The sequence below is a fragment of the Colias philodice genome, chromosome 13 (assembly GCF_061535455.1).
Source record: "Colias philodice isolate Cphi_HAF_F1 chromosome 13, ilColPhil1 Martin Lab GWU primary, whole genome shotgun sequence".
NCBI classification, from domain to species: Eukaryota; Metazoa; Arthropoda; class Insecta; order Lepidoptera; family Pieridae; genus Colias; species Colias philodice.
The window spans coordinates 6,058,193-6,130,281 of record NC_143098.1 but is presented as its reverse complement, the minus strand read 5'-3'; the positions used below and the strand labels follow the sequence as shown (position 1 = coordinate 6,130,281).

Below are 72,089 nucleotides of genomic sequence, written 5' to 3'. Positions count from 1 at the left end.
TTCTTTGTCAGAACAGTCGATGTATTAATGTTCATAATATTACCTTATTCATACTTAAAGTAATTTGGTACCTATATTGCGTTGTCTAGATGGAAGAGTGGATTCTGGAACACTCAGAATTTTAACCAACGATGAAATAAGTCAGTTGATCAGTAAACTAAAACCGTTCTACTATTTCATACTAAATGTAGGAGAGTGTTTAATGTAAAATTTTCGGATATTTCACGTTCTATTAAAAAAAAAATATTTTTAATGCCATTTTACTCATTAGGTTAAGTACTTTCGATATCAATTTAAAGATTTTTGATGCAATCGCCTGTGCACACTTAACGATTAGGTACACCCTGTAGATATGACACTTATGGTCTTCTTTTAGTCATCATTCAAATCAGTGTTATTATTTTAGGTTCTGAAAACTTTGAAGTCGTCGATTGATGGTAGAGCAGTTGCGTAGTCGTGGAATTATCGAGAGGGCTCGTTCACATTCCTTGACAAGAACATCATCTTCGTCATCGAATTCTGATGTAGCTCCATTAATACGATTGCCAGCAGCATCAGCAGGTAATGTATATTTTAATGAAAAGCGAGTTTGTTTACTTTTACGGGTATTGCTGTTTTCAATTTAAATGATAAATGATTCCTTTCAGAATTCGACGAAGAATTAAGGGAGAAAGTCGCATGGCTGCGGAATTCTTTAGAACCGTAGCACCTAGTGGAAGAGAAGTGGATGACCACAGCGGCATTCAGACTGAATACAAACTACTGGCTGGTTGGTGGCAGTGTTGTTGCCTAAAAACTAAAAAACTGAAAATTCAGCATCGGTTGGGCAAGTTGTTTGTTATCATGAATACTATATCCAGGATTTTTTAGTTTATTACTTAAAATTATGTTGTCAATGATTATTTTTTGGTTAATTAGAATAAAGTTATTTCAGGAAAATATCAAATTTTATTTATTATGCCCACCTATCTGCAAATGAAGATTTCCAACAATTTTTCACTATTACTTATCTGAACAATTTAAAAAAACAATAAAGTTTTGAATTACATTAGTTATTAGAGCTTCGTATAATAAGAAGAAAGTTGATCGAAATCATCAATATGTAAAAGTAATTAGTAACGTTACTATACTTATACCGCTAAATTTAAATACCCAAAAAAACTTTTGGAGGAGAATCTGCACATGAATACGAACAAATTTAATTATAGGACGGACTCTAAAAGCACAAATGTTAAGTAAAAAACATGATTGTTTTTCGCGCTTTTTGGAGTCGGTTCCATAGTTAAACTTGTTCATATTCATGTGTAGATTCTCCTCCAGAAGTTTTTTTGGGTATTTAAATTTAGCGGTATAAGTATAGCAACGTTTCTAATTACTATTAAACAGAATACTAGAAATTATATCACATCTCAATGAATTTCAATAAAAGATATTAATTACAAGTCAAAATTTTAATAGGGCCTATAAAAAAATACTGGTTATAACATCACTGCTTTATTATTTCCACACATTTAATTGTGAATCCTAGTCACAAGATTCTTAAGACAAGTAACAAGAGTAGTAAAACCCAAGAAAAAAAGTACTAAGAATAAAAAATATATTACGCGTAACCAATATTTATGTTATTGGCCTTAATAAAAACATATTAACAGAAAGTATGTTGGATTACTTGCACTAAATAAACTTTACTCGTTATTAGTAAACAGGCATTTTTATTCCAAATAAACTTGGATTTTTGGCGTCAGTAAATGCAATAAGTAAAACTCGTTTGTAGCCATTAGAGAACTTTAATTGTCCTAGGATTTATATGAATTTTATTAGATATTAATATTTTTTATTGAATTTTTTTCTCAGTGTAGCGCCACTTGATTCTTGAAACTAATAGATTGTTTTCATGATCGCAACATGCGGTAAAACTATTCGGTAGCTCACAACATATTTATAAAGGAGTAGGTGTTCGTTAGTTATATCATGTGATTAGACTTTTTTGATTCTTATTCTATCTAGAGTAAAAGAAAAATCACAATGTCTATTATATGACTTATATTAACTTAGTTATCTACATATTATTTATTATTAGCGTGTTTTTCAATTTCCTTAGTAGGTACGTTTAGATATAAAGTATTGGCAATTTATATTGGGTTTTAATAATATAGCGAATACATAATTGCATTTTTATGTCCGCTTGGAGCGCTCGTGCGTGTTTTAATTAAGGCCTCGTACTTTCTTACAGCATACCCTTCAATCGGGCCGATAAAACAATAATATTAACATAATCTTACATAACACTCGAAAGTGGTCTTGTTCTTATACGATTGATGTTTATCGAGATTCCAATTGGGAATGTACCAGCAAAAAGCGGTTCGAACACACCGCAGAAAGTTTCCCAAAACAAGAGACGAATTCGCTTTCAATCAACGATCTCGAAAGTTCAGCATTGTTGTACACTCCGGTCCTGACCTTGGAAACAACAAAAGTCAGACGTGACTAGATCATAAAAAGTACACAAAGAAATCATTTGCGAATCTCTTGACTAAATTATCGCGAATAAATTGGTGTAGTGAAAGTTAATTGCGAACCCGACGCATGTTACGCCTACATTTTCTTATCAGTAAATATGATATATGCATATTTATGAATAAATTGCTGACACTATAATATATGGAGATAAAACCACACACGCTCTAATCGAGAAGTAAAAGCGACGCTTATAAAGTTTTGTAAACAAAATTAAACACTCTATGTATAGATAAGCAGATCTTACAGCGAGTAATTTATCTATAATATAAAAATGAGTCGCAAAATGTGTTGGTAAGCGCATAACTCGAGAACGGCTGAACCGATTTCGATAATTCTTTTTTTATTATATTCCTTGAAGTACGAGGATGGTTTTTATGTAGAGAAAACGTAAATATGTACCACGGGCGAAGCCGGGGCGGACCGCTAGTGATTTATAAATATGACGAAAATTTTGATTATTAGTATGTTCGTATAAATTACCTAAAAATGAAAACTAAATGTTTGATTGATTTCAACCTTTCTTTTACATATACAGAGGGAGAAAGCAAACGAGTGGGAAGTGGTCATAGCCACACATAGCAATCTGAATGCTTTTGGAAGAGGTGACAATATATTTGTAAAATTTATTCATTACACATTTTGTCACTTCATCTTAGCAGATATATATTTGGCTCAATGTGAAGTACTAAGATCGTGCGCTCGATTGGACTTTGACCTCAAAACTGCAAGACTGTCGCCTAATAGTGATAGCAATCATGTTTTCAATGCAAGAAGCAAATTTCACAACATCCCTTGTATGAATGATTTATACATAAAGTCGCATGTAAATTGTGATCTTTTGGTAGGTGTAAGTTGTAACATAAATCCTTGCACGTAATAGAATAAGGTTAAGTAAGTAGATATGGAATGCTTTACACGGTTTCTTACAGTTTCATTTGAATTTTCAACTACGGAAAATTATCGAAACATTTCTAGTACCTATTACATAACAATTTATAAACAAAATTTTGATATCTATCGATATTGGAATATATCGATGCTTTTGACTATATCAGATCGTATTTCATACATAGTGTGCAATAGGTACGTACGCAGCATAAAGTGTAAGCCTTTTTCTAAGGTTATAAGATTGGTTAATTTCCTATACGTTCATAATTGTTTTATGTTTTTGAAAAAAGTGATCAAGCACAAATTTAATACCAAATCTATGACTCTACATGTGTTTTAAAATCTCCAAATTGCTCAGTTAGTTCAACGTGTTTTCACACAAAATCGTTTAATGATTTCTCATGGAACTATGACTATTAAGATCGATTTAATCAATTACGTGAGCAATAAAATTAAATTGAGGTCGATGACCGATGCGAGCATAGAAGTCGATCCTCGTAATAGAAGAAAGAAAAACGCTCAGAGCCTTTTACCGCCTGGAGGCAAACAGATAGAAATGATTTCTCCGTAACTTCAGCATTACATAACATTATTTCAATTACGTTTTAAATAGAAAGAGCTAAATACCAATCGGACTTATTGGTAAAATCTTCTATTACATAGTTGGTAACTTTTATATACACGTGACACATCGTTTGCGAACTAATTGTTATTTTTGTGCGAATGTCGAACTGAAAGTACGTTTATAAATTGCTTATTAATTTAATTAAATAGAGGCATTCAACTTTTCTCTGTTACATATATATCTTACTTTCAAGATGAGAGTACATTTATCATCACTATGACTACTTATTTGAATTTCGAAAGATATATTATTATATCAAAATATGAGATAATTTAACCATTAAGGGCCGATTTATCAATGCTTGGATAAAACTTATCCGTCCAATAAAGTATCTATTACACGATAATATTAAAATGTCACGTAAATTGTCAAATACAGGCAATTAGAATACGTTTTTAAAATGGTAGTTTTATACATTATTCGACGAATAAGTTTTATCCAAGCATTGAAAAATCGGCCCTTAAATGTACTCTTTAATAAAGCTTTTAGATTTTGCAGGATTTTCGTCAAATAAAATTATAATTTTACCAAATTAACACGATCCTGACGCTGACTATTATAGAGCATCTGCTCTAGAACTCTATAATAGTCAGCGTCAGTATTCAGGTATAAGCCAACAGGATGAAAACTATATGTAAGTATCGTATTACACACGAGATTCTAGCCACTAGCTACTCCGGCTAAACATTGGTAATATAAACTTCCCATCGCAACGATTACACCACTTATAACCAACTTTCGTAGGCCACTTTTCCTTTCCAAACAGAAAATCCTTACCAGCATAACAGCAATTTATCTTGCAACTATCAACGTGAAGTCTATTTATCAACGATATTGCCATGTCGACATGCCTGTATTCAAATTAACGGAACGTGACCATCGTCAACAATAAGTGTTACGGGTCTCGAACTTTCACCTACGACCTATTATTATACTATTGGACCTATTTACCTAGACGATGCTTGACAAGATTGCCTTACGTAACGTAAACAACATTGTAAGTTATAATTTGATTCTAAATTGATTACCTCTACGACTCTACGTATTATATATGGTTAAGGTTGTTTGGAAATCTGTATGTACTGATATTATAAAGCTGAAGAATTTGTTTGTTTGTTTGAACGCGCTAATCTCAGGAACTACTGATCCGTGATAGCCCACTCATTGAGGAAGGCTATAGCGGCTATATATAATATAATCACGCTAAGACCAACAGGAGCGGAGCCAGGCGGGTGAAACCGTGGAGCGCAGCTAGTTATTTATAAAATATGTTTTAGGTGGGTTCATAAAAATAAGCACTGTCGTTTCGACTCGATCGAATAACATAATATTTCAGATACCTATGTAAAAGAGAGTCTCGTCCTAGTTGATTCATTCCATTTGTCGAAATTATATTTTTTTACGTTCATAACGTTCTCTCGTAGCGGCATGAAATACTTTTTATTTATTATTTATATCATGAATTACTCACTTACTGAATGCAATAAGACTCTTACTGCCGACCCAGTCATAACGTAATAAAAAAATAATTTATGAGGATTAAATTTGCCACAACTGGTACAAGTTACCAAAAAATAACGGTTCACGTACGTCAATAACCTGTTAAAAATCAGGAAACTGTAACTGGTAACAATATTATAAACTAGTTTTACGGAAATAGATATATAGGTCACGAACTATTAAGTATTAGAAAAAGTGTTTACAAGATCATAATCTATTTTCATAATAGCTTTGTTTATGCACACGCGATCGTCATTTCTTATTACTAACGATCTGAATAACGATTTATGTTTATCACTTATAATACCACAAGAGCTTCAAAATTATCGGGTATTTTCCGATAGGTTCCCTGCAAACAAATAAAGTCGTCAAGTTTTTCAGGAAAAATCACTCGCGCTTCGCGCTCGTGATTTTTTAACCTTGACTAAAAACTTGACTCCTTCATTTGTTTGCAACGAACCTATCGGAAAATACCCGATAATTTTGAAGCTCAGCTCATAAGTGAAAATTAAGGAAATTGTGGACTACGGCTATAATTAAATTTTGTTGTTGTAAATGTTTTATAACTGGTTCAATTTTCATAATATTTATTTTTATTGTTCAGACTTCAAACTAGTAAAAATGTAGAGATTAGGAAATAGCTTCCTAAGAAGTTACCCAAATAATCATTAACAAATAGTACAGAGTACCTACCTCATTCGCGATGTGTCTAGACGAAGACGGGGTGCAAAAACTTGTTAATAATAAATTACATATTATATTATTCACAAAGCATTCGTAACGAAATGTGTATTTCCTTTGAAATTGTATAAAAACGTGTTCAGAGAAGCTATTTTGTTTACACAAACACATATAAATATTAATAAATTATGTGTATCACATACTTACCTACTTCAATTATATTTTATTAGTATGAAATACTTTACACAGCTTGTATCGTGTGAAGTGAAAACTAAGGCAGGAAAAATTAACAATTAATTTATTTCCTTTTCTTGTGGCGTGCATGATAAACAAACGCACGATATCGGTAAATCAAATTTTAATAGTTAAGACTTGAGATTTTAAGAATTTGATTCAGCCTTACGTATAATAATTATTTATCTACTAATAAGTCCTAATAGGTACCCATCCTAATAATAGTGCGTGTTACATACTCTCATAAGTAAAAAATTATTAATTCCTTCATGATTTTTAAGTTTTATTAGGATTTACTGTATCAATCTATAAATATAACAGATTTATTTTAATTCACGGGAAAGTAGAAATCCTATTTTCCAGACTTTTTAAAAGTGCTCATGAATAGTCAAATCAAATTATTTATTATAATATAAGATCTATATTCAACAATAAATTAATAAACCACGCAAAAACTTTCATATACTTAGTATGTTTATTCTATTGATAAGTCTAGCTCGTTGTCAAGGCATTTGCAATATTGATTCATTCAATACAGAGCTTAAGTTTTTAATAGGTAAATCATTTGAGCATTAGATAGTGCTGGAGTGTAAGCACCCAATAAAATGATATCGAGCCTATAATCCGTCAAGCTTTGAACTATTATTTGCGAATTCACAGAATAATGAATATTCACTACATAATATAATCTGAGGATGGATCATCGCTATAAAATTTACCACTGACACAAAAACTAGAGATATAATACACCTACTTAAAGAACATCAACGCTAGAGGTAAAGATAAGATAGTTGCAGTTGCAAAACTAGAAAACGTGTGAAATACGGACGGGATTACTTCATTCGATTTCCAGTGACAACATCAGCGGTAAAACCCTTTCATGTCAAACGTAAATTAGGTGAACATCGAATTTCTAGTTCCCTTTACCGCTTACGTGAACAAAATAGCCTATGTAACAGTAACGTAATGTTAAATTCTTTCGTGTCTGTACGTATTTTGTATGCCTTGAGGGCGCTCCGGTAACCTTGTTAGATTCGGTCTAGAAAATACTCTAATGTAAGTATGCTTGAGAATAAAAGGAAGAAATATTTATTTGAGTAGTCGGTACTACCTAAATTTATACGCTTCTCGTCTTATTTCCACAAACAAAGCGATAAATAAAAATCGCGGAAATGATATTTGTATAAAACTTCAGATTGCTAATAAATTGTAATCTTTATATATTGTGCGTGGTTCCAATGCCTCGACCAAAATTTCAGTAAAAGTGTTCTATTTTCATACGACAAGAGCAATAAACATCTTCACATCCACAAAAATATAAAGTTGGAAATTTGCATTTCCTTTGTCTTTGTTTAACTCCAATATGAGTTATGTGCAATTTAATCCCAAGAACGATACCATTTTTTACTTCTATACGCGTCTTTGCAATTTGGTATTATGTAGGTCCTATAAAAACCGTTATACCTTACTGTGCAATCGGTTACCATCTTATCTGCACTGTTGACAGCTAGTTTTTAGAGCTTTGCCATGGCTTTGCCCAATAAAAAGTTCATTCTTTATCAACGTGTGTGGCTCACTTGTTTAAATCATATCTTTCTAAGAATGTCTCAAGTGTCCTGATTTTTAATGGCCGGGTCACAATTTATGTTTTATTTTATATTCAAATGTATTCGAGTTTTCTTGACAATTGTAGATGCCTTAAATTATGGGTTCAGCTGATTGTGATATTATTTTATCAATGGCCGACATAAGAAAAAAATCCTGCTCCGCTCCTGCTAGTTTTAGCGAGATGATAATATTATACATATAGCCTTCCTTGATAAAAGGGCTATTTAACACCGAAAGAATTTTTTAAATCGGACCAGTAGGTAGTTCCCGAGATTAGCGCGTTAAAACAAACAAACAAAGCTTTTTTAGCTTTAAATTAATATTAGTATGGATAAAGTGGACTAATTGTGGCAGTAGCCATCCAAGTTCCTTGTAATATAATAAATTCGAAAGTTAGTATGGATTGTGGATGTGAACTGAAAAGATTTTTGACACGTTCTCACGCAAAATCAACGGAAGCTATTGACCTTTTGTATTATATACAAATAGATTATGGCCTAGATTAACGTCGTTATTATTAATTCAACTAGGTATACTGGCCATAGCTCGAAACACATTTTGAAAAAATAGATCCTTATGGCTTCATATATCGAGCAGCTACCTATGCTATCTTTTTAGAAGTCGTTTTACAAATCTGAAGCATATAATATGTCTGCAATACGACTTTACATCTGCAATACATAATATAGGCTAGTTTTTACTAGGTAATAAATACCACGTACCAAAGTAAAACTTCTATGGTGAACTTATTTATTCCACACGTCCATATAATATTTACTAACAGTACATATTTTACACTAGGCAGTGTGTACAAAGATAAGTAGGTAAAATTAGACGAAGAACAATGAAATTTTAAAAATTGTATTCCAAGGAAACACGATTGTTACGATTGCAGTCTTAATTACGGATGTCCTCAAATACAATGAACTAGCTAAACAGCAGTTACATTCCTGCATAGTTAGTTCAGTCACACGCTCAGTTTCTCCTATTCATAGAGATTTTATATGCAATAATACTTAGGAATATAAGTCACAAAGCCGCTTGCTTCTAATAGAGTCCATTGTCTATACTTACGACAAACTTCTTTTCCTGCCAAATTTATAAGAGCATAATATTTGAAAATTATGAAATTCAATTAAAATATAGAACAAGCTCTAACAAAGGCTTTTAAAAATTATATTTAAAATCTTTAAAATCAACAATACATTTTAAGGGAAAACGACATTAGTCACCTTTTTTTATATTATTTATATGTTTTTTATAAAAACTAAGTATATATATGACGCTGCTTCATCAGTCAGAACCTACCACCTACCAATGACTGATTTGAACCGACTCTTAAAATTAAAGTTAATCAATTACAAGAATTAATATTATATTGTCTCTATGGTAAATTTGATCATAAGGTACACCCTATTATTTTCTTTATTCATTAAAAATATTAACCCCACAATATTTCGAATAGTAAATCGTGTAAATCGTATCTACAATATATCGAAGTAATTAATCAAACTTGCTCTACATCAATACGATATTTTTGACACAATGCTTTCACTCACTTTTTAAAGTGCAATAAAAGTATAATATTTTGATTGGCAGTGATAAACGAATAAATATTAAACGCATTTTATTTCTGTCGTAAAAGTAAAGGGGTTAATATATTATTTTTTCAGCAGTTATAGGTAAGTAGATACGTATTCTTCCCGTGATCGTGCATTTAACAAATTCAATCGTTAACTATATGAAATAATCAAATTGATAATAATTGAGGAATTAAAAAAATAAACAACAATATCGTTACCAACTACTGCATAAATGAATATTATAAGTTGTAAATCAGCTACGAATAAAAATGTAGTAATTCAGCAATGAACATTGCCAATTGTAAGCTTACATGGATTTATTCGAAATTAATTAAAACCGGATGTACAGTAAACATTACATGGAACCCGCTTTTGGAAATCGCATGTCATGAATGTTCCACAAAAAGTGTCTTACGTCGATTACGGCACCTGCGACAAGCGTCATTCACCGCTTGAAAGCAAAAGAATACATCTTAAGGCTGCAGTCTAGCAAAATTGCGTTTTCAACAAGTTATTTGACAATTTTTTCCCGGCTAATGAAATGATAAACTGAATTTTTTTTTCTTGTTTATCAATTAGTGTTATATACGCAATGCGCGTGAATTTTTTCACATTTATAAAGTTACTTTATGTTACCTTAATCAGGCCTTCAAGATAAGTCTCTTTCCCCCAAAGACATTTCGAGCTAAGTTTGTGCACTCACTACGTTGCAACCGATTACAATTTACACAATCTGATCAGCACATTATTATCCTTATATAGTCGTTATTAAAAACTGCTGAATACAATTGCCGAAAAACTTATGATTTTCTTAATTAGAACGTTATAAATTCATTAAATTTCCCATTTTTTGCCTCACAAAATCTATTGATAAATACTGCTAAAAGTTATTTTTTCCATTAATTTATTCGAGTTGGTTGAAGACCAATGAGTATTAATCCTTTAAAAAATTTTTTTTTGAATTTTGATAATTCTTTAAATATTAAAAAAATATTTAAAATAATAAGTAAAAATCCTAGCGAATTTCTTTAGTCGCGCTCCTTGGGCCGGAGCGTTCTGACGTGTGCTCTACGCTCGATTTTCCTTCATACCGAAGTGAAAGTTGCTCTACTTCATTAAATTTAATATTTTTGTTAATTGATTATTTTTATCTTAGTTTTGTGCAAATATTCGTATTTTTAAAAATTTGATTTCGATATGGAAAATAAACGAAAAAAATACGCGTGTAACTACTAGAAAAAAAATTATCTTCGAACATAAAGTTAATGAAACCAAATAGATTGCAAAGGTGATTGGCAACAATTTCTTTATTTTACGGGGTGTCAGTAAAGGGATGTATATTTCTTTGAAACTAAAGTAAGCTCATAAATTTTCTTATAATATAATTTTTTTGAAGTTCCAAAAATGTTTATTTTTCGTTTGAGAAATACGAAATATAATATAAACTTGTATTGAGAACTTGAACTTCCCAAGTTCATCCGGGGAAATCCCCATACGGGGAAAATGATTTGTTTACTCCAAAATTGATCCGAGGTGTTTTAATTTTTTCTTCTAGTCATTTTCAACGTAGCGGCATGTTGTTTGATTATTAATTTTGTAACTTAAATACAGGATGTTGGTTTTATATTCTGATCTTACAGACGCGCTGACAAATTTAGTCCGCCATTTCTAGTTTAGTCTACCAACTCTAAGTACCAATATTAAAACGAATGGATTATCATCACATCATCAAAACTCAGATGTAATGGAAGATCACAATAACATAGAAAATTCAGTGGGTGTTGAGAACTAAACAAACAGAAGTAACAGAGACGCGAAGAATAAAAAAAGAGGATGAAAACGATAATTCGTTGATGCTTTCCCTTTTCGACGTATTGTTAGGGTACATCACCAGTCTGCAAAAAACAAAACTGATGATTCCCAATTGCTGATTAAAAATGAAAAACAAATAATCGACAACAGTGGTGAAAATTTGCTGATCACAATGAAACATCCTTCAGTGGTAGCAGATTTACTCATTTCAAATGTATCGGTGAACAGCGTAAAGGAGAGGAGGACAGGAAAACATTATGAATGTGGATGGTGGATTGTATACAGGGTGTAATCGATAAGTATGTGCAGGCGATTATGACGTTATTATTGCAGGTATCAAAAAACTTAAAACTGATATCGAAATTACTTTACCTAATGAGCAAAATGACAATAATAACTTTTTAAAAGTATAACGAGAAATATCTAAAAAATTTACTTTATACACTCCCATATCAAAAAGGGAAAATGGGACTAGTAGAAGTTAAATGTCTAATTCCGGCAAAAGACATGAATGCGGAAGATGCGGTTAAAAAAAAAATTAATATTTGAAATACAATGCAAAAAATAACACTTTTGTCATAGATAAGAATCATGACTATTTTTTCTAAATTCAGGGACAACTAAACGTTGCAGAAGCAGAAGTCTGCTTATTTGCTGTTTGGACTGGAGTGAATAATTCGTTAAAAATATAATATATAAAAAAGTATGTAACGTTTAGGCAAAATAAAATGATGGACCATTATCAAGATTTTACATAAATTGCCTACTGTCAGAATTGATTGATTCGAGACTTAGGTTTAAAGAATCATTTATTCTCATTTAAAGACTTAAAGCTAATTACATGAGAATAACTTATCAAAGTAAATAAATAATCTAACAGTCGTCCGGGCACAGCTATTCCAAAGGTAGGTGTTTTATTCCAGAAGTGATTGGTCATTAAGTATGTGATCAGCTAGGCGCTTTTTAAATGTATAAATCGATTCAGCTGTTTTTATATCATTGTTTAGTTTATTATAGAATTTGGCACCTTCAAAAGTAATACATTTCACAGACTTCAGCATTCGATGCCCATCAAGGACCCATCCTATATCATTCAAGCGATTGAAAAAAAAGAGATAAATCCAGTGCAACCGATAAAGCATCAGAATGCTAGCAAAAGATTTATTAGGTTTATCAATATAAATCTATATATTACACATAATATAATAAATCTGTAGAAGACGCTAAGACTGACATCCGCGCGGACGGAGTCGCGGGCGGAAGCTAGTCAGAAATAAATATCTTTTGTTTTCATTTAACACAAACATTACATTTTTTTTTATTATATATAAAATTTGTTTATCCGTTTTATTAGTTAAACTGAACAACTTTCACTAAGAAACTTAGGTCGAAAAAAATGTATAGAGTTCTGCATTTTGTATGGAAAGCTTATTTTTTTTTATATTTCGTCCAAATTTCTTTGTAAAAGTTGATCAGTTATATAAACATGAAGTTGAAGATATCAATAGAAAGTATTCGCAAATTTTGTGTACTGATAAAAAAAAATCACCCGGTGTAATTTTCACGAAAATTGTTTCAAATTGTCATTTTTGGTACTTATTACGAATATTAAATTATGCATACGAATGATTTAATTTTTAAAAATTAAGTGGAGCAACTTTCCCTTAGTACATTTGTATTATTTACATATAGGATGACAGGATGCATTTGTTTGCACTACTAGACCAAGCCCTTAAATAACAGTCATAATCAAGGCATTGAACTTGCATCTATGCCGCCTAACGAAACCAGAATACTTTCACCTGAGCCCAAGCAGTTATCGCGCGGATGATTTTGACTAAGAGAATTATAATAATTAAGAATTGTATGGGCCGTGAGTCAGCTGCAGATAGGCGATAACGCGCTGTTAGTGTCATCACGCTTGTTCGATTATTGTGAGCTTCGGACTTTCAATACGCGTCTTTGTAATAAAATAAAGAAAGCCAAATTTTAATCTTCTCTTGTGCTTAATGAGATGGATTATATTATGAGTACGACAATTATGACGGAGCTTTTTCGGTACTAAAGATGTTTTCAAAAGGCATTGTTTTGTAATATGTTTCGTAACTCACAATTTATTTTAGCCCACGGCTTTTTATAATGCCATGAACTTAGTAAGTTTTCTACTATTAAATAATACGTTTACGTATCTCTCTCTATTTCATTTTTATTTATTTCATTCTTAATTGTATGCGTTATGTGAGCAATTAGTGTGAAAATGCATGTTGTTAATGATAACTAATCATTATTACGACATATTGTAAGTATTTTAATGGAAAATAACTAGTAAACATGATTCTGATAGTTGCACGTGTAATCATACCATAAATATCTCTGTGAACATGCATTTAGCTATCTTGCGCAGTGTCTATAAAATTCAAAGTACTTTAAATACAACTTATCTATCATTATCGATGTATTTGACAGATAAAAATAAAAACACTGACCCGTTGTGTAACATACCATAAGACTGTTACATATCATAATCGATTAAGTTACCTTTACTATTCATAAATAATATCTTATAACCTACCAATTATAACTCGTTTAGCCGAGGCTGAATAGCAATTTCGCTTTTATAATACATAATTGATCAATATTATAAAATTCATATAAAATTTTACACTCTATTGCTTCTAAATTTAAGAGCGATGAATGAATAATTTATTCAATAGCCTTATATGTTTACATTATAGAAAGTAACGTATGGTAAAGTTTGTAAACAGAAATCATTCACGTCTATTTTGAATAATGTTTTATATTTTTAAAATAATCCTAATTTTTTTATTTGAAAAGGATTAATGAACATTATTAAACACTTACAATATTTTCATTGCACTTAATTCTTTTATATATACCGGTAAAAGAAATAAGACATTAATGTACTTTTTAATCAGCGGTTAATGATGCCTTGCCATCGCCCTTTTCACGAGTCACGAAGTTTCATGAAGAAAACAAGTGCGCAATAATTTCTTGTTGTTGGAAATAAATATTGTTTTATAAGCTACGTCCCCGACACGTCTTATGCCAAAGCGATGGTTATAAAATTGAGATAAAATGGATTACTAAAATCAACAATGTGAAAGGTGCAATGACCTCCGTCAGACCTTTGATAGCCGCGACATCATGTCATATTAGGGTTACCAAGTACGTGTTTACGTTGTTGCGAGTTGGGACTATTTTATTGTGTTAATTAGAATTATCTAAGAGTATAGAATTTTACTTGTATGACATTTATGTTAGTGCATAGAGAAATACACGCTTACTCTATTTTTATAGAATTGACTTGAGTAAATGGCAAACGTTGCTCTACCAAATTTAAGGCTCTACCTTACGGTTATACCGAATGGATATACCTAGGAATTCATAAAAATCAGGCCCGTTCCGGGCAGAGTTCCTACCAAAGTAAAATCTAGTACGTATCTCTAATATTTAATAATTTTGGACGTCAATTGAATTAGACGGTAAAAATTTAAAAAAATGTGTTGCATGCTGTAATCGACAAAAATTGATAAAAAAAACGTTTGTCCTACTTTAATGGATATAAAACAATTAGTTTGGCATGAACGTAGGTCAGTGGAATTAAATTGGATTGACCCACTCATCCACTGAAGCACAGGTGTAAGTTGATTCTTTCTTTGCGTGAGGTTTCTGGTTTTCATTAAACAAAATTGTGGGAACCGTTTAACCTTCGGAATGTCAAATTTAGCACGTAAAGGTGCGACAATATTAGTCTCAAGACATTAGGACACTTGACCATATCACATAATATGGAGCAGGTACAGCTTTAGTACTCCCAAAATTTTGTGATATCAAATGATGATGATGACGTGATTACTATGCTCATACAAGCATATTTGGGGCTGATTTAATATACATTAATGAAATGCAACAATGCGGGCTTATTATTCCAATACAGAAATACCCAATAACATCAGATTTCTGGAAAAAAGGTCATGCAATACGCTACAAAGAGGGCACTAGCGATTTCTTATTACCCTCGTTATAGGGAAGGTATTAGATATCAAAAATGAATGGTAACCCACAATCAAATGAACCGTAAGCCCATAACAATGCTCTCCCATTGATATACACCATTCAATTCGCTAAAGCCCCTTTAATTGGTTGAGTGCTTTGTAAAGTATCCGGTACAAATTGTCTGAATGGTAGCATCAATTGAATTTGAATTTATAAACACATTATGGACTACACAGAGTCGGTCATGTCTCCGATAAATTAAATAACTACTTACTATTATATTACGTTTGAACGATAATTATTTTATGAACTGCTTCTATGCCATGAAGCTTTATGAAGGGATCTTTGATAATAGTAATTTGTTCGTTCTAGGTGACATTTTAGATCTTTATGAAATCAATAGTGTACTAAATCGCAAATTATTGCTACTGTCTATAAATACTGCACCATGTGTTTTGACGATTTGAGTGAACCCGTTTCTTTTTTTAAATACCCAATTCAGTTCCACTTCAATATAAAGTCAACACAATCCGAAAAATAAGCCTACCTACTGTCACCAATTGTTTACATTTATGTCTATATTATCTGAATCAAGTAAATAGATTACATCGTGTTATCACATGACGTTCCCACCAACAAACTGAAGGACTCGAAATAAAAGCAGGCCGACTCTCAAAGCGTCCACGTTGTGATAACTCATCACTCGCCGTATAAAAAACCGGCACAATGAGCACATAAAAACTTAACAAAAACAGCATTGCGCGTGTCCACAATACTATTTTATTTTATTAATTTTATTAGCAATTCACAGTGTCGCCTGGATTATAAATATTAATGTTATTTATGAGACATTTTTATAAGACTCTATATTATGGCTTATGCAGGTTGCGGCATACGTGATGGCAAATTAGTACTAATTTACTCGGTGAATGCGTTATCAAATTCATCTCACTGGTCCTTTAATATGGTAGAAATGCCACTCACACATTTAATATTTACTTTAATCTACAATTGAAATTTCAATGAGTAACTGCCCATACCTACCATCGGAAATATCGCGCAGCAATCTAATAAAATACAGAAAGCAATCCTTCCTTTAATGCTTGCGGACGTTTTACAGTCGCAAAATCGATAAACTCGTAAACGTATAACGGCTGACAACGCTAAAGTGCTCAACTATGCCCAACTGTCACTTGTGAATCGACGGAAGTCGCCAGGACGACGCGATATTTTGAGCTTGGCGCGCGGAGTATGCAGCGCGTACGCTGTACGCAGCACTATACGCGCTATAGCTTGTACTTGGTAGGTAAGTACTAGGTACCTACTTATGGAATTGAGAGTAAATTTTGTGATATCAATATTACCTATGTACCCCTTGCCAAGCTAGGAGCTCTGAGACTTGGTATAACGTATGCGAAGATATATTAAATTTAGAAGCATTTGTATTAATTTCTTCTTCATAAACATGTGATAGGAATTTGTGGGGATTTCAGAAACATTTATATCAATATTTTTTGCCAGTCCTTGAAATACTATCTAGGGCTAGGCTACCAGTACCAGCCCATGTCATTAATTTTATTTTGCCCGTCCACTATTCATGCACAGACCTACCATGGTGATTTTATAGTCCACGGTCACCAGTGAACCCACAGTCCTTCAATCTTCATGTTATTACAATAATTAATCCATGCACGTTGACAAAAGGATATCCGTTTGTATCGTGAATATTCTCTGTAATGCCAAATAAGTACAGTTATCAAAATGGATATAACGTATTGCAATTAAAAGAATACGTTTTATGGTTATTCGAAGAATTTTAATTTAAAGTTTTTTAAATTTTAATTAAGTAATAAATTTCGCAAAATAGGTACGCAAAAGTATGTCTATGAATTAACAATCTACATGAATATAACTAATATAATTTTATAGACCAATTAATTACAACAGCTTTCTCACAATTTTAGTTCCATCACTTTACCTGTAGTGTAGTACGGTTTTGTTATGAGTTTATGACAATACAGATTCCAAAAGTTCAGACAAAAATCCATAATAGATATTTCCGGCTGCATTCACAAGCTCAAGGACACACCCAGTCTGCACCCCACTTCCGTTATAAAATCAGGGTAATGCGATCGTTCGCGGCTGTATTGGATAAAAACACAAGCAGATGGTAATACATTTTAAAGATGCTCTCGTTTTTGTCGTAAGATATAATAGGATCCAAAGTTCAACTTAGGCATAGAATATAATAAATATACTGTAACGTGACACAGGTCTAGTCCAAGGTCTTGAAAGGGTTATATTTCAAATTTCTCCCAATATTTAATGAGGTAGTTAGGTACCTAATTTGTATTCTGTGTTTAATGTTTAATACCACAGATTACGAAATAATAATATATTATATGCACAGATTATATATGCGTATTTAATAGGCATTTAAACTAAGTATGCTATTTATTTTTTCTTAATATAATAGCTATAAAATAAAATCAATTTTATCATTTTAATTTTTAATGTAATGGTTTAAAACTTTAAAAGTAAAAATTGATCTAAGTAACGACTTATGAATGTTTGAACCTTCTAAAGTTACAATTCACAGTAGGTAATTGTAACTTAATATACAGGGTTGACTAATGCATTTCACTTGATAGAATGTCGTTATGAATTTACTTAAAGTAATAAATATATAACATAGGGTCACCACCACTCGCGGAATTCTTCCCGGTTCGTGGCCTGTAGTAGCGATACACTATGATCAAGTTGTCGCATTAACACTTCACTTTCTCTACAACCCAGAATTTCAAGCATTTACTCATCTGCCGACAAAGTATACGTAATTACAGGGGTTGTATGGGCTCCCTCCATCACGATGTGGAGAAACCTTCCAGACCTCATGATAGATCGCCGATGATGGATGACTTTCTCGAAAATTGAACGAAAGTGTGTCGTGCGAAAATTCCGTTTTTTAGCTTGAAATTTGCCCGCGGTTTATTATGGCAAAATCATACACTCGCTTTCATTATGATCATATTGATGAGTAAAAAGGTAGCCCTTAAAAAAAAACCATGAATAATATCTGAAAAGAAATGGTTCCATTGATGAATAACTTATAATACCTACCTATGTAGGCACGTTACTAAGATATAAAATAATACTTCACTTATAAATCAAGCTTTGCATCTGAATGTGTTTTAATTTTTAATGATGTAGGTAAAAAAAATATATATATAAATTTAACGTAAAAAATAAAAAATCAATCAAATAGGAAATATTATAAAGTAAATTAATATAATAAGCTGTTGTGTCCATAGTGACAAAATAGACAAACTCGTTAAAGTTCCTAAATTCAAAAAGCCTTGCATTCGGCCTAATAAAATCTAAATTATTTTCAAATGAAATGCAAACGGCAAATGTTTTGTACTCCGAAGTTCCGAACTTGGTAGTTATTTGAGTCTTAATAGTTAGTTGATTTTACAATTGTAAAATAAAACGAGAAAACTAAAAGCTCGCTGTGATCTACAGCGTGTGCGTTACCCAGGCAAAATGTTTTGCTTTAGAGAGATGAGACTTAAACAAATAATTAGTGTATCATGAGGAGCAATTTGTTTACTAATAGCAAAATTTGTTTGAATTGTAGTTTTTAAGTTATTTAAGAAAAACAAATTTTGCTGGAGTAACGTTTGAAACGTTACCCAGGCAAAATCGTCTTTCAAAAATTAGTTTCAGCACGGAACCAAATACATGAATAGATAGCTTTTGTTGCGTAGTAAATGTTTATAAATAGCAAAATTTGTGTGTGGTATAGTTCTTTAGTTATTTAAGATTTTGCTGCGGTAACGTTTTGGGATTTCCCAGATCTCGAAAACGGCTCAACGCAGAAGTTTGAAAAAAATACCAATAAAAGACCTCAATTTGTTTAAATTTGTTTAATCATTAGTTTTTGATTTGGTTGACGTAAACCAATGTAATTAAATGGTTTCAAAAATCAGAAGAAACGGGTTTGCAAGTAAACCAATACACTTATAACCAAATAAACAGCTGTAAAAAATACCCGTGGTTCGACGCTTGTTTACATCAGAAATATTAGATTTCATACTTTACACATTAAGAAGATAAAAACAAATTTGATTTATTTTAGACTGGTCGTACTTTAGCGATCAAATACGCAGTTCCCATAACATTAAGAAACATGGCATACTTTAAACAAATTAAAATGATTCCTGAAAATTCCTTCCTGTTAATTGCAGCTTTGAATTACGGCTCTAATGAAAGTTATCTCAAAAACAAGATTATGTCAGCAATTCTCTAATGAGCCGACCAAATTGAAAAGGTCACATAAAAGCGACCGCACCATACATAAGCGCAACCATCTGAAATGAACAGGATAATATAGATGTTTTGTTAGTACAGTTGAATACAAAAGTTTTCTGTACAGGTTAGTTAAAATAATAAAATGGTTAAGATTCATTATTTTTATTTAAAAAATCAGTCTCATACAAATTATATGTATTGCTTTGCCTTAGCATCAACATTTTTGAGTTTTGTTACGTGTTACTTAGAGTGAATATTTTAACATTACATGTGACTGCCACAGGTGGATAACCCGTGAACCAATCATTGTCAAAGCGTCGTAACCTTCTTTTAACTTAATGTTGAAATATCCACTCTAAGTAACACGACATAAAGCTCATATTTCAATACCACAGTGTGACTTGAGTCTTGTGGTATCAAAATAAAACATTTGGTTTAACAGAAACAACAAATTAAGTACTAAAAATATAGCTACATGTATATATGTTTGTATTGTTTTAAATCACACTATAAATTATACACTATGATATTACACTTTTATTAACTAGTAAAAATTGTGTAATATGGTACTGCACTTAAAAAATATTAAAAAATCGGCTTCACGAATAACGTTTTTCTGCTTAACTGTACAAAACATCGGTTACCAAGCTGCTAATTTGCGAAGATTACCCGTACGTACGGTGCAGTCGCTTTTACGTGACCTTTTCAATTTGGTCGGCTTATTAGAGAATTGCTGACATATTCTTGTTTTTGAGATAACTTTCATTAGAGCCGTAATTCAAGGCTGAAATTAACAGGAAAGAATTTTCATGAATCATTTTAATTTGTTTAAAGTATGCCATGTTTCTTAATGTTATGGGAACTGCGTATTCGATCGCTAAAGTACGACCAGTCTAAAATAAATCAAATTTGTTTTTATCTTCTTAACGTGTAAAGTATGAAATCTAAAATGTCTGCTGTAAACAAGCGTCGAACCACGGGTATTTTTTACAGCTGTTTATTTGGTTATAAGTGTATTGGTTTACATGTAAACCCGCTTCTTCTGATTTTTGAAACCATTTAATTACATTGGTTTACGTCAACCAAATCAAAAACTAATGATTAAACAAATTTAAACAAATTAAGGTCTTTTATTGGTATTTTTTTCAAACTTCTGCGTTGAGCCGTTTTCGAGATCTGGGAAATCCCAAAACGTTACCGCAGCAAAATCTTAAATAACTAAAGAACTATACCACACACAAATTTTGCTATTTATAAACATTTACTACTCAACAAAAGCTATCTATTCATGTATTTGGTTCCGTGCTGAAACTAATTTTTGAAAGACGATTTTGCCTGGGTAACGTTTCAAACGTTACTCCAGCAAAATTTGTTTTTCTTAAATAACTTAAAAACTACAATTCAAACAAATTTTGCTATTAGTAAACAAATTGCTCCTCATGATACACTAATTATTTGTTTAAGTCTCATCTCTCTAAAGCAAAACATTTTGCCTGGGTAACGCACACATCTACAGCGACCACATACAACCACACAACGTTGTAATTTAAAATAAAATGCACGATACAATAATAAAATGACTTGCGAGTGTGCTTGCGAGACACAGCGGTAGGGTTGGGGGGCGCTAGGAGCGCGGAGCCCCTCTACCCGCCTTCGCCCCGCATTGCCCGTATTCAAGCGAGAGGCGACAGCTAGCCAGCTGCGCGTTCGTCTTTCTTGCTTGTGTTTTTCGGATGTCGTATCGGGATTGACGTTTCATTATTATTTTCTAACGTTTAATAAACAAATAAAGCAGAATTATTCGCATGCGCGTGTGAAAAAGTTTGCAGATGACATTACCTTACATTCGGACTCACAACATATTATTGTTTCGGACGTTTTCAAATTGTAATCGTCGTTCCAGTGTACGTTACTTGGATACCCAGTGTCTTTTGTCTGTAATAACAGTGAATAAAACAAAAGTGGTGTTATTTTAGTTCGTTCCTGTCAGGTACGTCCGTGGACAAGAGTGTGATCAGTGATTGTTGTCGTGGCCGGTTTCCGTTGAGGAAACTTTCATAACGTGCATATTTCTGTGGGTAATGCTTTCCTAGCGAATGCGGGCCCAGCCTGCACGCATTCTTTGGGGAAGCAAGTGCCGGCAATAAGCATTTTACGGTGAGTAAGGCGCGCTTAAGTTCATCGTACTTTGACCCAATATTGTTAAACGTAACCTGTGTATAGGTTCGCATGTGTGACCGATGTGAATATGACTATTGAATTAAATGTATAGCCATACAATAATAACTTCATATTATGGTCATCCATATAATAATATGAGTTGCCTAAACATTCCATGATATTGAATCTATATTAAATTACAGTTATACCTACCTGTTGTTAAAAAATCTCATGTGTTATGGATGGATACCCAGTTTCATATAGTTAGGTACAGTTACATATTTATAATAATTCCAGATTAATTTATAATATAAATTGGAAATTAGGCAGGTGAGTGGTACTTGCTAATGGTTTTATTAAAATCTGGTTAGAAAAAGAAAGGACCAAAGTGTCAAGCTTTAATAAAGAGTTCAAGGTTGAATAAATTACAAATATTTTCAAAGGTAAAAAAACTCCTTGAAGTAGAATATTAGTAAAACTGCAGTAACTATTATTGTAACCACTTTTAGGATAAAATATAACACAAATACAATAAATCAAATATACTAAATTTCTCTTCAAAATGTGCTTGGTGCTCAGTTGTTTTTGAGTTTATCCGTATCAGACCTGTATCCGTATCACAACCAATTGAGTAGATGTAAGTGAAGATAATTAACATAATATTATTACATTGCATGTGTTTCATACAAAAAAATATGAATTATGTAAAAAAAACTTATGTTAGAGGTATACAGCAATCTTTAAATAAGTTATGTTCTATTTATGAGGCCAACATAATTCAAAACCATCCAAAACCTCTGTTATCATTATAAATTAAAATTTAGTTCTGACTCACAATTCATAAGGTAAAATCCCAAATTAATTACACTTATTTTGAATTACTCATCTTAATGTAACAATGAGTAGCTAAATGTATTTATATAATTATTAATTTATTTATAATTCAACTATAATTAAATATTAATTTGGTGCCATAATTTGAACATGTCAATCTGTAATTATTGAAACCTCTCCTTTTCCAACAACACATTTTTAATGTACATGAAGGGTGTAGCAATTTTTTATGTAGATTGATTTAAGTATTTTAAATCATACATAATTACTGTTTATTTTATAATGATCTATAAGTAAACATCCTCACTAATAAGTATTATAAAGAGGAAACATTTGATTGTATGATAGCATCAAAACTACAAGCATGATTTCAAAAGTAAAGTCACTGTTAGCTAATGATATGTTCCCAGGTTAGGTACCTATATATAGGCCAATTTCTTGTTGTAATTCAATATCACAGATAAGATTCCAGTATTGAATATAAAAATTAAATTCCTTATTGCACTCAATAAAACAAATTACAAAGATGAAATGATGAGAGTCTTATCCCTATGAGTTACTTACTTCTACCAGACAACGATGAAGTAGAGGAAAGTCATAAAGATCCATACTAATATTATAAATGCAAAAGTAACTCTGTCTGTCTGTCTGTTACTCAATCACGCCTAAACTACTGAACCAATTTGCATGAAATTTGGTATGGAGATATTTTGATACCCGAGAAAGGACATAGGCTACCTTTTATTGCGAAATATGTACCACGGGCGAAGCCGGGGCGGACTACTAGTAGGTCATAGGTGTGTAATTATTAAATATGAAATTTAATTAACTGTAAGTATTGCAACACTATTGATAATATACTTTTGAGTAATTTTCAAAAAAATACCTATGCTTCAATAATTTGTAACAAAAATGAATGTAAATGTAATTGTTGTATTACACTGGGCTCACAAATTGATAAAGTAATTAAATAAATGGTTAAAAGTAAATCCTAGCACAAATTATTAAGGTACCAGTTCAGAGTAAATGCATTATTACCTTAATTAATATCTGCCATTGCATAATTGTTCCAAGGCCATTACTACTGTGTGTTATTATTTTATTAGGGTCATTCATTAATTTATAATAAGCATTTCCTTTTGAAGCCAATTATACTTACACTAATAAGCTAGTTCTTCTATCTTCATTAAACAATTCTAATGTCATTTAATCCGTCAGTCCTCGGATCACAGACACGATAGAAAATCTATTGTGTCTCGGCCCGATCGGGCCGCTCGGTGGTCAATGGGTTAATAATTCCTGGAGTCTATCATCTGGTAACTGAAATAAACTAAAATAAAAAAATTAAATTAAATATTTTTTCCTATGTAGGTACCTAGTATATTTTTATTCTATGAAATAGGGATGGTGTGACTAGAATATTCAATTTCTTGCTTGTTTTTTAATTTGTGTTGTTAGTTCTATAATATTTCATTGCAATAGTTAGTGAATATTTTTTTTAAAACATGTGACTTTTTGTTTGTCTGTTTTCAACAAATATTTGGTAGTTAATATTATTATGTTTATTTTTTATGTTATTGCGTTGGCTTTAAAACAACATCACAAACAAAATGTTATTAAATACTACATATCCTATATTTAAAACGAACACATTTTAGTACATATATGCAACCGTTTACCTAAAATAGCTGATTGAATCATTTGACACATATGTTTGCCATATTTTAGATTTGCACATTGTCAATCAGGGTGCCATGGGAATAATGATGTAGGTCAAAGTATATAGAATTGAATCTGAAAGAGTATTTGAAATAATTATTTAATACAGCTAAATAACAATAAGAATTAACCTAATTTCGAATTAACCGTGTTAAAGTGATATAAAGATTGGACCAACTGACAACTTAGTTTATATGGGAACTTTGTACATTAAATTAGAAGTAGAAAGAAATGTAAGATACAGTAATGATATACCTATTTCAAGGAAAAAATTAACCTATTATAATTTTTAATTAGGTATACATATGTAGTTACTAACGTTAATGTTTCCTTTCCATGTTCTTTTATAGATACTTACTATGATATTTTAATTTATGTCAATGAAGTATTTAATCTAATTAGTGTTGTGTGAATTTATTAATTAGAGGTTAATGTCTAGGATCTTAATAAACAGACACATACACAGTTGTAATATTTATGTGAGTTATGTTAAATAATATTCATGTTGGTTTTGAGAACAAGAATTTTGTGTTACACCTTTAATGAAAGATAGTAATACATGTTGCTAGCCAAATTCCTTGTTTTCTTCTAAAAGTAACTACATATTAGTAATTATACAACATAATTTTATGAACTTATTGATCTCAACAAACTTGTCATATTTAAGCAACTCACATGTTTACTATGAATTTGATGTTTTTGGTTTTATGGCATTCAAATGCATTATAAATTTATATTTTTACTATAGTATAAAAACGTAATCTTTTGAGACAACAAATAATAATCTTTGATGAAGAACTATTCAGGCTATTTAATAATAATTGAGAGAGGAAGTGTTAACCATTAACAAAAATGTTTGTTGTTTGTCATTGCAGTCTTAATATCTCTTACAACATACTTCTATCATACTGTAACACCAGCCAATGCTCCTGCATACATTCACTTATATTATACCGTAGATAATTTGTATTATGTTGTAATGAGTTGTCACTTTCTCAGTTACTTACAACTATGTTAATAGGTTTATTTAGAGTGGTTAAGATGAAGATGGTATTGTGGTCAGTACACTACATGTCTAATGGTTGTATGCTTCAAGACAAAGTTTCAATAACACTGCCTCTATGGTTTCTTTATTAATAACTCAGGCCCCGGAATCACAGACACAATAGAAAATCTATTGTGTCGTGGACCGATCGGGCCGTTCGGGGCTCAATGGGTTAAAAAAAAAATTGCTTTGTCAACATACGGCTTTAACAATTCTCCAAATTATTTTCATTTGTATGCTAGAGTTTGCAAAGACACCAAGGTATATATATATAATGTGAATACATAATATTATATGACAATATAAAATTATTTGCCTGGATAAATCCTTTTGTAGCACATATAGGATCGATGGGAATTTTAGCTCCAGTTCCACTCCAAAATAAATTACTATATGATAACCCATTTGCTATCACTTTTAACTTTTGAGTGAGATTGTATTAAACTACACAACCAATGAGTAATAAAATATGAAATGGACATGTTTACTAATCTTATATTTGTTTGCTATACAGGGAAGCAGGAGGTGTGGGTGGCGGGGCCGGCAGCGGCGGGCTGCTGGCCATGAACGCCACCCAGGTGCAGTGCGAGCCCCACGACTCAGTTGTTCTCATTAAATGTAAGCCATTTCTCCTATATGATTTTAGCTACGTCTGTGACGTCATTTGTGTGAGTTCTTACTACTTTAGATAATACATATAATACAGGTCCTGGTTTATGTACTTGATGTAGTTCATGAACTTGTATGTTGTAGTGTCTGCAAAAAGTAAACGAATATGTAATAAAGTCTTGCCCTACATAATTATTAATTATTATTAAAAGTTAAAAATATATTTAATTGGTCATCTACCAAAATGCTTCATTTCACTATTTTAAAGAAAAATATTTAGTTATGATTGAGATTTGATTATTGATGTAGATAGAATCGTTGACTTGATATGCTTTACTGTTCCAATAAAATGTAGATATGTATCATATTTCTTAAAGCTATTTTCTTAAGTGAAATGATGGATGACTTATTTCTTGGTAATAAAATATAAAGAGTGTTTAATGTGTATTTAATTATTTTAAAATAACGGTTCAGGTATGAGCTCTCACAATTAATTGGCCATTATCCAGTTAATTAAATTATGTCGTAAATGTCACGCAAATTTCGTGATAAATTTGAACAGTTTAGTGCTATACAAATTATAATTGAATGGTAAATCCATTAGTTTAACAGATTACGATGGTAACTCTGTTAGTAGGACATAATAATAGTTATAACGTAAACGATATATCATAAATTATAACGACCTAGAATCTTACTCTGAATATATGTACAATGTTATTATGTTACTATTAGCCATTTGTTTAATGTACAACTGGGAAAGCATTAAAAATATTCATAACACCTATGACCACTAACCTGATAACCCGGTATATTTTATAATTGCAATAACAAATACTTCCCGAATCGATAATTCGTTGTTAAACATATGGTTATGCTAAATAATAGTAATGTTTACGAAAACATAGCCAAAGTTTCCAAAGAATTTGCTTGAATCAATAAAACGATCAGCGAGCGAAATATCCAGACTAGTATGAATTCGAAGATTCGATTACGATAGCGGTTTCCAGGAATAGTTGCGTTTGTGTTTATATTTGTCCTCGAAAGCTCTCCCGTTGCGCACACGCGTTTAATTAAGGGTGCACTCACACACATCAGTCACCGTCACGGCACGTCACCGGACAGGATTAAAAAAAAATATGTATCAATAGTTCTAGTATGACTCTATTCCCACACGACAGTCGCCGGCACGAAATCTATCAGTGACGTCCCCGGTCAGGCACGTCAAATAATCTTTCCATACATGTATCATACTTTTATCCCCACTCACCCGGTGCCGTCACGTCTCAGTTCAGTCAGCGTCGTGCTACCGTCAATTGCTACATGTTCTCTAGCGTGACACACGTCTAATCACTCACTAAACTGATGTATGTGTTCAATGATTCAGTCAAACCGGCGACGTGACTGACGGACAACATGACGGTGACTGGTGTTTGTGGATACGTACACAAACCGTCACCGATCAGTCATCGGTGACTTGACGGTGACTGATGTGTGTGAGTGCACCCTAATGCGGGAGCCGAGCATTTACAATTAACCATGCCTTAATAACTGCTGTACTCGTGCGCAAATGTTCATTTTCGTCGTCATAGTTTGTTGGTAGGCAGAATAATTGACGGTGTTAGTCAGCAATTATGGTAATCCGGCTTAGTCCAAAAGCGACTGTGCAGTGTATTGCACGCAGCGAACGATGCATTTCTCGGTTAGTGATAGTATTGTGAGAAAGTTGAATACTGTGTTCCGTGCCGTGTACCGCAATGCAGTTTACGTTGGTTATCGTTGTAAACAAAGTTAAGCTATGTCCGCTCACCGAGGAGCCGCTCAAACAAATAGGTACGTATCGACCTAGTGACGGTCATTATATCGATACTGTTTTATATGTACGTATTGCGGTCGTGAATGTGACTCATTTATTGGAGTCATTCATTCATGAATTTCCGATTGATAGTAGGTACATTGACGAATAAGTTTTTGATAAAATTAATTCATAAAGCATGGTTATTGGTTACAGCTTTATTGGTTGTACAGTGTACTATAGATAATAATTTCAAGTGTTCTAATCTTAATTCTAGTTTACATATCCTTGTAACGATTATGTAAAATTGTATTTATTTCTTAGTAGTTATCATAATTCAATGGAATTTCCTTTCGTTTTCGTATTCCCTACACGTGTCTAAGGGTCAACGAAATGAAGCAACCAATTCAGTTATATTGTAAGTGACGTTCGCCATCTGAATAAATGTAATTGAACAATTTCTAACAACCCATTGCCCTTACACTGGTAGTTGGTACCTACACGACGATTTCATAACACAGCTGTAGATTATTGTTAAGAGTCATTAAATTCAGAATATTAAATCTACTGAATGTAAATTGTTCAATTTTTGATATAGGACCTGTGCTTCATTGTGAATTACTTCTAACGAGATAGGTATTATGAAAGTGTTTTGAATGGCAAATCATTACTTAAAATTACTATATATATACAAATGTACTTATTAAAATTTAAAATATTCAATATGAGAATTGTGGTCGAGTTATTCATAATTTCAATGAGAAAACCCAATCCAACATAATAGAGCTTTCATTTCAATTGTACACTCAATGTTTCAGCTTTCGTAAAATTATCATATGTTTTTCATCTGTTACTAGTTACCTACTCTTTTAATGAACACAGCAACAGACAAATGAATTAATTCCTGGTGCAGATTTATTGTATGTCACACTCACCTTCTTTCCTGTTAATTGACAAATATTACGTTTTACTTGAAAATACTTACTCATTGTGGTTGGGTTGTTTTTGCTTCATACATTTCCAACGTCAGAAGATTATTATGGTGACGTCAAGAAGTAAACTTTGTAATAATATATAATATTATCAAAGATGGTGATGCCATTGTTCTTATTGAATTTCCGTTCTTCGAACCAGACAACCAGTATGTAGGTATTAAACAATGAACTGTAATGTGTACATGTGAGTGAACTTGTTTCATATTTTTTGTTTCAATGTCTTTTGAATTCCATATACTAACAATCTAGGTTAGACTAAGTATGAAAGTATTTTTTCTTTTAAATCTGTCGATACCATAAATGACTATCGTAACATTGATTGCTTATCTTAGTTAAATAATCCAATTCGCAAAGGAATCATGTCGACGACACAATTCTTCATGCACGATTGTTTGTCTGCAACGCCCTGTTTGCTGTATTCTTATCTGAAACTTGCAATATTACGGCATGAATCATAATGATCTGGGTTCAAACAATAACTGTGCGAGTGACGGCCGACGGGGCGTGTTCGCGGCGACTCTGATCTCGACCCACTATGTGAAAGATCGCGAGATAGGATCTCCGGTCTCGTTATGTTGTAGCCTGTAGGGCTGTCTGTACTCACTTTTCAAGTCCAAGTTCTTAGATTTTACCCGTAGTACTCTCTTTTAACAGCTCTGCTTTACCGTTCCGATTGGTGCAAAATGTGCGAGCTGAATTGAGTTATTTGCCAATTTTAGAATATGTATTGTTTTAAGCACGGAGTGGTTGTTATGCGACAGCGATTAGTTTCATTTATAGGTGAATATACTTAAGCTTTAATTAAATATTGTTGCTTATGATTTATTTCAATAAATAGAAATGTTCAAGCATTGCGAAAGATAACTATTAATATTTACAAGGATTTTATTATCACAATATGATATGACTCAAAATTCGTAAAGCTTGCATCACCCGTACTTTCATACATTTTATTGTGTATCGATATCTAAAAGCGGCAAATGTAGATTGAAAAAAAAAAAAAACTTTCGATGTTTGGTAACGTACTTATTCTAAGATCTGACCGATAGCAAATCGATTCGTGTTTCGGACCCGCAATTTCGCTTTTACACGACCCAGAGCGGGCGTGTTCGATCTATACAGGCTATCTGAACGTTGTTTGTTTTCGCATTGTTTGCCCTCTATGTTGCGTCTATCTATTTGATACTATTCGCCTTCAAAAAGTTTCGAAACGCTGTAGATAGGTACCCAGTACTGTTGGCCTTACAAAATTTCGTTATGGTCACGTCTTTGTATGAAACTAATTAAAGCATTTTGTTTGGACTAATTGAATTGCAACGGAAATAACGTCTGAAGTGTTTATAAAACTATCGGCAAACTATGATAAAACTAAACCTTATTATATAATTGTCTATCGAATTCTCTATCTTATCAATTCATTTAAAATCTAAATAAACTGTTTCTAAAATAAGCACTGCATATTATATTGTAAAATATACCACTAGTGGGTCAGTACGATTTACTATATGTATTTAAAACGGCGTTATCTATAGATTTTAGGTCAGGATACAGACGGCTTAATCTCATGATAAACTGAACGAGGTACCGACAGTCACCATGTGACGTTTTTAGGGCGATGAATTTTGTTTTATTTTCAGAATCGTTTAGTAGGTATGTTACATGTCATTACAATATTGTGTAACAAGAGCCACCACCATAGAAATCTAAATAACAAGACACATAGAAGTGCTTTAATGTCATAATTCGTATGATAACCGCTGTCGCCAAAATCAACACATTTAAACCGATAACTAAACAATACACACAAGTAAACTATGCCTTTTATTGGACAACTTGATTTTAGTGAAAACTAACTTAAATATTAAATTAAGCTTTTTAATATGTATCCTAACGCACGAATATACGGTTTATTTTAGAATAACATCCCTAAGTATATGAGACGTTTTGTTTCTTTTTGCTCCAATAAGGTTGAAACTGTGTCATTCATTGTTATTTCGATTACTATGGTGACACTCGTAATACTTGTAAATATTCTATAATTTTAAGGAAAAACGGCATTATTTCTAAAAAAAAATATTTACCGATGAAATATTATTCCTTTATTAGTATAATTACAACTTGTGGAAGAATTTCCGCAATGGGAAATGCTGAAACACACCATGTTTACACACATACGTCTCCATAGCAACTGAACTGTGACGAACACACTGGTGATGTGAAAGTCACCTGAGTGGCGACAAGGTCACGCGCGCTTACGACTTCTAGTGTCTTGTTATTTAGATTTCTATGGCCACCACCTATAATAATTATGTACCAAGTAGGGTGATTGCGCTGGTTTTCGTCCAGTTATGGGAGTTGCCAACTTTGTGATGCGAAATAAATATTTTGGAGCACCCTTCCTTAAACATATAATATTTTTATTTAGTCCTTATATAGTCTTCTTTAAGATAATATTAAGTGAAAATAAATCATTTTGACGTATCTTTTTATTTAAATTATTTTCTGCAAAAGTAGGGTAAATGCTAGTTTTCGTCCAAAAAAACTGGTTTTCGTCCTAGTGTAAGCTAGTTTTCGACCACCGTGTAGAAAAAGGAGGGTAGGTCAACTATTAAGTTAAAAACCAATTACAGGTAAATATATACTTTTATTTAATCAACATCACAATTTCTCACTACCTTACAGGTTTAGTTTTACTAATAATAATCAATATAACTAGTCAACACTGAGATCTATGTAGCACTTGGCAGTCTTTATATGCGTTAGTGATGACTGATTAATCATTCGTAATAAAGAAAGGAATGCGTTACTTACAATGTAAATGAATAAAGTAATAATTATAGGACTGAGAAATTACATCAAAAAACAGAAATATTCATTCTAATACTTTGTTTATCAAATGAAACGTACTATATTAAACACAGCCATAATAATACGTTTTAGCTACTAAAATAAACTATACTATACCTTACTGAACTATGCATTATTGTCTTACTGATGCCTTTATTCTTTAAGATTCTTCAGTGTACGTAGCGTTTTTTTTTCTAGCTTTCTTAGACTCCTTCGAGGCCATCTAAAAACAATAAGATCTTTCTTAGGATACGTTGAGTAAGTAGAATAAAAAAATATTGCATTGGCAAAACAGACCTAGAATAAAAGATGATACTCAAGTGAATGATAATCAAGAAAAATACAGTGTATTATGTCTGACCTACCCCCATTTATGCCACGAATAATTGACTCTACTTCACATAAGGAGAATGATACATGACTGAATGAATGACAATATTAGGTACCTACAACACTCTGGCCCTCACCAATTATTTATAAGGAAGATACTGAATAGAAAACTTTTCAATACGTAAAAAAGACGAAAAGTACTGCAAAAGAATAGCCATTTTTAATTTTTGTCCACTCCAATACTCATTCATGGACGAAAACTGAAACGTTTAAAGCTAAATTTAGTTTTCGTCCACTTCTTTAAATATTTTTTTATTTTGGCAGCACTGACAAAGCAGTGGACGGAAACCAAAAAATCTAAACTAATAGCAATAAAGATCACTTCGGGAGAAACTATTCAGTATTTTAAAGGTCCGATACAGTAAAAAGAACCTAACAAATATTCACGTAGCTGTTTGAGTTTTCGTCCACTTGGACGAAAACCAAATATTTTGAGAATTTGGTAACCTAGTATCCGTCCACTTAATTTTTCGAAGAGTATTATAAAAAAAGTATGATAAACACTTCTAATTGCGTTTAATAGGCTTATAACTAAACATACGTACCAAAAACATTACGTTAACTAGCTAAAACAGTGATTTAACTTACCATGAACTTTTCTCGCCGGCAAATTTTTCTCTCGCGCGATGACATCTGCAAGGCACGGATGGGAAGCGGCCACTTTTACGTTAATTTTTTGAACTCTCTTCTTGTCAAATCAAATTTTGATGTTGATAGTACTGTTGCTTACACATTAAGGACCGTAAAAAGTGCAAACTTGCGCGGGAAGGTAGGTTTGTATTCAAGTTTTACGCACGTGATTGTAGCAGGTCAGTCAAATGGACGAAAACCGAAACTGGACGGCAAACCAGCGCAATTACCCTACCTACCCTACTATTTTCTGTAATTATCTTAAATTAAAATAATTTAGTGTCCTCCTTGCGAGACAATTTTAAACTAAATCAGGCTAAATACTTACCAACTAACTAACATAGGTATTATATCAAACTAATAATATTGTTGTTAACGAATATTATCAATCAATTTATTATCACATATACATCGGTAAATATTTGAACTGTCGCGTACCCACGATGTACAAACAATGTAATCATCTGATTAAATACTTTACGCGCTACCAAAAGAATTATTTTAATTAGTTTCCAAGCGAGTTTCATATTCCTTCATTCTAAAATAGCTACTCAACGTAAAAGCTAGTTTAAATAATGTTTATCGGTGCGATTAATATTTATTACTTTTTAATTAATTCGTTTATAAACTTTCCTATTAGGCAGTGTCGTATTTGATGCCCATGTTCATTTGATCTTAGTGTGTTTGTATGTATCGGCAATGTGTGGGCCTGTGTGTGTGTGTTTAACAAAACGTCATATTGTGTTTAGTGATACCTAATGATGTATAGCGTTAACATGTGTGTATATTGTTCAGAGTAAAGATCATAGCTATGAACTTAGGGGCAAGTTGTTACATAACAAATAGATAGTGTTCCTGGAACATCTCGTATTGTGCTACATGTGAAATAATGAAACATTCGAGAAAGTGTGATAGAATATCAAAATTTAAACACAAGCTGATAAAGAAGTGTAAAAGTATGTATTCTTGATTATTTTGTTTTAAATGTTAACGATAATTGAGATAATTAATACCTACTAAAGATCCTTAATTGAGTATTTTAACGTGAAATTTTAAAAATGTCGCGTTGCTAAAACGTGGTCTCGCCACCCACGCTAGTCTTCAAGGACTTACAACTTGAGTTTCGAGGCGACACAAACTCATAAATTGCTTGAACTATAACAGCGTTCAAACTTCAAAGTATACATTGTTATAAATCGTATTCATAATGTATTTTTCTTGTTTTGCTCCAATGGAAAGGGACTAGGGTAAGTCTCATCTTACTCTATGATTTCGTAATTTTTGTAGACGTTAGATGTTGAATTTGCTAGTCGAAATTGAATTTAGTTTAATTTTAGGTTAAGGTTTGCCGGCTCGAAATAATATATCTGACATACGTGAGCTAACACATTCCATGATTGATTAATTTACCTTAGATATTAGTAGATTGGTACCTAGTACCTAAATACTCAGCTACAGTTACTATACAGCTAATTACTAAGTAATTAATACTGGTCGTGACTTTAGTGCCTCGAATTGTTTAAATATAAAATTCAAAATTGTAAAGCTAATGCAAAATTTCATTCATCTAATCTTACAGAACTGTATTTTTTGTAATGTATGCACCTATGCAGTATTGTGTATAGTCTATAATATAGATGCGTTCCGATGTACCTCCAATATTGTAATTACTAAAACCAAGTCATTTCACAGATGAACATCGATCAGCCGGTGGTAGCTGGGAGGAGCCAGTGAGCGCGGTGCGGAACGCGCCGCTCCGGCGCTCGCAACGCCTCAACAGCACTCTGGACTCCCGGTATGTTGAACTGAATATTCTAATATTTAAGGCGATATAAAGGTTTTATAAGTTATTTTTGGATGTAGGAGATTAGATAACTAACAAGGTTTTGTCGAGGTGTGAACCTAAGTCCAGTTTAGTCATATATCTGTACATATTAAGTTCAAATTTAGGTCGCTGCAAAATTGAATGCTTTTAGAATATTATAATATATGTTGTAGTGAACTACATACTGTAGTCTGTATTGTATATTTAATTAATTCATTATTAAGTTTTTAAACTGTACAAATAATATATTGAGGCTTCTGAGGTGTATTTATAACCACTCTTCAGTTAATAAAGGCAGTGCGTTGCCTTTAACAGGGTTATCGAACTTGCGTTTAACTTGATTCTGACTTGAGCAATTTTGATACGGAATATTTTAATTGAGCAAAATAAAAGTTTTATCTTTAGTACAATTGAAATAACCGTCTGGTTGGTGTTAATTAATTACGCGTCTTCTTACAACTTATCTGCCGTCCTTTAACTAGAAAGCCGTTAAGCCCACGTAGTGAGTTTCGAGTAAATGGCAAAAAACACGGAAATCGTTATTTCTTAAAAATTACGACACTTAGAATAATTATTGTGAGATACATCGATCGAAATTTAATTATATTATATATAAATAATAGTTTTTACCCATAAACAGTTATAATTTATTTTTAAATTCAATTTTTCTCGTTTAGTTCAGCATATAATCTGAAAATTTTATCTATTTACTGGACAAGACGGCCGTTAACATACCATAGCGACTTTTTAGCTAAGTAATTTAGTATTTTTATTTTCATTTTGGGATTTTTTTTTATTTAGTAATAAAATGCTTACCTAAAACGTCGTTAAGCTACTATAACTACTTTTAAGCTATGACTTTCGCTTTAATTTAAATTTCAAAAACTTTATAATCAACGGTTAAGGGCTTTTAGATGCTTTTGTACTATGATTCTATATAGTTGTACTAAATTTTAATCTTACTAATGTTAAAAATTTGCTGCTGTCTTAGGCTTTGCTCTCGGGAATTACATCCTCTAGGTCAACCAATGGAAAGGAAAAGGATCAAAAGCTTTTAGGTTTAAGTATTAAGGATTTAAACACTATCTAAATTAATGGTTCTTGCGTCTGTTTGTGAGTAACAAGTATTGTAACTCTTTTACTAAATGACTCTTTTAAGTTGTTGATAAAATTAACCTTTATTTATCGTCATGTTCACGTTTATTTCATTACAGAGGCTCATTAAGGGGTTAAGATTATAGATAAATCTTCTCGCTTTTCTTTTTGGAACCGCATTTTCATTTAGAATTGCAATTATAACGTTATTTTATAAATACTCTTCTGCGAAGCCATCATACGAGTAAATAAATAAATAAATAAATCGTTTATTTTCCTCAAACTTATAACTACATTAACAAAAAGTACAACTACAAGTAAACATAAACCAAGAGGACTGGTGTCTGCGATAGGCCGTAGCCTGTAGTGCAGATCGCCAGGCACTCAAGTCACGGATATGTGAGTACATATATAACCACAAACAATGTAAACATAAATCGTTTCCTGAAAAAAAATTAAGACTTGTGCACGAGGTTTTTGAAAAAAACACCCTGGTTTCAATAGGGCTTCAAGCTCGACTTACATGTGGGATGCTCTTTGAAATAATGTAGAACCGCTTATCAAATGATTAGAAGACTCTTTCATCCACATTTAGAAAATATAATATACCAGAATATGTGGAAAATAGCAGGAGGTAGAAAACTTTTTATTTGCTACCATGTAAAAAAATACAAATCTTAATAATCTAATATAAAGAAAAGAAAAAATAGCAATAGTGGCAAAATGGTCTCCCCGTCAGCGGGTCAAAGGTAGTGTACTCATAACAATTTTTGTATTGACACCATCTCTAGTACATTGCTTGACAGTCGATTACTAATTCCACCCAAGGGGTAAATTACATTATTAATAAATAGTTTTAAAAATTAAATAGTATAGACTGCCTATGTCCTCTTTCTCGGTTACAGAGACAAATCAGAGTCTAGACAGAGAAATACGATTGAAAGTTCGCAATGTCGTAACCATTATCTACCAAATTTTCGTAACTTTGACTTGTTATATTTTCCGTAATTTAGCTGCTAGATTGTTTAAAACTTAGTAAACTTGATCAGAAATAATACGTCTTGTAAAAGAAAATCAAAAGCAATCGGTACTCTGCTTGGGGGCGACATTATTTCATCATCACTCTCATCCCCAAAACTGATGCATCACCAGAATCGGATAACTGCCTTTTAGCTAAAAAATGAGGGTTAGCTGCTTTGTAGCTAAGCAAAAAAGTGTTATTAGAATTTGTCCTAAATAAAATTACTCAACTAAAAAAGCGTTAAGGGCGAGTAACTGCAAATAAGGTAAGGATTTCCATTGGAATAGTTATATGAAAGCTTATCATAAAGCAGTTATAGTCCTTTTGCGTCTCTATATATCAAGTATAATCTGATAACGTACTTTTAGTCAAGTAAAAAGCTAAAAAATAATTATTAAATCTGGCGGTTAAGGTACTTTAAAGGAAATTTAGCGAAGTAGTGTTGGTTAGACGCTTTCAAGTTATGGAATCGCTGAAAATTGTGTTATTTAACGGCTCACAATATTTTTATATCTCTATAACTATTAATGCTAGAGAAATAATTCTTAGACAGAAAGATAGAGAATTTTGAACTCTGTCATCCTACATTTAAAACTGAAAATTGACCATTTGTTGGTTAACGGCTTTTTAGTTAAAGGACGGCAGTTATGTTAGGATAAGCTTTCGACGGATAAATTCGTGAAGATAATCACAGATCTGAGACAGAAAGATCGAGCCAAGAAACTTAACGATCGATGCGTAGTAGTAACAATTTAATCCATACTAATATTAGTTATAAATGCGAAAGTAACTCTGTCTGTCTGTCTGTTACTCAATCACGCCTTAACAACTGAACGAATTTGCATGAAATTTGGTATAGAGATATTCTGATACCCGAGAAAGGACATAGGATAGGTTTTATCCCGGAAATCCCACGGGAACGGGAACTATTTCTTTGACTGCGCGGGCGATGCCGCGGGCGGAAAGCTAGTTTTGAATAAATGCCTGAATCCCTACAAACTGAAAACAATGTATTGACTCAACACTGGGCTAAAATCAAACGAAGGAAACAAACCCAGAGCCTGTCTAAGCTAAGTATGATTGATGACCATTCCGAAATTAGAACCAATTCCCTACAATAGGGGAGGTTAAAGTGTACTTCGTTCTTGCTACCTATTCCCTTTTTTGTTCTTTATAACCAGATGGTTTCAAGTATTTGAACCCACGTTGAAAATCATCGAAGATCATACAAACAATTCAATCTCTAAAATCAGAATTTCTATGAACTCCTTCAGGCTTCGTGGTTTAACACAGGTTATGTTTTAATATTAAAAAATTCTTCACTCGATATTTTATAAAAATCTGCAAGAAATATAGGCTTATGAGCATCGTTTATACATATAAGGTTTAATTGCTGAAGATTTTGTAAATAAAAACCATCGCGATATTTACTTACCGAATAGATTTAATTTCGAGAATTGTTCCAGTCTTTTTTTATACATGCAATTAAATGTAAGATTATATGATTATGTGAATTGACTTAATTAATTATTCATATTGATAAAAAAGTAACGTAGGTTGCATTTTAATTTCATAACGGTGTTACACTGTAAAATTAATTATGAAGGAGTTAGAGCTCCGGTAATAGAAAAGTTAACTACCAATTAACTAATCATGTTGTAGAATTTAGAAATAGTTGCCGTTCAGTTTCGCATAATTAGACATCTAATTAGAAATTCAACGATTGATGGTAAAATTTCAAATTTGTCGCACATTGGAAAGTATCATTACTACAACGATATTGACAGCGAAATCTTTCTAAGCTTTCTTCTTTTAAAATAACTATAAATAAATTGTTAAAAGTTATAAAGAATTACAATGTTTGGAATATATGAATTATAATGTAACTAGACCGTATACGAATTTTCGTTTCCGAAAAACCGACATAATGGACTGACAGACTGGCAATCAAGGGAACCTTTTTCGTGCTCTAATATATGTTTAAGGTTAACCAAAATTAAATTGGAAACTTGTTAATATAGAATTAATGTGTAAAATGCGTGCTATGCGATAAAAATGTTAAGCTAAAATGTTAAGTAATGAGCTATAAAGTTCAAGAATTTAAATTATCCTTCAATTAAGGATCAATTTAATCCGTCAGTCCTCGGATCACAGACACAATAGAAAATCTATTGTGTCTCGGCCCGATCGGGCCGCTCGGTGGTCAATGGGTTAAAAGTAAATTTAAATTCTGGGACAATTAATTAACGTTAAAATTTATCTTCATTTCATTCAAACAACTTGAATGAATTTCATTATGAACATCAAAGTACGTTATATTCAAGTCCGGGATCTAAGATTCATAAAGTAATAGACGTGGGCCACTCGATTCGCTAATTGTTTACAACACTAAAGTATAAAATGTGGTAATTTGGCTTAAACCGCTAATTAGAATTTCAATAGCCTCACTTTTTGTGACCCAAACCTTGACGCTACACAATATTACGTATTACTCGTCGTTTCTTACAATTTTATATAATTTATTTTGATAATCGTGACTGCACAATTTGAAGTAGCTTTGTAATTATATTTTTTCTTTCCCAATTTACTTCGGTATAATCGTAATATAAGCTCACCAGTGGTATAATATTGCCACCCACAGACAAACAGTTTTTTTATAATGTTTGTTTGGATCAAGATAACCGTAATTCATGATATCAAGAACATAAAACAACGATTACGCAATTTCCTCGCGTTACTTATCTTAATAAAAGCTAACGTTAAGCAAAGCGTATTATGCTGGTATCTTTAGTGGTTTCTGCTGTAAGCTCATAATCCTAGTGACATGTATTCTAAGAACACTTTACTTATAGATGCTTACTTTATTCTCGCCATCAATAGGGTTCCCAAATAACTTACACTTTAACTTAATCCTTAGCAACCAAATTGAAATTCTGTAATGTTCATCTTATTATTAGGTCGCGTTAGAGTATATATTCTACTAGGTTTCCGCCCGCGGCTTCGCCCGCGCAGTTAAAGAAAAACCCGCATAGTTCCCGTTCCCGTGGGATTTCCGGGATTGCGTCATTTTCCCGGGATAAAAAGTAGTCTATGTCCTTTCTCGGGTATAAAAATATCTCCATACCAAATTTCATGAAAATTGGTTCAGTAGTTTAGGCGTGATTGAGTAACAGACAGACAGACAGAGTTACTTTCACATTTATAATACCTATTAGTATAGTATGGATGGTTTTAGTCCGACGTTCTTCAGATTTTTCAACCTTAATAAAACTTCGACTAGGCATGGAAACTAGGCATAGGAAAATATATAACACCTATAATATATCCATATATAGATATACATCCATCCGGTATCCCGGTAAAACTCTAGCTCAGCGATCATCAGTCTGTATACTTCATTATCGTCGAATTAAAAGTGCCGCAGCCCTACCAAGTGTTACACACTTCCCTTCCATTGTGCGGTGTGGTCCTGTCGCGCTCGACAATTAGCGACCGACGACGCCGCGTAGCCAATTAACACAAATTTCCTGTGTACGAACTGCAGGCCAGATGAGGGCACTGCCTCCCTAAGTGATCATTCACCTTTACATCTAATCTAATCCTATGTTAACAGTACACGGCTATTGTTCTGGCGCGCTGCATTTACTTTGGCGTGTTTACGTTTTAATTTAACTAGACTGTAGGTACTGTTCGCGGTGACAACATAAGGATGTGATTGGGGAAGTTTGAATAAGTGATAAAATACTAAATAGATTAGTCCAAAGTACGTAGGAACGATCATGCTGAAAATAAAAATATCCATCAGTAGGAATTAAAACGAGCGATAGCAATTAGGCAATTTCCTAGTTTATTTTAATTAAAGCTATAAATCAATTAACAAGTTACATTTCCTACTTCTAATTTAACCTTATGTCCAGATAGGCCGTTGAGTTTGAACAATTCCAAGCAAATTCATTAGCATTACAGCTAAAGCAATCCCAATGAAAAGCGTAAAATAATAATCAAAGTCCACATTGCCTTTACCGTTAATAGACAATTGTTGTGGAACCACCGCAGCGGGAGGTCCATTCGCTTATGACGGGTTTCATTTATGCTTATACGCTTTCCTCGTTGACTCACATCACGTGACATTTTTTCGGGATTATACAAATTCTGTACTTGTGGACTTACGAGAAAGTGAATGCGTGACCTCTGAGTAATTCGTAAAACACAATATTAACTCAAGAAGAGGCCTTATCGCAAGGGCAAACATGCAACTATCACTGCCTCATATATATTTAGCTGAACAGGGGTAGCGTTTGTGTAAACACGTACAGAGATAGTATTGAAAAATAATGTCAAGGTTTATTCACTCAATTTGCATGTTTCACTGATAATGATAAATAATTCTGTACTGTTGTAGGTGCGGGATAATTATTCCGGCCCCTATTGTGTTACTTCTGATATACCTGTAATTTTCAAAGACGTAGGCACGAACTGTGACTAAACTGCCACTGTAGTACCGTAATAATTACGATAAGTCCTCAATGTATTCTTATATGCCATTAATATCAAGTTTTGATTTAATCGCCAGATAAAATGTATATTATATCTGGCGATATAATATACATTTTACTATATAATATATATTATATCGCCAGATATAATATACATTTTATCTGGCGATTAAATCAAAACTTGATATTAATGGCATATATTTATAATTACTATATAATATTATATATACTTATTGATATTTCAACAACCAGGGTATTAATACTAAACGGATAAAATCTCAGAAGCTATGTAATGAATCATTTGATTATTGTTCTATGTAACTAGATTATCGGCATTATTCTAAATAGTCAATAACGATGTAATTTTCACGTTTAATCGGTTTAGATTGGATCAAGTGAATTATGGTAACGTGGTCAAAGCCTTGAACTACTGTGTGCAACTATCACTAATTTATTACTAAAATACTGTTATTTAAATTGGCGTGGGAATCGATATTCGCACATGTTTGTGATACTAAACGTCCAAATGTATACGCAAAAAGCCATATCCGATCTATGTTTACATACATACCTACTGCTAGAAGACCTTTGGACTATACAGATACACAAAGAAAAGTTTATTTCTAGCGGAACTGATAAAGAAAAGTACAAGTAGGACTATTAAAATAAGAAACGAGATAATAAATGTTAAGTCACCTTCAACCGAATTCAATTTGTTTGATAATAAAAACTTCGTTGTAAATTAGTCGTATGTGTGTATAAGTCGATAAAAAGTCGAGGAAGATGACCTCTAACACTTAAGATGTGATAAAGCAGTAAAAATAAAATGAATAAGCTTAATTTTTTATTTAGTGTACGTTATAAAAATACGAAATTCAACATTAAAACATAATTCATTTTAAACTTTGCTCCCCAAGTGTTTGTATAAATAATTCGACTAAAGTTAGTTTGCTCCCAAAACGCGATCTATGATATGACTAAGATATTTGGAACTAAAACCATCTGTGTTGCAACAGATGGTAGCTCTTGATAGAATGTACGCTCAACTAAAGATGGATCATATTTTATACATGTTAGTGTTTGTGTTATGACAAGCGCTATAGGTCATGCCATTCAGATAACACGATGAGCCTGCAGACAGTACGCCGTCTGTTTCGTATCTCATTACCTACAATTGAGTTTAAATACGTTGAATAACTTCGTCCCAAGAATACCACATAAATCAGCCACGATGTGCGCTATGAATTTGTTGCACTTTGGCACTTAAAATAAGACAATAGATATCATTTTTGAGCAATTTATTAATGTGATTTATGTACAGTTTACTGCAGTACCATTTTGAAAAGCTATTTCGTGTGACAATCCAATAGAGCGTGGGCGATTCACACCACTTAACAGTAAATGTTCTCCCAAGGTTTCACGAAACTTGCGACATAGAATTTATTAACCTGTCTTCAATTAACATTTTGAACAAGTAACATTTGATAAAACAGTTATTATCTTTTAATACGTTATTAAAATGTACCTAATATTTCTGAGAAATATAATATAGGTAGCTTAGTATGCTAGATTTAATAATTTTTATTCATAGCTCGCAAGTCTGAAGTCTAAGCAATAAGCGTTTTATTAACCTTGGATGATGTAACTTGTCTCTTTAGTATTCAACTTAACTCATCGCATGTATGAGGTGTGTATGAGTGATTGGAATAATATATATGATTTATTTTTTAAAAGTAATAATAATATAACCTCTTGGAAGGATTCACATTTAATTTGTTATTGGTCTGAGTTGTTATATTCTTGTCTGTAGAAACAATATGTGAAAACGTTTCTGCAGCATTGCGTATTGTAATGAAAATTTAGTTTTTGGCACATGTACAATATTTTATACCCCGTTAAAGTGTTAAATATACATTGTATACGATTATAAAGAAGTTAATAATGTTAATTCCAAGTATTTAATGATTTGATCGTCATGATGTATTGTTGAGCAGGACCAAATATATTCGTAGGCTGAACAAACTCGTACATATTGTGCCTACTGTGTATTGTATGAATTTATCATGTGTGCATATTGTTATATCAAGAATCGTCAGCTTCTTTGTTTAGTATTTTATCAAGATAATTGCTTCATTGTCATATTAATGTGTTGATCCATTAGTCAATACGTCCTTCCGTTTATTTTCAAACAATGTTTGATTGCTTTGGCAATGATCACATCGTTTGTTATATGATTTAGTACCATGTAAATATTGTTAACGATTGTGCGAAAGCAATTGTTCCTAGTGCTTCTGGTATTCGTATCCAAATCTAAATGGAACAATAAGGCTGGTAGATGTGTATGAGATATTATGCTGAGACTATTATTTTGTAGATAGAGACTATATTATTATGGTAGAGCAATTAAAGAGCGTTCGAGGCGCTTGATGATAATTGCGTTTAGAAAAATGAATATTATTATTACAGTATTTTAAATAATGTTAATTTTGGGAGAACAGGAATGTATGTTAATATGTATTTCTTCATTCGAGAACTACTCAATGATTTTTATAGCCCGTATTAACACATGGGAATTAGGATGCGTTGTAAGTAGGACAACTATTTATAAATAAACCTTCGAATTTAAATAAGTATTACTTATAATAAAGTTCAAAATACCTACAGGCTATAGGCACATTTAACATTTGTGTAAAACTTGTGAATATGTTCATTTTTTTCATATCAATATTAATTAGGTTTACGTCTCATATTATTATAATTTTCTACCAGATATCTATACGGATGTTGAAATAATTTTATGTTCGTGATTAGACACGAAAGTAAAGATTCAGGTCAGTCCTATGCACGTATATAAATTCCTATTTTTCTAGAAGAAATGTGACGTGCATTTTATCCTACATAAATATAAATTAACTTATGACTTATGACGTGGTATGGTCCTCCAGAGTATGGGGTGTTTCATTACAATCAGTAAAAAATAAAATGGAATGTTACCCCGCTTTCTTTGCTCTATAATTATGTTATTGATTATTTAAAATAGCATTCGAATATTTTTAATTCGATAATCAATCAATTTGAATATTTTTAAACGTTGGGGCTCTGAAGCTTCGTTCTTAATTAAAAGAAAGTTATCAATCTAGTTTCTTTCAGGTTTCACCACATTCTCAGCTTTATTTAGATTTTCTCACTCAATTGATGTTCTTCCGCATTAATTGATTGTCCATATCCTATTGGTAATGATGCTTAATGAATGTTAAGTGATCTGCTTGATGGGAAATACTGTTTCGCTTCATTTGATGACTCAGGGATATGGGGCGGCCGCCTCTGTCGTTGCCTTATATGATGTGCATTTCTTTTTGTTCAACGTTCATTTATCTTGATCTCTAATGATTTGATTAAGCAAATTTTCACTTCCATGCTGGTAAAGTTTTATTAAGGTGAAGACTGAAGCATACTTTCAAAAATGCGTTCTCATGGGATTTCCATACATACCTAGGTATGTATTTGCCATTTGGTAGGAATTTCTTAATTTTTGTACAAATTAAAAGAATTCTTGAATACTTTTTCATCAGGTCTCCATCTCATTCGACTATCGATTCGATTTATCGTACCACGAATCGCAGCTTTTGCAGCGTACAACCGGCTACACCCTGTATAGCTAGCTTATTTGCCTCTCAGCAACATGAATTTATCAAATTCTTCTTTCTATCGCAGGAGTACTGGCCAGCTACGCAACACACTGAGCCGCGCGCGCGAGCTGTGCGAGCGATGGCGGAGCGGCGGCAGCGCGCCGTCGCCGCCGACGCCGACGCCGGACGACGAGGGCGGCGGCCGGCTCGCGCGCTGGTTCAGCGTGCGACGCGGCTCCGCGCACCAGTACGACATGCATGTGCACGAGCCGGACAAGATGCCGAAACTGCCTGAGGTAGGATTATGAATGCTTTTGTAACTCCATAGAGTACTGCTCGATTCAATCTTAATGGCGGCACGGAAGTTCGGTGATCGGTCCCTTAACGTCCCGCTAATATCTAAAATTGTTTTTTGCGCATCGGATCGTATGAGGTTCCGAGCCGCCATTATGTTTGAATCGTACTGTATTAGTGTTAGAAGTCATCCGATTGAACTGCGATGATAGAGGAATTGTTGGACTGTAGTATAATCTAGATTTAAATTTTAAAGTATATGCCTATAGTAGCTGCTTTGTACGTACGTGTCTGTACACGAATACAGAATATATTATCTGTGTTTGAAAATTCGACCTTCTTACTGTTAAGAAGGTCGAATTTTCAAACACAGATAATATTATATTCTTGTCCTAAGTAAGTTCATGCAGTAGATTCATGTCTGCTATAATAATGAAATACTGTTTAGAAGCTAAATTTAATCAAATTGTTGATATCAACATTTGTGCTCAAGCTAACGTACAAATAAACAAGATATTTATTGCCATACCTAATTCGAGCATGAATTGCATGCGTTGATAGCATTGCCCAAGGAAGCGGTTGATGTTAGACGTGGCTTTAGTTATGATTATAATATACGCACATGAGGCAAGATGCCAGAATTGTAAGAGAACTGTTGTGACACGCTTTATGCATCATATTATATAGCATAGGTACACATGCATGATTGCGATATCATACTAAATTGATGTTTATGGCCCTTTACAAGCTTTAAAATTATACTTCCAATATCTGGAAATAAATTTCAGTTAATATATTAAATTGTTTTAAATCATGTAGTTGACATTGGGTATAAAAGTGTCCATGACATTTTTGTGCTAGCTTTTTCAACAATTCTGTTTACCGTTGCGTGAGGTGTGACATACGTTCGCACTCACAAAGTCAAAGGCTAGATTATGTTAATTGTTCCACGTTTTCTAGCGCCATAACAGCACTTCGTCTTCTAAATGTACCTTTGTTTGTCGACGTTGACATGCAGTTTCATGGCATACCCACACTAGAACGTCACCCTATAGATGTGTGCGTGCAAGAGAGTAGCCATAACATTCCTGCAGCTCATCATTGTGTTTATGCTTTTTTGGTATTTTCACTATTTTCTAACTAAAGCGACGCGGACGGAGCAAGGAAAGCGATTATTACGTTGCCGTAATACGCGGTTATACGCACCAATGAATAATCTCGGAAAAAGATACCAATCACTAAATAAACCAGTCGCTGGCCGGTCATAATCAATTAAATCAGCATTTCAATCGACCCGTGATTGTTGTATAATTTTAATAGTGTATTATGGTAATAACGCGTGTATAATATTTCCTTTTAATGCGTTAATTTAGAACCAATACATTAAACTATCTTTAATATGGTCAATTAAATGCAAATGCTGCAATAAACAGATTGTACGATTCAAGAAAACAAAAACATAAACTCATTTCGCACGAGCATCCTTCGCATCCTTGCGTTTTGATATACATTCTTACTTGGAAACATAATCATCTTTTATCTATGAGTAGAAATAAAAGGAGAAGTATTTTATAATCACCAATTAACATAATTGAACCTTATTCATCGTCATCGACAGTGCACCTGCAACTGAGTCTGACACATGGTGTGTACATTCTCGCTATGTTTATAAACTGTTTTATCGGTTAATTAAATGAATAAATAAGTATCCATTGGTGACAAAATAGTTAATTTCTAGTTGGGAAATGTGAATATGTTCATATATATATTTGAATATGCGGCGCCAACGAAGCTAAATTTAACTGGGTCGGTACATCCTACGATTTACCTCGCATGCCGGAGCCCCGAACTGGAAACGCATCTATCACAGTCAATTTCGTAGATCGATTTGCATTTTGCAGAGATTTTCTGACCCAAATACGTATTTCGCGATGGATGGCGAAATTGACAATTTATAAACCTAGATTGAACTTAGTCGGAGAGTCTTTTTACGTGGTTCTTATATTTATAAACAAACACGTTAGTTGGCTCTTTGCAAGTGAACATTTTATATAATATACGTTAAATAATACTTACGCTTAAATGTAAAAGAAAGTAAGTATTAATAATCCCAACATGTAGGTGTTAATAAAGAAATTTACTTTCGATCAATACTTTATTTTCGTAACCGCCAATAAATTTGATTCATTTTTATAACGCGAAAGTAGAAAACTCCTCCGTGAGTCAGTGCATTTAGTCATCCTTATAAAATATCTAAATGCAAAAATTCATAACACACGATAATAATATGTATGTATGTAGGTACGTATTGGACGCAGATGCCTCCCGCGAATCCGGTTGGTATTCCGTACGCGAGATATGACCGTAACAGGAACGTGAATAAGGCGACGCTTACAAACAACATTCTTTGCATAGATTTATATGTGAAAAGTTCACTGGTTTCTCAACAAAAGACACCGCTGCTTGTGGCGTCGGCTTTACGGCTTTGAACTTTGCTTGGGCGTTACAATTGGTTTTATGTGTTCGTCGTAAAAATGGTACGAAATAGAAGCTTAGTTGAGATGCGACATAGATCCACAAAATACGCAGAACGTACAAAAAAGCATTACACTTGTGTTCATTATAACGGTTTTTACTGAATTGTTGAATAATGAATACATACAGCATCGGTCGAATGCTTTTGCATAATATTAACATTTAAAATTCACAAAACAAAACGCATTGAGTTTTATAAAACCTTTTAATTTACTACGCACACATTTCTCATGTTGATAAAATAATAGCGTTATTAAAATTATAAAAGTCCTTCGCCTGGTTTCACAATAAGACCTAAAGTTAATAATTAAATTAAATTTAACCTCGACAAATTAAAGTTGCATCATAATTATTATAGTATCGCTCAATTTTCTCCCCTAGATGAGCGTAATCGTTAAACAGTGGTCGTTGACACGAAGGATGCGATGACAATCATCCGTAGAGTTATAGGACTTCATTCATTGGTGCGCACGCCATCTTTAATTCTACTTGTTACTATAGCTGCACAATTAAATATAGGCATCTATATGATTCACATTCGTACCGTGGTCCGTGATGAATCATGATCGGGCGGTTGTCTCGGCATTCAATAATATAACGCTGTGACGACTCCATGTGATGTCCTGACGCTGTGTGCTAAACAAATAATCTATTTAAACATGTGATATAATGGTGTGCGATCGCTGTCCGGTGCTCTACCATAGTGGATCTATGTTTACGATTGTAATTTTTTACTTCAGTTTATTCTTAGTGAGACGGCATGAGTAACGTGTTACACGTAAATGTCAAAAGTGATTTCGATTTCGGTTTGCCAGTAATCTAACGTTTTTACGCTAATCATGTTTTGTGTAAAACTCCTCCACGATAAAGCTCAGTATTCGATGCTGTTTGACGTAAGTCACGTGATCTTCACCGGGTGTGGATGGACTTTTGACGTTTACATCGATGGTGATAGTGTCCAGATGATGTGATCTCGCCTTGAATCGGTGACGTCAGTGACCGGTGTTTACAACTAGTTTGCATGCAGGCGAAAAGCGTTAAACACGACTCAACGCGTGCCAACTAAATTTTATCATTATGTTCAGAAGCAAAATACAAGGAATGCAAATCATATCATCTAGACACCGTCGGAAACACCAACATTATCATGCGCACGCGACGATTTAACGGTTAACGGTTTCTTTTGTCTCCACGCTTATACTTGCAATAATAATGGTGCATTCATAGTATTACTTTCAAGGTTCTGAGATAAATTCTTACGTCGATTGTACCTACCTTTAATCAAAACAAGTGGCCAACATAATATTTTACAACGCACTAGAACAAATTGTTTAGACTTAATCCGGACCTAAATAGGTCAATTAAAAGCAGCTGTCTCATGAATAATTCTGTGTATTACAGTTTTTATTATTTTAAATATATTTTATTATTTGATGGTAAATCTATGGTTTCTTGTTGGTAATTTTATTGCTTTTTGCCATATTTGTCATGTTTTATGTATCAGACCTTTGATTATAATGTTTACTGGATTTGTTGCCAACTATTTACGATTAATAGTAAATAGAATACAGTTTATCCGTATAAGACGATAAATAACTGTTGAATATTTATTTATAAAGTGTTCATCCGAGAGTTTAACTCTTAATTTTTTTCCCCATTGATTTAAAAATGATGGTAAATTATGACGGCGCTTTATTTATAAAATTAACCTACTCATATAAATTATATTCATTGTAAATTAATAACTCATACTTTTCAGAATTACTAATATTGAGGAAACATCAATTTATTTATTGTGCTAAATTATTATTCATATCAATTAAACATAACACGTAAGAGGTTAATAAACCTAACTATTAAATAAATTGCAGTACCTACAGCTACGTAATATACTAATAAGTTCCTTTGTAATATTTACCTTAGGTATAGCTACACATGATTGGCTACAGAGAGAGATTTTTACATTGCTTCATAAAATTGTGAAAGATTTTTTTAATATGCATACATATTATGACAGATTTCATGATTAGTGCTTTAAACTCTACATAGGCAAAAGAGTAGAAGATATTCGATTGGTGAGATTGGATTATCGGTGACAAAGTGGTCATAGGCAAATTACCACTGTACGGCTAAAAGACGTTCGCATCCAACCTCATGATAGCGTGTTTCTATCCTTAAAAATTTTCTAACGTTACCACACACCAGTCCAGTCAGACCAGTCATAACTCAAGAACGGCTGAACAGACTACTCTGATTCTTGGTTTATTACATTACCTCTTTATTAAGCTCAGTTCAGGTAATAAACGTTTCAATGTTTATTTTATTCCAGCTAGAAGAGGACATGTTCTCTTGCGGCGGCGAGGTGCGAGGCGGTCGTACGCCGCCGCCGTCGCTCGGTCCGCCGCCGGACGCGCTCAGTCCGGTGCAACTCCGGCGACGGCACGTGGTCGCCGCGATCATACATAGCGAGAACTCGTATGTGGCGACGCTGCAGCGGCTTATTAATGTGAGTATTGAGATGAATGAATGAAATATGTGAAAAATAAACACACAAAAAATACACTCACAACACAACAGCGTCAATACTATAATTTTTTATAACAATAGAATTACACAAACAAAATTACAAGTAACACAGATGATCTTAGTCCTACTGAGATCTATAGAGCCTCTCGAGATCTTTCGGGCAACTATAAACAGGAAAGCAATAAGATAGATAAAAGGAGAAGATAATACACACCCGGCACTTGATATTGTAAGCTTCTTATTCTTGCTTTGCATAGACTACACGGATGTAATCTGCGTAGACTGGCGTAAAGAGATTTTGAATATGTAATGGGAAAGTTAGAATTAAACGTTGAGATATATTAATAGACATAATAAAACTGCGTAATATAACGTCTTCATTAGAGAGTCGTGTTTTATTGAAATTATTCGCAATCAGTGCAATAAATTGCAAATTTATGGCACTAATTGCGAATTTCCAACTTATAGGAAAACGTAGCAAAATGAAAATATGATCATATAATTTTATCATGCACGTCACAATGACATGACATATTAATTTACTGACGAAGTAAATTTACTATATTAATATTCATTCATTAGAACCATGTTTGTAAGCAGCCAAGTTCCTTGATGATTAAGAAAGATTTATAAAACACTTTCACATTCTTGAAGAACCTTTTAAATACACCATAGAATGCTCTTGCAGTTAATTTACCTAAGCCTTACGCGTGTATAAAACAACGACTCTACAATTATTCACACACGGCACCGGACTTTACGAGCTGTTTGATTTGCGTTCAAATATCTCAATTTCACAACCTGTTACCCACGACTTGTCCACCCATGCCTCTATAGACATTTGTACAAAACTGAACGCGAATAGAAGTGGTTACGTTTATCTCGGGCAAATATTCAGCAATTACAAGGCCACTGCAAATATTTGGTTTACGCAATGCTAGGTGCAAGGCGGTAACCGCCCGATAGTTACATACAGTTTGTGTTTGTGTACTGTTATTTGATTTCATCTAAGTATTTATCAAAACGATCAGGTAGCTTTAGTCTTTACCACCGCCCTCTTATGATATGTTTAATTCTATCTTGTATATAATCTGAAATACATAGTTTAGTATGAATAAAACCAATATTTGTGCATGTATCTTTTTTGTATAACGTATATCTGTTTTTTTCTATTTGTAACGGCGTACAATAAAGGGTTTTATTCATTCATTCATACATACCGTTTTGTAAAATTTTATTCTCTAAGAGATAATAGTTGGATAATAGCTACAGACCGTAATAGTTATGTGCCCTTTGACAATTGCAATTGTTATTTAATATTTGGGTGTCTATTCGACCTTTATTTATGTGGCAAACTTTCAATATTATTTCACTTTGACCTTTCTTTACTATTGTCTTTTTCTCAATATCTAAGATTACAAAACTCACAATATTTTTTTCATTGTTACGTGTCTTTTAGATCATTATATCATTACTGTGTGATTTGATTCAAGATAACGCTAAATATGCATATAATTGCATATTTAATAATACACATTGTTACACAGGCATTTCCATTGTATTATTTTTTACGCTGCATATAAATTATAATAATAAAAAAACAAAGCATATATAATCGTTGACCTCAATTCTGAAAACTTATAGTTTCATCTATCTGTCCTTTTTTAATAGTACATATTCTAATACATATTGTAGAAAAGTCAAAACTATTTTTTAATTAGTGTTTGTAGAGTCAATTCAAATGGTGAATGTTGCATGCTGTCATAGAGCGCTCACAAAGGAAGTGCGGTGAAGTTAGTCATAGCAATTAGATATGCTTTTTAAATTGTTATTACGCAATTGATTGGAATCAATTAGCGTGGTTTGTTCTCACCACAGAGGTGGGACACGACGGCTGATTGAATGAGTTGCAAAACACCTAACTGACCGCTTAATCCGGTATGTATACTGTATACATACTCATTGCAACGTTTTGTTGTTACTCCGATCTTACATAATATAGAAAATAAATTTAAATTTACACCGGTTTTATTATTGATCTTTAGTTTATAACGCGAGCTATTCTGATATTTTATAGTAAAGTAAACATAATAGCACTAGACTTTGATTTACGTCGCAATTGGTTGATAGTCGTTAAATTTAGGTTGTTAACTTGTTAAATATACGATATCCTTTAATTTACAAATATTTATGATTATTTTTCCGACCCAAATATCGACCAATAGAATTGCACCATTCGACGTCACGTGGTACAACCTACATGGTATTATACTGATAATTTTTTGAAAATTTTCTCTGGTCGTTGACGTCAAACTGACAGGTTCAATTCAATTGTGAAATTATTGGCCGACATTTGGGACGGAAAAATAATCTCCCGAATACCACACGAGCTTCAAAATTATCTGGCATTTCCCTCAAGGTTCCCTGCAAACAAATAAAGTCGTCAAGTTTTTCAGGAAAAATCACTCGCGCTTCGCGCTCGTCATTTTTTAACCTTGACTAAAAACTTGACTCCTTCATTTGTTTGCAACGAACCTATCGGAAAATACCCGATAATTTTGAAGCTCTTGTGGTATTATAAGTGAAAATCATTTGTTTGTGATAATAACATACTGACATGTGACAATTTCTCCCGACTTTTACATTTTGAAACAAAATTTCTTCCTTTGTTTTTATGGAAAGTCGAATAATTAGTGGCAAAATAAATATAAACGAATACAAGCAGACAACAGAACGGTCGACCCACAAGTATTGTTCAATTAACATGTTACAGATTTGCATATTAGGAAGTGGGACACTTTCAATAGGTTGTATTTGTGAAGCTATTTGGTTGAAGCGAGGTCGTTGTTTAAATGGCGTGTGCTTTTATGAATATGGCGATTTTATTAATTGATATATCGTTTTACGAATGTGGAACAGTATGATAGAGCTTGGGTATATATGTTACAATATTTACGTGAAATAGGTTTATTGCTGTTTATTGTGTGTGATATGCATTTAGTATGCAGTTAAAGATTGTCTTATGGTTCGAAAATCAGGTCACTTTTTTAATATTTCCTGTAATAAAATCATTAATTAAATACTTATCTACTTATCTATCTACTCTATATACATAAAACTCAAAGGTGCCTGATATAGTGATCTATCAACGCACAGCCCAAACCACTTTACGTATCGGGCTGAAATTTGGCATGCAGGTAGATGTTAGGACGTAGGCATCCGCTAAGAAAGGATTTCCCGAAATTCTTGCGGGAACGGGGAAAAACGGGGATGCACGTAGAAAGTCGTGGGCGGATGCTAGTATTTATATAAAATACACAAGGCTTTATGCAAAATCTAAAGTTAATGCATAGAAAGTAATAGGTAATATATTTTACTACGTACATTTATCGATATGTACTCGGGTTCAATTTACATTTAATATTCATATGAAATTTACTCTTAAATAACAATAAACAAGTATGGTGTCACAACTTTTATGCATACGTACGTGTACTGAAATGTACTACAGTAAGCTTTATGACACAGCTGTATAAAGTTTCAATTTACAAATCAGTTTTACAAATAGGTACTAGAATTAAATTAGAGAAGCTTATTGAAACATCGTAGGAATTGGTTGGAAATGTAGGTCACAACAGACTTACGACTATTCAGTTTAGTTATTGGACACTAAAGTTTTGTTATAAATACACAATTTGCCCACAATTACGCAAACTCCTTATTTATGTTCGACAAAATACGCATTTAAGTTAAGCAAATTAATGTATGCTTAAGATCACGATTTTGCTATTAAATAGAGATTATACCGCGGCTCGTTATGGAGTAATTATTTTCAATTTACGCAGTGCTTTCATAATGATTTCTGCATTAAATCATAAAACATGAACATGACGCTTGTTTACTTTATATGTATAATGTACGTATAAGACAGGTTGTACTGTACATACTAAATAAAGATATGACACACGCGGAGGTAAGCTTTTTTATCGATAACTCGATGATGTCAAAATTTGTATGCTATTTGTTTTTGTTTCGTTTTAAATTCGGTAAAACTGTCGTAACGACATTTTTTGTGGGTTAACCAAATAAATGATATGCAATTTTTAATAGTCGTATGTATATTTAAGTACATACAATATGTCAAAGAATATACTCCAGTGTTTTGATAGCTCATTTACCGGTCGTATTCATGGACATTTACCTTCTCTCTTTAGAGGATAATATCATCTCTAGTGTTCAAATTAAACATATTCAAAGTTTTCCTTGATGTTTTTTATACATTTGTTGATAACATGTTTAAATTTTAATCGAGGTTTTTACCTTGATTGTAAAAAAATGTAATGTGTGTAAAAAAATCTCGGATTAAAGTTACTCTTTAAAGGATTCAAGTAGCATTTTTTAAAGCCTATAAAATTCACCGTATTAGCAATCAGCAATATCTTGCATAATAACCATTTTTTACTTTTTAGATGTACCTACCCAACCAGCAAATCGTTGCTCTATAGAAGGGATAAGAACGTTTCAGAGGTGCTAATTGGTAGTCCTATAAGGGTGATAAGAACGTTGTATAAACCCCAAAGTGGCGCATTTATAAAGCTATTTGGTGGTATTGTGTTGCTGTAGCAGCAACTCAGATGCCAATTGGACCTATAGAAGAGTACACTTATAGAATCGCGATGCTGTTATAGAGCGAAGTAGTGATATAAAAGGAACCGCGATGCTGTTACAGCGCGAAGTTGTGTTTTAAGAGTAACCGCAAATCTTTTGTAGCACGAAGTTGCGATGTACAAGTCACTGCGACGCTATAATTATAATACAAAATGGTAAATCGTGTACCAATTGATAATACGAGTAAATGACTATAGGAACCATCGTCGTGGTGTCGAATATTAATTTTTGTTACACTGTTAATTTTGTTAGATACATAAACTGACTTGTGAATGAAATTTTACTGATAGATTATATGCATAATTAAGCTGTTTTTTTCATGCCCCCCTCGAATTATTGAGTTTTAAGTAATTAAAAAACTAATTTTACACCAAATTGCTGTATAGGATGCCAAATAGCAACTCCGTGGCTATTATACGTCCGCAAACGAACGTAGTTTTGACAACTGTCATGCCATATACTGGATTAAATTAGTAGGGTTCCCTGATGTAAATAGAAAACCCATAACATGTTTTATTTTGTATTTTCTAGTGTAAATTCCGATTTTTAGATTCCGATCCCGAAGTGTCAAGCAAAACACTAGTGTCTGAATGGTCTGCTTCTGAATTATCACAAACCACATGATGGCTGTTAACTTGGTTTTGTTCATAGGATGTAACAGATTGTACGGAATCATTGTCCGTATTCGAAGCCTCACCTTGAATTTGTCTGGTGTCAATCGTTACTGAAGCTGCGATTTTTTTAAATTCATTCAATCCATGATTATTAAATAGAACCCTTCATTTATTTACGAGACGGTGCTGACAATATGGCAGGTTTTTGTTGTTTTAAAGTGAAAGAAACTCTCTTATAGGCCGTATATCTCTCGTAAGTGTCGCATTTTACTACATTAATACGCCGTTTTTGTTACATAACAGAGTTATTAACTCTTTTATACAGTAAATCAGTCCTATAACTCTGACCACTCAGCTATTAAACCACTGCGTTATAATGGGCAGAAAAACACTAATATAATTCAATTAGGTTACAAAGAAGTGATATAAAACTCGGATATATCACCTAATTGCTGTATTATGGACTTTCAGCAACCATGAAGATTCACAGTGATATAATAGTAATAAGGAAAACCATTACAACACTAAATTGTCCTATTGTAGATTTTTTTACGCCTCTATAGGCATGGGACTATAAAGGTTACCCTAGAATCGTTTATTGCACTAATTTGCTGTAAAAAAGAGACCACCAGCGCTGTTATGTGATAATATCGTCCTGTTATTGCTGTACCAAAATCTGGATAAGAGCTGCTCTATAAACGCCGTATAAAATAGTGATATAAACGTTTACATCACCTTGTTATGGGACAAATTTGCTGTGTATGATTATAGAGCAAAATCATCTCATTAAACGCTATTATACAACAAGCTTGTCACCGCGACACTGTTATACGTCATTTAAAAAGCTTTTTAGTGATGTAAGTTATTGTTATAGGACATCTTTGCTGGTTGGGTATATCATCAAGTTCATCGTCTGTATCTTTTTAAATATCCAAAACATGTCAATATGCTTCTTCCAAGGAGCAGAGTTAGTTAAATGACTGTTCTGGGAAAAGATTTCAGTATTAATTGGGTTCATTACCCGTTCTAGGACTACAAGAAGCCGCTAGAAGAGAGCAGCCCGGCGATACTGAACGCTAGCAAGATACAGACGCTGTTCCACCGGCTGCCGGACATCCTGCAGTGCCACTTGCACTTTCGCACCGCGCTCGCCGACTGCGCTCGAACGTGGGACCGCGACGAAAAGATTGGTGAGTTCATACACAAATAGTTGTATAAACTATACAGGGTGGATTTTTGAGACGGGTCAGTAAGGGAGGTATCTTCACCGTTACATCTGCAGGGAAACTAGGGATCGAAAGACTGGGCCATTTTAGGTTTGTGTACTAGAAATTGCCAAAAACATTTCCCATACATTTTGTACGGAAAACCGATAAATCAATTCGAAATATGACTTATTTTGCAACTGAAATTTTAATTCAGAAATTATTGTATTTCACAACGCTGTAACAGCTTCACGTACGCAGGCATGCTATTGTACAGGAACACAGGTTTAAGGAACTTGCTCTTATATTATGCTCATTCGTGATCCGTCTAAAAAATCCATCCTGTATACAACATCGCCAGCTAATTAACACTTAATATTTAATGACGATGAGGCGGAAAGTGTTTCACTTTCACACGAAATTATGCAAGCATTTCTCTAATGTGTTACGGATTGTAAAAATGTCTTGTGGTGTCTAGTGTGATGTGTGTTCGCGGATCGGTTGTAAATTATGGTAATTTGAGTTGATTGATTGGTGATTTGTTCGCTAATTGAGCGAGGTTTTTATACGGTTATAATTGAGACATTATCGATGAATGTTTTTATTAACTTGTATAACAGTTTTCCCATATTGGCCCAATACTTCGATTTTAGTAGGTGAAATTGTTGAAGCAGGAAGCATTTAAAGTAATAGCTTATTTTATTAGCATAAAATAGCCGTGAGAACCTAAGCGACTTTTACTCATTAAAACCTTTGCGAAAAAGTAACATTTTCCAAAGAAACAGACGTCTGCTGTGGATGGACAAATCAGGAAATTTAAGAACTTATAATATGAATATAAGAATTAATAATTTATAAAATTTGTTTGTTTCAACACTCATTTTTTAAAGCATCATTTAAATACTCTTTCCTACAGATTTTTTACATATTGCCCTAGCATATATATTTTTTATATGAAATATGTTGGCTTTTACAATATAAGTAATGATTCTATTAATCGTTCCAGGCGAGGTCTTCCTAAACGCGTTTTCCAAAGCGGTGGTGCTCGACGTGTACTCTGACTTCATAAACAACTTCTCGGTCGCCATGGAGCTGGCCAAGATGGAGTCAAAACGCAAGTCGGCGCTGGCTGACTTCTTCAAAGTGAAACAGATCAGCGCACACGACAGGCTGTCATTCTTCGGGCTGATGGTGAAACCGGTGCAGCGGTTCCCGCAGTTTATTATGTTTCTACAGGTAAGGATTGTGACAGGGCAGTTTTTGTTAGATATAATGATCAACCTTTATTTATAACTAGCTGCGCTCCGCGGTTTCACCGGTGCGGCTCCGCTTCTGTTGGTCTTAGCGTGATGATGATAAGATCGATAAATGGGCTATCAAACACAAAGAATTATTCAAATCGGACCAGTAGTTCTTGAGATTAGCGCGTTCAAACACACAATCAAACTCTTCAGCTTTATAACATATAATCACATAGGATAGGTTTTATCCCGGAAATCCCACGGGAACGGGAACTATGCGGGTTTTCCTTTGAAAACGCGGGCGAAGCCGCGGGCGGAAATCTAGTAATATTATATTATAGTACATTATAGATTTATTTCTAAAATATTCAATTAAACTAAATTAAAATCTAAAGTATTAATCAAATGTAACATATTCAAGATTGTGTTTGATTTATGATTGTAGTTTAGAACCACATTCCAGAAATAAGGTCATGGAATGTACATAAATGAAATAATTTTATTCATGTGATTTACAATACAATAATTGTTCTGTTTCTCTCACAATTTCTATATTATTACAGGATCTCTTAAAACACACGCCTCCGGGCCACATGGATAGAGTTGCATTACAACGAGCTCTGACCAGATTGGAGGCGTTGGCCGACGCTCTCAATGAGAGGAAACGGGACGCGGAGAGGACGCAGGTAAATAATAATGGTTTATTTGTTAAGATCTCTAGTTGTATATAGTGCTATTTATTTCTGTAAGTTCTTCTTTATTTCTATTAATTGGACACTAATTATTAGAGCAGGATTTGTTTAAAATTTTTCGAAACTATTTAACTTTTCCGTTTTGACCTGTGATCAGAAAAAAAAAACTTGATTTTTATTTAATAATAATTTAAAACAACAATTATTCCGATGTTTTTATTAACGCCGAGGTATAGTTTTATCAGAGGCGATTAAATTTTTATCATAAAGATTCAGGGCTTCTGAAAGAAGTCAAGTTGAATGAATAAATGTTGAGTTTTAATTTATTACTCGAACATAATAATAATACATGTATATTGTATGTATAACAGGCGTTCCGCGGAGCCCTAAGACGGCTAACACGTGGCGGTATGACGGGCGCGGGCGGTGCGGGCGGTGCAGCTCGGTTCGGCGCCGCGCGGTTGCTCGCTTCGCGCGCAGACAGGAGGCATCTGTTGCGGCAGGACGACTTGCTGCAATTGGTTAGTTACTTGTAACATGCAGATATGGGAAAATAGTGAAATTTATTAATTTTAAGCTATTGCATAGCTTCTATCGCGGGCCTTGAGCGCGGGGACCGAATCCAGAAATTGCGTAACGAAAAACCTCACGCTCCCCACTCCGACGGGCGCGGAGGTGTGGCTTGAAGGCATGCTACGCAATAGCTTTACCGCGGCAGTCCCCGAATGCCACACGTCTTTTTTCTATATTTTGACGGATTTGTGAGAATGGTGTACATGCGTGTCCGTATGTGCGTGCGTGTATAAGAATTTATTGATTAATGGGTTTGACTGCTTACATCACTACATAGTATAAGTAGCTTTATGCCGTCTGTTCTCATGTATGATCTTTAAAACCATGCAACGGTTTTTGATGCTGTATAAATAGATTGAGTGGTGCAGGAGGAAGGTTTTTTTCGTATATAATTTCTTAAGTTTTAGACATTGCTTGTGTATGTGTACGTGCGTGTGTGCGTACATACGTACGCGTGCTTAATACATTTTATTGAATGTTGGGTTTGACTATCTTACAAATAAAATAATTAATTTTTAAATAATTAATTCACTTCCCAGGAGTTTAACCAATCAGGCACGCTCACAAAGTGCAAGCCGCGGCGTTTACTCCTGCTCAACGACCTAGTGGTGTGCGTGTCGGTGGGCGCGGGCGGCGAGGAGGCGGAGCGGCTCGGGCTCAAGTGGGCGCACCCCGTGCAGGATGTGGACGTGCTCGATACGGGCACCTCGCCGACGCTCAGCCGCGTGCTGGCTCAGGGTAAGGGTTACTAAAGAAAAAAAAAGACGGGTTGCACTCCGGGAGTGCCGGCAGAAGTGAAAACTTGATTATTAACGTTCAGCATGTTTGATATTTTGGAATGGTATCCGTCTTACGCATGGAATATAAGGGCTAAAAAAAAAATCCGTCTTACGCTTTTTCGATCAGGCCACGTGTCCTGACGCGAGTTTAAGATTTTATACCCAACGCCGCTAAAGAAGTTTTCACTTCAAAAATTGGTTGTCTGTAAAGTCGTTTTACTGACGATAATTTGAACGTGACAATGTCCGAGCAGTGGTGGCTCAGTGGTGAAACCTCGGACTTCGAATCGATAAGTCCGGGGTTCAAGACCAGGCGAGCGCGCAGGATATAAATTGATTTTTCAATTTATCTGCGCATGTTGTAACATCACCACTGCTCGAACGGTGAAGGAAAACATCGTGAGGAAACCGACATGTCGAAGAATCAAAAGTTCGACGATATGTGACATCCGCCAACCCGCACTTGGCCAGCGTGGTGGATTATGGCCTGTACCCTCATAGGAGGCCCGTGTCCCAGCAGTGGGAACGTATATGGGCTGATGATGATGATGATGATGAATGTCCGATTGTGCTTCATTGTCGCTCGTTCCGCGCTCTCGCATGCACTTCAAGCCTTACATGGAACGCCTTAGAATGAGGTAACGCCGCAAGAGTCATGGTTTTTCGTGCGTGCAGCCGGCTCTATATCGAATTATAAGACGTTGTCACGTCAAAAATAATACTTCTTGGTGTCGACGGAAGATAGAAAACTAAAAATCGTTAGATTTTAAATCAACTCGTGAAATTGTGCACTGTCGAAAAGTTGTTATCCGTAACTTATTTACTTGCTTATTTATTAGATATTAATTCAAGTCGCGAAATTACATGCTGTCGAAAAGTTGTTATCCGTTAAACGTATTTACTTACTTATTTATTAGATATTAATTCAATTCGCGAAATTACATGCTGTCGAAAAGTTGTTATCCGTAACGTATTTACTTACTTATTTTTTATGCCGAGAATATACTTTTCCAAACGTCCGTGAAATGCAGGTTGCGAGTCGTGATGACACGCGCGAGGCTGTTTCTGCGTAGTTATATAAATATATTTTTAAATAAACCGAACCTAACCTAACCCACCATATCTATTAAATTATGTTTTTCTTTTGAAACAGAACAAGAACTTTGATAACTTTCTCCGCATCTCCAGGTATGAACCGCAGCGGAAGCCTACGTTCAAACTCAAGCAGTAGCACGTCCACCGGAGATTCCCTTTGCAACGAGATGTCCGCGCTAATGCACGACTATGAAACGGTATCGAGAATGGCCGATTTGGCCGCTTCGTTGAAAACACCGTATTCGGAAGTCGCGCCTGAAGTATTTAAGGCACTGTTGCAAAATATACAGAGGAGTATACAGGTGTGTACAGATGGTTTGTTTTTGGACTGTGTCATTCTTTCTGTGTTCATCAATGTGTCAACACATCTTATAATAAGTATAAATTAAAATGACAACATAAAAAGTCCTTATTCATATTTATTAGTTGAATCATATCAAAATTCAATAAATTTAATTAATAAAAATAAGACAAATATTTATATTATGTAATTACGTACATGCGTACGTATAGTTGGTGTTTTCATGTCAAAAAATTAATGATTACCAATCCCATCCAGAAAAAAGACGACGAAATGGCGTGGGTCGATTCCTGCTGTCTCCAACTAACCATCCGCGGTCGTGAAGAGCCACTAACATTCAGAGCGAACGAACCTGGCGCAAGACGTGCTTGGGCTACAGAACTAAGGCTGGCGCAACTTGCGCAAGCGCGGGCGAATTGCCCAGCTTGGCGGTTACCGGCAACTACACCTCCACCGCATAAAATGCCGCTGTATGTGACAGCTACGCCCGTGTACTCGTCGAACAGTTTGACTGAAGTAAGTCCTTCTATAACACGCTTGTTAATGGCTCGGGTGGGAGCCGTCGGCAACGAAGTCGATCGCACAGCTTGCGCAAGTGCAGGCTAATTAATTCGCGTGGCGGTTAGCGGCCAAAATTTTAATACTAAAATTCTAATTTACTTATTTAAAGATTTTAAGATGATGTTCATTCAGTTTTCATTTCTTAAAACAATGTGTAGAAATCGTTTTATTTTCTGTAGTTGAAAATTGTGGTTATGGCTATATTATTCACGAACACGTTTTCACTTTATATTATGATAAACTAGCTGTGCTCGGCGGTTTCACCCGCATTGATCCGCTTCTGTTGGTCTTAGCGTGATGATATATAGCCTTCCTCGATAAATGGACTATCTAACACCGAAATAATTTTTCAAATCGGACCAGTAGTTCCTGAAATTAGCGCGTTCAAACAAACAAACCAACTCTACAGCTTTATAATATTAAGTATAGATTAGTATAGATGGATTGTCTCTATCTATAATCATGTATAAACTTATCCCAGGTAAAATGCGGGTGCTTCTACACATCAAGCGGGTGCGCAGGGGGTGGTGTGCGGCGGCGTGCACGTTCGTTGCTGTGGGTGTGTGCGGGCGGTGCGCAGAACACGCAACTGTCTGTGCTCACACATAGAGCAGCTACGCTTAAGACACTAGTGACGTTGGATCTACCGGATACTAGGGTGAGTTTCGTTGAGGAATATGGTTGTGTGTGTACTGTGCACGTGTAGCGGGTACACGGACGGTTAAACTTCACACCCACGACCGGTGCTCGCACACGGAGACGCTCGTGATGCGGTTTAATTCTAAGACCCCTTAATACGATGAATAATAAACTTATTTAAAACATAAATAAATTATTTAATATGTTTTTCATTTAAATGGAGTGTTTGATTTTAAAATATGTACATATTTTTTATTAATTTTATTATTTCTGAATTCCAGGTAAGCTCAATAGAATATGCAAAAGGAGTGAGACAAGTGACCACGCTGTGCGGCGACACAGTGTGGCTCGGCACTGAAGACAAGAAAATCATCATATTCTCTGGCGTCGAGCCCGAGAAGCAAGAGAAGTTGACCGAAGTTCCCACTATAGCTGCTGTTACGCAAATTAAATTCCACTGCGACTCCATGTTCGTTGGCCTGGCCAACGGAAGGATATCAGTTTTTAGAAGAAATCATGACGATTCCTGGGCCTTGCAGGAGCCTATAGCGATTGAACTTGGGGACAAACCTGTACATTGTATATTACCCGTTGATGGAATTATTTATGCGGCGTGTGCGAAACGAGTGTTCGCAATAAACGCTTTGACTGCTGAAATCATGCGCATCTTAGAGTTAAAGGGTGAAGGAGATAGATCTGTAAAATATTTGGCGCATTCCGGCGTCGGTCTCTGGGCGGCTTTCTCAGAATCAACGTTCGTAAGTCTATATCATACCGAAACATTTGAGCATTTACAAAATATCGACATAGCCGCTGATGTGGCGAAAACTATTGGTGCTAGAGAAGGAAGCAAGCCAGCCCACGTTTCAGCTTTATTGGCTGTTCAAGGCCTTCTATGGGTCGGTACAACGGCTGGTGTTAGTGTTACTGTACCGTTACCGAAACTAGAAGGCCTGCCTCTCATCGGTGGACACATTGCCGTGTCCTACCACGCTCACGCTGGCCCCGTTACATTCCTACTACCATTGAACACCGAGACTAAAGATGTTGATGTCAACACTGTTAGACGTAATTTATCAAATGCACGCGCACTCGCCGACACAGCCCACGAATTCAAAGAAGAAGATGGCAAAGAAGACACCGAAAAACACAAATTGGAACGAAGGATATCAGAAGAAATGAGTCCTTATAGACCGCAGCGAGTGCAATCAGCTGTGATTAGAAGGAAGAAACCTGGTGACGTGCGTCTGAGCAAAACTCTGCCAAAGTGCGCTAATTTGAACGCGTGTGATGTTTACGGCCTATTTGGGGATCTAATGTTTGTAAAGGACTGCGTCGGAGAAAGTGACGTCAACGGCTCAGGCGGTGAGGCGTTAAGGCGAAGTGACCCAGAATTAGCAGCTATCCCATTCCGTGTCAGCACACTAGATAGACGGCTACGCATGCGAGCTGGTAGACCTAGAAGTCTAGATTTGTCTAGCTGGTCGGTCGATTCACGAGCTTCAAGTCTATGCACGTCGTCTGGAAGCGAAGAATCTATGGCATTGCGTGGTGTATCGCGAACTAGTTCAGGCGCGTCGGGAGCGGCGAGTTTAGCTCCTTTAGCCGCTTCCACGCCCGATTCGTCATCAGGCAAATCGAGTGCATCAGAACGATCCGTATCGAGAAGCGATTCGGCAACTGCTCCAGCGAATGACGCGAGAGGTCCCAAGAAAAATGCCGTCAGAAGCCTTCGAGGGGCGGATTATATAGTGGGCGATGGTGCGTCCCGGAGGTCTATAGTGACAGTGATGGGTGGGCGTGGTTACGTCGACTGGAGGCAAACAGCTGATGCTTCGGAACGCCCGGCCCCAGCCGCCGACCCCAATCCCAAAGACGCGCATCTCATCCTATGGGAGATGCGCTTGTGACCTTGAGGCGGAGTCTCTATACGTATCAACTCGGTGTCATATAGTGTAAATAGAGGTGCATGTTGTAGATAGGTGTACATTCGTTCCGGTGTCTAATATTGTAATATATCTATACCCTCCCTGTTAACGCTTCGCCGATGTACGGCTTCTCCAATTTGATACAAATGCGAAGAGAATTATTGCACACAGTGTAATTGCGTTCGTGATAAGCTTTAAATTATTTTTCGAAGTTGTCGTTTAAATGTTAGAAAATGTATGATATTTACAGTTATTCAATTATATACGCGCAGGTGCATTATTTTTTGTGATCTTTATATTGATAATAATATGTTATATATTGTGAAGCATTTCGTGTTTTCTATGAAAAATTTATGTATGTCTCACAAACCGGTTTCACGTTATGTTATATTCATTTTTATTACTAAGCTCTTGATTTCCAAAATGTTAAAACCGCCATATTAACATAATATAATTTTGTATTGTTAATTTTTAAAGCGTAATTGTAAATCTTGGTTAAAATAACATTTTATATTGTTAAGTATCAACTGTTAATCTGCTATGGATGACTGGACATTTTTATTTCATGTTGTACATACATACTTACACAAAAAATAAGTATTTAAAAATATATTAATTTATTATGAAATATCAATCTTAAATTATAAATTGCTAAATTATTTTTTTATCTGTGACAAATTGACGATATCATTTCCGAAAAAAAACTACTATCACATTAAATTCGAATTAAAAAAATGTATATTATTTACTAGAATTATTTGTATCCATAAAAGAAATATTCAAGCACAGTCCATAGTAGACATACTAACGAAACCTAGTGGCCTTACGTTACTGAACTTTCCAGTGTGATTATGGCATTCGTTTAAGCTTTATGGTTAGACATTATGTCGCTTTAAGAATTAGACTGATTTTACATTAAGCGTTTAAATTGTATAAGTTACGTAACGAATAAGACGAAATATACGACAAATACGATCGAACATCCAAAACTCATTTGTGACTGAGCACAAAAACCTTTTATCCGGTTTAATTTACTTAAAAATTGTTATACAAATCATACAATATAATATGGAAATAGCGATGTTTTCAGTTTACTAGTGATTGTTAATAAAGACTGTTACAATTGCACAATTGTTTGTATTATCTTCTAATTTCCAAAGAGATACCAATAAAATTTCATTGTTCTATACCAAACGCATAAATTCCGTGCCAAATTACAGCCCGTAGTATTACATATGTTAGTACCGTACAAATGTTCAAATGTTCAATTTTTGTTTATATTTTCTTTTTTATTCAAATGTCTCGAATGTTTCTCAGAACCTCATTTTTTAAATTGTTTTTATGCAAACCGTCACAAAATGTAAGTGTTAAGGTGTAAATAAATTTTAAGTTTATATGTATACACCTGTATATCTTGTTTTATTTCATTCCTTTGAACAGCCTAAGTAGTATATATTTGGGGTGTACTGCAGATTGCAGAAGCATGTAGCAAATAATAACATTTTTGATAACAAATATTTTGTTTTCCTGATATCATGTTAATGATATTGTATAAAGGCTTATTACAAAAACAAAATTAATAGTTAATAACACATTGAGTATTTCTGAACGATTTTTCAATTTCAATGTTTTAAACATAATTAAAAAGGAAACGAAAGGAAACAACAGCATATAATAAAAACAGTTTATTCAATAAATAAAATAACGAAATCACAGGCATTAAATCATCATTCCTTGTGAGCTAGCGCCGTATCCATTGCCCATAAGGGAGCCACCGTTTTGGTATCCGCCATAGCCATTATTAGCCATACCAGCATTGTTCAACGCTGAGCCGCCACCGACGTTGTGGAAACCTGAGTTGTCTACTTGATTAACCTGAAAACAATCATTATACATGTTACTACAAATTGAATTGATTATTCGTTTGAAGCATTTATACCTATTTATACACCTTGATATGATTTATTTTAATAGATTATAGTGGTTCGCGAGGAAGGTTTTAGTAAATAACTTGTTAAGTTTTAGACGAGGCGGGTGAAGCCGCGGGCGGAAAACAAGTTGATTCTAAGACATAATAATATTGCAAAACTTACCGATAACACTCTATTGTTGTGAGACCCCAAATTGTGATAACCGCCAAGGCCTGAGCTTTGATATCCCTGGTTTCCAACTCCACTAGCTCCGTTTCCGAACTGCTGTCCACCGTAGCCGGCACCGTTAGTATATCCACCGCTCATTCCTCCCAAACCCATTCCCAGGCCTGTTCCCATTCCCATGCTGCCAAGTCCCGTACCCATACCGCCAAGTCCTGTACCCATACCGCCAAGTTCCATTCCCATTCCGCCAAGTCCTGTACCCATACCCATCCCGCCGAGACCTACGCCACCTGTGCCCAACTCGCCTAGACCAAGGCCCATGCCGCCTAAACCAAGTGGCTGAGCATTAAGCACTGCAGCGCACAATAAAACCGTAAGTACCTGAAATATTTCAATTTGTTAATTTTTTATCCATATCACTATAGTAATTAAACATTTAAGTATTAAAAAATAGAAATACATGTACTTACAATACTGTTCATATTGATTGGTAGGATATTGTGCGTCTTAAGACTGAAGTCTGAATGATTTCTAAAACTAAAAACGCGTTTATATAATCAAATATCATTACAATTAAATAAACATTAACTGTAGAGGGTTATACCCTTCGATACGTACTACGAATATCAATTATACTAAGTAATTAATTACTAGCTATTTACAGATTTTGGGGGAAACCAACAACATGAAAATTAGCTTCTTAATTTTAAAAAAAAATTCTATGGTGAAGTATTAAAATCGTGAGTCTATTAAGTAGATCTCTGGTTAATTTAACTACCTGGGGTTAGAGAATAAAAAAGAGAGCGTGTGTTCCGAACACATGTGTCAGAAGTGAAACTTCTTTGGCAAGATTCAAAGATACCAAAATCGTTGCCTTACTCTATGACGTGATGGTATTGCCATGACGCGCCAAAAGAAGATTCACATCCAAAATAATATTAGTACAAAATATAATGACCATTAAGTTCCCTGCACTTACTTTTGCAAGGAACCTAATGATAATTATTTAGTTATTTCTACTAAAGAACTTGTATAGAAATTTTAACTAAGCTGACTATATTATAATATGTACCTAGATATTATTACATTGTAGTAATAATTTCGGATACATAACATTATTAAAATTTTCATATCGGTCTCGATGCGTCTTTCCAAACTATACAAGGCCAGTACGCAACCATAGGAAACTAATCACGTATAGTTTGGAAATAACTTTTTTACAAAGTTCTTCCAATCTATACAACAGCAGTACGCAAATACTCGCGTATACTTTGTAGTGGAGTAAGTAGGAATAGCGCTCCAAAATATACAGCGCCAGTACGCATGCGGAATAATCGTGTATGTTTCGGAGTAAGTGCGGCGTCTTTCCATTTCTTGCGTTTATATTATTGTATTGCTGTTTTGAAATCTATTATTAAAATGCATGTGTATTGTGTATATAACGTTACGTACTGATCGTACATTTTTTGGATCGAGGATGCTTGTATCTTCGTTCCTGACTATACTGCACGACTTACAATTGATAATAGTGCTAAAATGTAAGAGTCTAATAATTCCAGAAGAAGATGGTTGCGAACCGACGGAGCCCCGCTTCGCGGGGCTCCTATTTTTGTGTAGTTAAAAAAAAACACGAACCTAACCTAACCCATAGGTAACCCTTATATCTGTTACCTATTTATTTTTCTAAGCTTACCTAATAATATTTTTATTCCATATTTTACCGAATCAACAAGAATAAAAGTAGATAAAAGTCTTTGATTGCCTATATATTTATTATTTCGCTCAAGCGTAAGTGGTGTAGTAGCTATATTTAATTATACATATTTTGCGTACTGATCGTGTATAGTTTGGAACGAAGAAGCAAGCATCCGCGTTACAAAGTATACACGATCAGTACGCAAAATACGTGTATATATTGTAATAACAAACTTAAAAACAGCATTACAAAGTATACACGAGCAGTTTCCTATTGTTGCGTTCTGGCTATGTATAGTTTGGAAATACGCGGTCTCGATAAATAATTACATCCCTTACTATCAAAATCCAGAGAAAATTGTGTATTATTAAATATTAATGTACCTAGATTATTTACAGACAAGAGTGTCCATTCAAGTGTTTGTAATAAATAATTAATCGAAAAAAATGTATGATATGATCACATTACTATTTAAAATTCTTTTGGGAAAATACCAAAAGAAATTTGTTAATAAAATACCTAGAATTATTTATTTAAAATGTGTCATTTTCTATTATCCAATACCTATTAACAAAAAGTGTACGTAAAATTCTCCCACGGGGTTTTCTTAATGAAATTCGTTTAATGGATTTTTAATTGCACTATGTGTAAAATACACACGCCTCTAAATGCATTTTATTTTTCAATATATAACCTGAGCATTGATTTTTGATAGTCATTCACAAGAGCGCTCTCATTAACTAACAGTCAATAATATGAATTGTGTCGTAAGTATTTTTGAATAGATAAATATTATGAACTTATTAAAAAAAGATAAATAAAAGATTTGCACATATTTTTATGATTTTAATTAATTTTATGATGATATGATTATAATATTTATGCCGTTTTATAATCATTAAGTTGACATTTAATTTTGTGTATTTCAGATTCTTGTCGCCCTTTCGTGTGTTGTAGCAATCAATGCTCAGCCTCTCGGCATCGGTGGTATGGGACTTGGCCTCGGCGGTATGGGAATGGGACTTGGCGGAATGGGAACAGGTCTCGGCGGTATGGGGACCGGTCTAGGTGGGATGGGTACCGGTCTAGGTGGGATGGGAATGGGTCTGGGTACAGGTTTAGGAATGACTGGACTGGGAACAGGCCTGGGAATGGGTTTGGGAGGAATGAGCGGTGGATATACTAACGGTGCCGGCTACGGTGGACAGCAGTTCGGTAGCGGCGCTAGTGGTATGGGAAACCAGGGGTTTAATACAGCTGGTGTTAATGGTTTTCACAATGTGGGTGCCCACAACAACAGGGTATTATCCGTAAGTCTTTTAAATTGGTTATTAATATGTGTTCTTAAAGAAATAAACAAGAAAAAAATAATTATTGACAATATTTTTCAGATAAACCAAGCAGACAGTTCCGGCTTCAACAACATTGGCGGTGGCTCTGCCTTGAACAATGGCGGTTACGCTGGCAACGGTTACAACGGATATCAAAATGGCGCCTCACAGTTCGGCAATGGCTTCGGCTCGGGCTCTCAATCGGGAATGATATTATAAAATGTTCTAAATGTAATATTTCTCTATTATGTTGTTTTAAGTAGTTACTTATGTATTTATTTTTATTGAAATAAAACGTTATTTTACCAGTTAACATGTTATTTTTATTTCCTATCCAGTAGTTATGAATTACCTAGATTCAAATCAGTAAGTCATAAAGAACGCCATCTGAATGATTTATATAAACTATATTGGCCTCGTAAGAACTTAACAGTCCACACCATACATAATAACACCGTAATGTAGTCGTAGATTTTACAACAAGACGGATACTATAGCGAATTTATTAAAGAACTTTCATATTGAGATTTGACAACAACATAGGTATAATTTCTCACCATTTTAAACACTAAAATATAATACTTATACATTTCATAGTCTCTAAACATAATCCGCCGTAACCAGACTTGAATCTACCTGTACCACAGAATAAAAACTAGTAACTATAGCGTTACTTGCACAAAATTTTACACGTATTTTATATTAAGGTGCAGTAACGAACGTTCATCGACAAATTTTACTAGGAGTAAGACTAAAACAGGATTGCTTTTAAATTTCTCTTCTTAATTTAATTTTAATAGTAAGTACAAAAAATCCTATATAGTATTTCAAGAAAAAATTTGTGACTTTATCAAGATAACAAAAGATATTTTTTAAATTAAACTTATATTAAAATACACTAGGTAGTGACTAGCCTATTAACAAAAACCATCAATGACCAATAGAAAACAAGTAATGTAGGTATCGTTTATGCTGTTCGCTGTTCGCTGTTCGCTGTTCGCTGTTCGCTGTCGCTGTTCGCTGTTCGCTGTTCGCTGTTCGCTGTTCGCTGTTCGCTGTTCGCTGTTCGCTGTTCGCTGTTCGCTGTCGCTGTTCGCTGTCGCTGTTCGCTGTTCGCTGTTCGCTGTTCGCTGTTCGCTGTTCGCTGTTCGCTGTTCGCTGTTCGCTGTTCGCTGTTCGCTGTAAGCTGTTCGCTGTTCGCTGTTCGCTGTTCGCTGTTCGCTGTTCGCTGTTCGCTGTTCGCTGTTCGCTGTTCGCTGTTCGCTGTTCGCTGTTCGCTGTTCGCTGTTCGCTGTCGCTGTCGCTGTTCGCTGTTCGCTGTTCGCTGTTCGCTGTTCGCTGTTCGCTGTTCGCTGTTCGCTGTTCGCTGTTCGCTGTTCGCTGTTCGCTGTTCGCTGTTCGCTGTTATCTGTTCGCTGTTCGCTGTTCGCTGTTCGCTGTTCGCTGTTCGCTGTTCGCTGTTCGCTGTTCGCTGTTCGCTGTTCGCTGTTCGCTGTTCGCTGTTCGCTGTTCGCGGTTCGCTGTTAAATGTTCGCTGTTCGCTGTTCGCTGTTCGCTGTTCGCTGTTCGCTGTTCGCTGTTCGCTGTTCGCTGTTCGCTGTTCGCTGTTCGCTGTTCGCTGTTCGCTGTTCGCTGTTCGCTGTTCGCTGTTCGCTGTTCGCTGTTCGCTGTTCGCTGTTCGCTGTTCGCTGTTCGCTGTTCGCTGTTCGCTGTTCGCTGTTCGCTGTTCGCTGTTCGCTGTTCGCTGTTCGCTGTTCGCTGTTCGCTGTCGCTGTTCGCTGTTCGCTGTTCGCTGTTCGCTGTTCGCTGTTCGCTGTTCGCTGTTCGCTGTTCGCTGTTCGCTGTTCGCTGTAAGCTGTTCGCTGTTCGCTGTTCGCTGTTCGCTGTTCGCTGTTCGCTGTTCGCTGTTCGCTGTTCGCTGTTCGCTGTTCGCTGTTCGCTGTTCGCTGTTCGCTGTTCGCTGTCGCTGTCGCTGTTCGCTGTTCGCTGTTCGCTGTTCGCTGTTCGCTGTTCGCTGTTCGCTGTTCGCTGTTCGCTGTTCGCTGTTCGCTGTTCGCTGTTCGCTGTTCGCTGTTCGCTGTTCGCTGTTCGCTGTTATCTGTTCGCTGTTCGCTGTTCGCTGTTCGCTGTTCGCTGTTCGCTGTTCGCTGTTCGCTGTTCGCTGTTCGCTGTTCGCTGTCGCTGTTCGCTGTTCGCTGTTCGCTGTTCGCTGTTCGCTGTTCGCTGTTCGCTGTTCGCTGTTCGCTGTTCGCTGTTCGCTGTTCGCTGTTCGCTGTTCGCTGTTCGCTGTTCGCTGTTCGCTGTTCGCTGTTCGCTGTTCGCTGTTCGCTGTTCGCTGTTCGCTGTTCGCTGTTCGCTGTTCGCTGTCCGCTGTCCGCTGTTCGCTGTCCGCTGTCCGCTGTCCGCTGTCCGCTGTTCGCTGTTCGCTGTTCGCTGTTCGCTGTTA

At 34.4% G+C, this 72,089-nt stretch overlaps 3 protein-coding genes across 7 annotated transcripts; 2 read left to right on the top strand and 1 right to left on the bottom strand.

The window, feature by feature from the left end:
• The first annotated feature begins 21,430 nt into the window (after positions 1-21,430).
• On the top strand, positions 21,431-65,930 carry LOC149483391 (rho guanine nucleotide exchange factor 10). Of its 4 annotated transcripts, XM_089702374.1 has the most exons (14): positions 21,431-21,936; positions 26,052-26,155; positions 34,496-34,598; positions 44,955-45,165; positions 50,028-50,204; positions 56,537-56,696; positions 57,718-57,947; positions 58,516-58,638; positions 59,016-59,165; positions 59,757-59,955; positions 61,185-61,393; positions 61,651-61,908; positions 62,435-62,611; positions 62,874-65,930. In XM_089702374.1, exons 2-14 carry the CDS (start codon positions 26,101-26,103, stop codon positions 64,500-64,502), a joined length of 3,681 nt encoding a protein of 1,226 aa, XP_089558500.1. In that variant the 5' UTR covers positions 21,431-21,936; positions 26,052-26,100; the 3' UTR covers positions 64,503-65,930. The 4 variants fall into 4 exon arrangements, with proteins under 4 accessions (XP_089558500.1, XP_089558498.1, XP_089558499.1 ...); XM_089702372.1 differs by lacking the exons at positions 21,431-21,936; positions 26,052-26,155 and adding an exon at positions 27,824-27,979; XM_089702373.1 differs by lacking the exons at positions 21,431-21,936; positions 26,052-26,155 and adding an exon at positions 33,563-33,759.
• A 307-nt stretch (positions 65,931-66,237) lies between these two features.
• Positions 66,238-66,991, bottom strand: LOC149483390 (uncharacterized). The gene is made up of 2 exons (XM_089702955.1): positions 66,614-66,991; positions 66,238-66,395 (listed from the first exon to the last, which is right to left on the bottom strand). Exons 1-2 carry the CDS (start codon positions 66,935-66,937, stop codon positions 66,240-66,242), a joined length of 480 nt encoding a protein of 159 aa, XP_089559081.1. The 5' UTR covers positions 66,938-66,991; the 3' UTR covers positions 66,238-66,239.
• A 2,019-nt stretch (positions 66,992-69,010) lies between these two features.
• LOC149483389 (uncharacterized) lies at positions 69,011-69,897 on the top strand. 2 transcript variants are annotated; one of them, XM_089702952.1, is made up of 4 exons: positions 69,011-69,079; positions 69,242-69,353; positions 69,456-69,622; positions 69,704-69,897. In XM_089702952.1, exons 1-4 carry the CDS (start codon positions 69,068-69,070, stop codon positions 69,860-69,862), a joined length of 450 nt encoding a protein of 149 aa, XP_089559078.1. In that variant the 5' UTR covers positions 69,011-69,067; the 3' UTR covers positions 69,863-69,897. The 2 variants fall into 2 exon arrangements, with proteins under 2 accessions (XP_089559078.1, XP_089559076.1); XM_089702950.1 differs by having other exon boundaries at positions 69,242-69,622.
• The last annotated feature ends 2,192 nt before the right edge of the window (positions 69,898-72,089 follow it).

Bases quoted from the DNA above. Each gene is read 5' to 3' on its own strand.
- LOC149483391 (XM_089702372.1), top strand. From the start codon at position 27,904: ATGCAGTTTACGTTGGTTATCGTTGTAAACAAAGTTAAGCTATGTCCG. The intron at 57,948-58,515 runs GTAAGGATTGTG...ATATTATTACAG, and splicing joins AGTTTATTATGTTTCTACAG to GATCTCTTAAAACACACGCC. The intron at 61,909-62,434 runs GTAAGTCCTTCT...AACTTATCCCAG, and splicing joins CGTCGAACAGTTTGACTGAA to GTAAAATGCGGGTGCTTCTA.
- LOC149483390 (XM_089702955.1), bottom strand. From the start codon at position 66,937: ATGGGCCTTGGTCTAGGCGAGTTGGGCACAGGTGGCGTAGGTCTCGGC. The intron at 66,396-66,613 runs GTAAGTTTTGCA...GATTGTTTTCAG, and splicing joins ACAACAATAGAGTGTTATCG to GTTAATCAAGTAGACAACTC.
- LOC149483389 (XM_089702950.1), top strand. The intron at 69,623-69,703 runs GTAAGTCTTTTA...AATATTTTTCAG, and splicing joins ACAACAACAGGGTATTATCC to ATAAACCAAGCAGACAGTTC.